Source organism: Entelurus aequoreus, linkage group LG12 (assembly GCF_033978785.1).
Source record: "Entelurus aequoreus isolate RoL-2023_Sb linkage group LG12, RoL_Eaeq_v1.1, whole genome shotgun sequence".
NCBI classification, from domain to species: Eukaryota; Metazoa; Chordata; class Actinopteri; order Syngnathiformes; family Syngnathidae; genus Entelurus; species Entelurus aequoreus.
Window position 1 is genome coordinate 37,647,436 of NC_084742.1, and position 72,089 is coordinate 37,719,524.

The following is a 72,089-nucleotide window of genomic DNA, read 5'->3' on the forward strand; positions in this document are numbered from 1 at the left end:
GGCAATCTGATGGACAAGTCTGGGTTTGGAGGTTGCCGGGAGAACGGTACATTTTGGACTGCATTGTGACGTGTGTAAAGTTTGGTGGAGGAGGAATTATGGTGTGGGGTTATTTTTCAGGAGTTTGGCTTGGTCCCTTAGTTCCAGTGAAAGGAACTTTGAATGCTCCAGGATACCAACACATTTTGGACAATTCCATGCTCCCATCCTTGTGGGAACAGTTTGGAGCGGGCCCCTTCCTCTTCCAACATGACTGTGCACCAGTGCACACAGCAAGGTCCATAAAGACATGGATGACAGAGTTTGGTGTGGATGAACTTGACTGGCCTGACCTGAACCCGATAGAACACCTTTGGGATGAATTAGAACGGAGACAGAGAGCCAGGCCTTCTCGACCAACATCAGTGTGTGACCTCACCAATGCGCTCTTGGAAAAATGGTCAAATTCCTATAAACACACTCCGTAACCTTGTGGACAGCCTTCCCAGAAGAGTTGAAGCTGTAATAGACCGACATCATATTGAACCCTATGGGTTAGGAATGGGATGGCACTTCAAGTTCATATGTGAGTCAAGACAGGTGGCCAATTACTTTTGGCAATCTAGTGTATTATCCAATTAATAAAATATCTGATAGCCGTAGCCCTACTTGTTTTACGAATAGTAATGGTGGTTAACTCGTTTGTAGAATTGTACGGAAATTAGAAGCTTCAAGGAAACCGTGTGACACAACTCACTTTTTGTCATTTAAAGTTTTTTACTGTCTTACTTTTACACTTGTACAACCCTAATGAATCGCTTGTATGGGTAATGAAGGCTTGATGATCAGGAGGACAAGTTGACCCTGAAACAGATTATTTACATTAATTTCCTGTGGGCGGAAAAAATGCTGTCTTGTCTTTAAAGGTCTGCTGTTTTTTTTTTGTGCTTAAACAGCACATTAGAAATTCAGTCGAGGAAAAAAAAGAGTCACTTTGATGGAGTGTTATTCTTGGCATCTCTTGCCGAAATTGGTATAAAACATCTCCTTTTTATAGCACGGAGTTGCAAGACAATGAGCTGTGTCCAGAGTGCAGTTCACTCCACTTTCAATTAGGAGCGTCTAAATGAATGAAGAGCTTTAAAGACATTCCAGTCGGAGGTATTAACCTGGTGCTTCTCATTAGCCACCCCTGGCTGATAAAGAGGAGTCCCCCCCCAACCTCCACCTCCGACAACGGGTGACACCGCCTCATGAATAGTAATGCTCGCCGACATGTCCCGCGTGAGGAGTGACGGATTCCTGTGTCAACTGGGCCCGTGGTGAGGGAGAAGGGATTTGACAAGTGAAGGAGATGTTCTGCTGGGTGGAAGTGATGGCAAGGAGACGGAGGGACAGGGGAGGACATGGAAGGAGGGCGGGTGACATGGAAGCTGCATCATAAGACCGTTTGTCCCGGCCACCTTCTTCGCCTCCTGCTGAGCAGATTAAAAGGTGCGGGGAAGGAAACAGAGCTTGTTTGTTATCATACTGTATATACTGAACAATGGTGGCTAAAATGTTCCTCTGAGATTTTTTCGAGAATTTCACAACAAATACAGTGGATCTTCCCATTTCCACAGGAAAAAAAAAACTCTTCTCCCATCCCAATCTCAGGCTAGAGCAGGGGTGTCAAACTCATTTTAGCTCAGGGGCCGCATGGAGGAAAATGTATTCCCAAGTGAGTGGGCCGGAATGGTAAAATCATGGCATGATAACTTAAAAATGTTTACTTTGGCCAAAAAATAGAACAAGCACATTATGAAGATGTAAAAATAACAAATAATCCTCTGGACAAAACACTTCAAGTTTGTTGAAAATTCTGAGGGAATTGGTGCAGTTTCAAAAACACAATGAAGAACACAATGAGCTTAGACTTTGTCTCAGTGTATCAACAAAGCCAGGATTGAACTTTAAGTCACGTTCTTTCTGGGATTGAACAAAAAAAAACATAAACTCTTCGCGGTATCAAATACCTCCTTTGTCATGTCCACGTATCAATCCAGTGCTAACTTAACAAACCGTAAGAAACGGAGGTAAAAACTATTCAAAAGTGTTACGTTTTCTCGTTTTTGACAAGAGACATTATGGGGGAGTAAAGGTGCCAAATAACGTGTTCGAAGCAGAGAGGAGGAGAGGAGCCGCAGCCATGCTTTACTTTGTTCCTCTTGCTAGTCCTAACAGAATTGCTATTGTGACATCCAGTGGACACATTTAGAACAGCAGTTTCTTTCATAAAAAAAGAATGCAGCTCATTTTAATACTAGGCAAATTTATCACGCGGGACACATAAAATCTGTTCGCGGGCTGTACGTTTGACACCCCTGGGCTGGAGTAAAAAGATAAAAATCCTGTCCCATCCCGCTCTCATTCAGAAAGTGAAGTGAATTACATTTATATAGCGCTTTTTCTCAAGTGACTCAAAGTGCTTTACATAGTGAAACCCAATGTCTAAGTTAAAATTTAAACCAGTGTGGGTGGCACTGGGAGCAGGTGGGTAAAGTGTCTTGCCCAAGGACACAATGGCAGTGACTAGGATGGCGGAAGCGGGGATCGAACCTGCAACCCTCAAGTTGCTGGCACGGCCGCTCTACCAACCGAGCTATACCGTCCCAAAGACTCCCAGCTCCCATATTTTTTAAATTAATTTAATATCATCCACTTCTCAGCACTGCGTGTCCTTCACGCTCCCTTTTTTTAAAAATTTCCCATGGTTGTAAAAGTGAATTATGTTGGTTGATTTATTTGAACATTTATAGAGCTTCAAAATCAGATTTTTACATTTTCTTTACAGCATGTCCAAAAAGGAGTAAGAAGCACCACCACTTATTTTAACCCCACCCTTTTTCCACTTATATCACTTACTAACACGTGCACTTCCTCTACTCAGTTTGTACACATTTCAAGCATTTCAAATCAATGCTGTCTATATAGAACCGATATTCTTTATAAATAGGTAAGTCATTGATGATATAAATATCTTATTTTCATCAAGTTCAAGACATTTCTTCCTTGTACTTTGTAAACACTTTGAGTTTTAAGTTTCTTAAACTGAATCATATTAGTACATAGTTTCGCTTCTTTATTTAATCCATTCTATATTTCAATTCCACATACAGATATACTAAAGGTTTTAAGTGTTGTGTGTGCATACAACTGTTTTAAATTAAATCTTCTCCTGAGGTTATATTTCTCCTCTTTTGTTGAGAAGATGTGTTGTGCATTTTGGGTAGCAAGTAGTTTGCTTTATACATATTAGCTGTTTGAAAATGACCCAAATCATTGAATTTAAATATTTTTGATTAAATAAAGGGTTTGTATGTTCTCTATATTCAACATTATGTATTATTCTAACCGATCTTTTTTGTAACACAGTTAGTAATTAAGTGTACTTTTGTAGTTTCCCCATATTTCTGCACAATCACTCAGATATGGTAACACTAGCGAGGACTAGAGAATATGGAGTGATTTTTGTTCCAGAACATATTTTGCTTTATTCATTATAGAAATATTTCTTGCCACTTTAAGTTGTATATTTTTATGAGATTTCCAGTTCATTTTATCATCTATTCTTACACCCAAAAACTCGATTTAACTTTTTTAATGTTTATTCTGTTTGTGTTTGTGTTTGACTTTCTTTTCTGCTGTTACCAAATAACATTATTTAAATTTTACTGAGATTCAAAGATGCATTTGGGCGGGAGTTGGGGTACACCCTGGACAAGTCGCCACCTCATCGCAGGACCAACACAGAGACAATATTTACATTCACACTAGAGGCTGGATGGAGGCTAATCTTTCCTGTGATAAAATGGCAACCAAGGTAATCAAAAAGGTCAACCAACGAACGAGATTTCTCTACAGAATCTCCTCTCTGGTCAACAAAAGCACCATGAAGATTCTGGCGGGAACTCTCGTTCAACCCTTTTTCGATTACGCATGCACCTCCTGGTACCCTAGCACCTCCAAAACCCTCAAATCTAAACTCCAAACATCCCAGAACAAGCTAGTCAGATTACTTGTAGACCTCCACCCCAGATCCCACCTCACTCCTACCCACTTCTCTAAAATGGACTGGCTCAGGGTGGAGGACAGAGTAAAACAACTTGCACTGAGCCTAGTCTATAAAATCCGCTACACCTCCCTGATACCGAAATACATGTCAAACTACTTTCTTAACATAAATGACCGCCATAACCACAACACCAGGGGGAGCTCCACTAACCACGTTAAACCCAGATTCCGAACTAACAAAGGTCTTAACTCATTCTCTTTCTATGCCACATCAATGTGGAATTCGCTCCCAACAGGTATAAAAGAAAGGGCATCTCTATCTTCCTTCAAAACCGCAATAAAAGTTCACCTCCAGGCAGCTACAACCCTAAACTAACACCCTCCCCGGATTGTTAATAATCAAATGTAAACAATCAAATGCAGATACCTTTTTTTATGCCTTCTGATCTCTCGCTCTCGCTCTCTCGCTCTCTCCACTACTTGCTGTCCATATCCTACCAAGTCAGACCTACACTGTTCCAATATCCTTTTCTTTGTTTTCCACCCCCCTCCTCGCCCCGGATTGTAAATAATTCAATGTGATTATCTTGTGTGATGACTGTATTATGATGATAGTATATATCTGATAGTATATATCTGTATCATGAATCAATTTAAGTGGACCCCGACTTAAACAAGTTGAAAAACTTATTTGGGTGCAGTGTTGGGTTAGTTACTGAAAACCAGTAACTAGTTACAATTACTAGTTACTTTATTTCAAAAGTAACTCAGTTACTAACTCAGTTACTTACACCAAAAAGTAATGCGTTACTGTGAAAAGTAACTATTTAGTTACTTATTTTTTCCCCCCTTTTTTTAAGGCTCCCATTAATGACCTTTTAGCCTTCATTTCAGTACTGTTATTGCACTGGAGAATAATACAATCTGTTGATCAACTTGACATGCATTTGCATCACTGAACTCAGAAAGCAATGTGGTCTACATACAACACACAAAGACAAAGATATGTTTCAAAGGGCCAATTTATTTCAGGCCAGAAAAAATTGACAAAACTATTTTAAATAGCTGCAACATAATGACACTTTAACTTTAACTCTAAGTAGATAGGATCTTTGATCCAAGACACAACTTACATTTAACTAAAATGTTATTTTCTTTGTGCTCGACAAAAGAAAAGTATTGAGAATGTCTCCATGTTAAAAAACTCGACTTCTGGCTTCGGCATGATGTCTTGTTAGTTGTTATGAGAGTAGCGTATGTGTGTGTGTGTGTGTGGCCCTTTAAGATATGACAGCATGAGAGGTGAGTGACGTCAGTGAGTGAGTGGGCGAGAGAGGTGAGGGAGCGGCGACAGTGAGTGCGTGTAGGTGCTCTAGCTTGGTGGATGGCTGCGTGCAATAAAGTCACAAAGTTGCAACAAACCGCCGGGCTCGTCATTCACCCTCAGCTGTAAAGACCCTCTTCCGGGTAAAGTGAAGGTTGTTAGACCCGAAGTACGGCTCTGGAGGAACGTCTCCCCTGCGGGGAGGCGTGCTTTCTGTGGGTGGGGGAAAGCACGCCTCTTCTTTTCCACCGGAGCGCTCCAATAAAACACACTCAGATCTTCAGTTTCTAGCCGATACTACATAAAAATAACGTAAAATAACGCAGTAACGCATCATGCAGTAACGGTAACTGAGTTACTGTATATAAAAAAATAACGCGTTAGATTACTAGTTACCGCCAAAACTAACGGCGTTACAGTAACGCGTTACTTAGTAACGCGTTAGTCCCAACACTGTTCGGGTGTTACCATTTAGTGGTCAATTGTACAGAATATGTACTTCACTGTGCAACCTACTAATAAAAGTCTCAATCAATCAAAAAACACACTAGGGCCATAGAACTTGAAAACAGGTTGTTGATCACTGATGTCAAATATTATCAGACCACTTGTAATATTTTCAAAGTCGTTAAGTAAAAATATTATCTATGAGTGTGGAACAATGTCCTTTGATTCTGCTTGGCCCTGTGATTTTAGAATATTAACTCATGCTATACTTGATATCTATATAGTCATTAATAGTATTTTGCTTGTTAGGGTTCGTTAGGGCAATGTTGATGTCACATAAGAAAAATACTTTTTGATTGATTTCAGTGAAGGTTTCCTTAATCCAATCCGCAAACGTTTCAATACTCAATTCAGGTGCTCTATGTACAGTACACAGCTGATTAATACATTTTTGTTTTCTCCATTACATCATTCAATGGTTATGCATTCCAATATATTATCTATAACAGATGACATGTTTACCACTTTGTGGTTCAAGTCCTTCATCATAAACATTGCAACTCCTCCTTTGTTCTTGTTGTTTCTGTTGGTGTAATTCAGTTCACATCCTTTTAGTTTAAAATCTCTTCCTTTTTTTCATCAATTCATGTTTCAGATAGCAATTACTTTGAAGGGCTTTGTTGAATTGTTCCAAAAAATGCTTTAAGTTGGTATTGTTTGCATAAAGGCTTCTGCAGCTGAAATTAATTATTGACAGATTGTAGTCGGATTGAATGTTGGTATTATATTGTTCCTCTGTATAATAAAAGCAATTACTGATTTGGGAGAAAAAGGTTATGCCTGGATCTACATCATTTTCTACTTCCAGATTTTTATTGTACATGTCATAAAAGGTTTCCAATTCCATATTAGATGGCGTACTGCCAGTGTGCACGTCAATGAAAAGGTATATTAGTCCATTTAGTATGCAAGTCCAAAACTGTCGTTTTTTTCTCAGTATTTGTCCAAATCCTCTGTTTCTAATAACTATAACTTTGGCTTCCTTTGCTGTTCTATTCACTTTTATGAAGACCTTACAGTTTGGCGTCCAAGTAGTTTGTATTTTTTGTTGCTTCCGTAGGCTTTTCTGGCAATATCTGCATTTTACTTGGTTAGACGTTCGTTTACATAGACATTTGTGCCTTTCAGCCTCCTCCCCTGTCTCAGGGGCTCCAGTTTATGCTTACCATTAGCAAATCTCAAAATAATGGCAGGTCTGTCCTCTTCTCTTGGGGAGAGGATGACATGCCTCAATGTTTTTTGTGTCCATTGTAATCTCCTTTGAGTGCATGAAATAACTTATTTTCTGATAGCGGCTAGCTGGTGGCGCAGTTAGAGCTCGGGCCGAATGGCAGCTAGCTGATGGCAAGGCTTTTGCCAAGCCAGATGGCAGCTAGAAGGTGCCGGTGTTGCGTGCTTGATGACGGTTAGCTTGTGCCGCTGCTGTGGCATAGGTGGATGGCTTCTACCTGGAGCTGGTGTTATGTCCAGGGGCAGAACGTAGATCGTTTTTCTTCACCCAGACAAGCTCTTATAGTCCTCGGAGCGAGTGATGGGTCTCGAACCGGAGCTAGCCTAGCTCCGCTAGCTTAGCAGCTAGCTGGTTAGCTTGTCGACAAAGGAGCAATAGCCGAATCAGCGTCGAAGAGCGAGCAGCAGTTAGATAGTAGTTACCTTTGATAGCAAAGGAGCAGAGCCGAACTCGCAGCAACAAGCAAGGCAGAAAGTTATGTTATCTTGCAAAAAGCTAATGTTGGTAACACCAGGGGCCTCATGTAATAAAGGGTTTTGTGGATTTACTACTAAAAACCGGTGTACGCTTAAATTCAGAAAATGTTGTACGCACAAACAGTTTCAGATTAATCCAAGCACATTTCTTTCTTACATCCCAATTAACATAGCTGGCCACTCCCTGTCCACGCCCTCGTTTATTTACTTAAATCATATTTAAATTAGCCATGCTCCTTGAGATCCCCCACTCCCGCCAATCAGGATTCACCGACGAGGAGTAAGAGGTACTACTGGCAGAAGTAAAGGCGCTGGCATTTCCAGCGGACAAAAGAGGGTTGAGAGGGATAAAGTGTGCGAGGCTGTCAATGCTGTGGAATCAGAGAACCGCATACAGGAACAAATAACAAATAAGTGGTATTAGGTCAAAGAGATGTAGATGGATGTGGTCAAGACAGGTGAGGGGGCCATAGATAAAGTAGTGCTCACCTAGTTTGACCGTAGCTGGTATTCCCTGGGGGTGCAACATCGATCCCTCAAACCATGAGCAGACCTGCCATATCCTCAGGACCCCTTACCAGCACGCTGGAGACCCGGATGCCTCGCCCCCCACAGGACTGAACCCGCTGCGTAGGGCAGCACCAGAGCCGCCCCACCTAGGGGCAGCCCTCAAAAACTGACAAGGGGAAAAAGAGACTGCAGGGAACCCAAACGACTCCTGGCTGAGCAAGCCCCCCGTTCCGGCATCCACAGCTGCGCACTGACCTCTAGCGAATAATCCACCCAGCTCCCGAGAAGTTAAGTCCCTGACAAAGACCCCTAAGAAAAGAAAAGCAACACTTTTTAAGCGATGTGCTGAGGCTAGCAGTTAGCACTTAGCATAGCTACAATGTTGTGAATAAAACAGCTGGTTAAGGCGACAACTGGATCCCTTCTTTTGTTGTTACATCGACACATGCCACTCCAGACCATACTTTTGGTTTTGCTAGTCTCGTTTTAAAGCCACAAACTCAACAGTGTATAACGCTACGTCTGTACATAATGAATGGAGGGAGATAGCAGCAAGACAATGGCTCCATTCCGAGACTATTATATTTAGTCCCCGCTCCACCACCAAAGTATATCTGACATCACAAACATGCGCAGTAAGGATCATTCTAACCCGAATTTCAGAAGTGTTTTCATGCGCTACAATCCGAATGACTTTCGGCATAAACCACCCGTCTCGATCATAATAAAATTTTGATCTGAACGTGTGTGATGGGGTCAGAATATTCCAAAAGGTGTGTTTACGTGAAACATTTGTATTCCGGTTAGGCTTTTAATCCGATTAAATGTGTCCATATGCACATAGCTAAAGTTGACCAACTTCTCAGTTTATGTCCATTTTACTATTAATGATTTATAATCTTGAATAAACTTTCACGAGCTCCGAGGCGAGAAAGCAGCTCACCATCTGACGATGTCAATACAGCAGTATAAGGAAGTTGCCCCTCTCTGATCAATGTGCTGCTAAATGTAGGTCCTATTTTTGTATTTATTTTTTGTCCTGTCCAGCTACTCAGGCAAATCATATTGTTGATGTAGATGCCCATATCGGCTGTACAAATTTACTTTACAAAAGAGAAGTGTGGGATAATTGTTGCCTTATTAGTATTTGACTTCATTAAATGGATTTATATTATTATTCGGTGCAGCTGGGCCGGAGCAGGGGGGGATAGAAAGAGGGAAAAAAAGGAAGACGGGGAAATTTCCGGGACAAGAGGGGGATAAGACAGAGACAACAACAGCAAACACAACAATAACAACAACAATAGAATAACATCAGCAAATAGTATATGTACAAATATGATGGTAAAAATGCTAGCAAAGAAGCAGTTAGTGAAATAGATAATACAGAAAAGACAATAAGCATTATTACACTACGATTGGAGCAATACAAATACCAATAGAAATAGCACTATTGATAATGAATAATACAATTGTTCAAATGCAACAAAACCTATTTGTAATGATAACTTGAAATACAAAATAAAGCAGATGAATGGAGGGGGAGAAAGAAGCCAACTATATTAACCTTGTAGATTGTTATAGTAACAATAGGTTAAGCTTTGTAAGTGTGCTGTGTGTTACCCAGTTTCCCGTAGGGCAACAACGTTAATATGTTTGATCAAACGTGATTATATGCATGAGTGTAAGTATGTATATGTAATTGTACAGTATATGTACATTATGTGTATATGTATGGTAGTACAGTGAATGTATAGGTAGGTCCTTAACGTTTGCGCTTATTTACCTAATTATTATTCAGTTCACACAATGTAATTAGAGTATTCATGGCGCTTTCATTGGCTCCATTTCAATGTTTTTTCTTCAATTTTATTCAGGAGTTAAAATGCATTAAAAAAGACATGTGTTCTTGTCTCTCATAAGGATTGTAAATTATATAGGCAAAAAAAAGGTGTAGTTCCCATCACAAAAAGCCAAAAGACCGCTTGATCTCAAAGCACTCATAAATAGGGTCAATCCTTAAGTTCATAAAATCAATAAACACTTGAATACAATTAAAGTAGTCAGTGTACAGCTTATACAGTATAACTGAGTAATTTACTGTTTCCTCAACATATTTCAACACACAGCTATTTGTAAGCGCTGGAAACAAAAAGGGAGTACACCCCTTGGAGAAAATGCCCATATTAGCCCCGAATAGCCATTTCCTCTCCTTGGTGTCATGTGACTTGTTCAATCGTTAGTTTTAGAATAACTCATTCTGGTCATTTCAAGTTCATAATGGCACCTCATAGAAAAGGATGTGAAAAAAAGAAACGTTGCTCTCTATAAAGATGTTCTCGACCATGAGGAACAACACCCTGAAACTGAGCTGAAGCACGGTGGCTACGACCAAACAGTGGTTTTAGACCTTGACAAACTTTATTGATCTATTAGGGAAATTGTTCCACACAGCAGCTCAGTTTTAAAGGATGTAAAGGGTAAGGATGGAAAGGATAATGCAGGTATTAAGTAGACTAAAAATATACCATAGTAGCAATATAAAATGTAACATAAGTAATATTTACATATTATATATACAGTATATCATATACACTGATTTTTTTATATTATATTATAAATTTATATAATATATACAATATATAACAAATCCCAATTACCATGTACAGCATTACAGTATATGTAACAGCTGCAGCAAAAAAAAAATAGAAAAACAAGGGCAGCATAAAATAGAGAGTAGATCCAGCAGAAAATATACATTATAAACAAAGAGAGGTAGCTAACATAGAATACATACTTTTACAGGACAGGTTCCCCTTAGAACAGGCCTAGACATCAGCATTATACCCAAAGGTTGTGTTTGTAAGATAGACATATGAGTGCGGTTGAAGGTGTGTGTGTGTGGGGGCAGCATGTCATTGCTCAAACCGTACGCCACACACGGCATCAAACTGAAGTTCCAAGGCGACCATTCCACAGGGAAGCCTTTTTTTAAAAAGATGGTGCACAAGAAAATCCAGCCAACAGTAGACTAAGGGCATAGGTTACTGGAACTATGTCCTGTGGTCTGATGAGACCAAGATGATTGAATTTTCTTCAGATGGTGTCAAGTGTGTGTGTCAGCAACCAGGTTAGGAGTACAAAGACACGTGCGCCTTGCCTACTATCAAGAATGGTGGTGTGCAGCCATGCAGTTACTATCATGTGGAGTTTATGCAATAAACCAAAATTGGGAGGTTTTGTGCAACCACAGCTGTTCGGGCCATTTTAAAAAAAATATTTAATGAGAAACGCACCATGATTTACCACCCTTTTGAGCTATTCCCTGAACCTTTTGAAAAAAAATCTAATTTATCTCACATTTCTGTTTTTTTTCCCCAAGTTCACAGAATAGCCGCCTCTTTTGTGGCTTTGACATTTTAATTCTTCTGTTATCTCCCAAACACGGCTGTGAGTCAGCGTACTGTCGTCTTAAAACAAACAAACAAACTCCTGAGCTGATGTGGTAGGGGGACGGTATGGGGTGGGCGTCCAATTTGACGGCCATCTTAATGGAATCTATAATAAGCGCCGGAGCGCAGTCATGGCGCAACGCAGTGTCTTTTTGTAAAAAAAATAAAAAATAAATAATGCTTTGGGATCACCAAACAAAAATATGTAGATGTCAATGTCAGGCTCCTGTGGGGGGCGGCTGCCCCAGTCCCTGACTTTAATTTCAGGGCCACCTGTTCCTTCCTGTGCCCCTGGATGGAGGTGGGTTTTTTTTCTCATGCGCAAGCCTTTCTCCCTGCATAAGCTTTTTACGGGGAAAGTGGGCAGCACCTGAAGTGGTCAGTCAGCACTAGGGTTGTACGGTATACCGGTATTAGTATAGTACCGCGATACAAATGAATCCTATTCAGTACTATACTGCCTCTGAAAAATACCGGTCCCGCGCCCCAGTTTTCGTCACGATGTGTCATTGCTGGTTTTACGAGCAGACGAGCATGTTTGGTAGCGCACAATCATGGAGTACTGACAAGCAGACACAGTGTGTAGACAGAAAAGGGAGAACGCACACATTTTGGCTTAAGAACTAACGATAAAGGTGAAGTTATAAAACTGAAACGCCCACTGAAAGAGGTGCTTTAAGACATGACCATCCACAATCGGCAGTGTTTTAGCTACTTCTAAATCCCTAATCCTCGCCTCCATGGCGACAAAGTAAGTTCTTTACAAGTATCATCCTTGCAGGACGAGGAATAGCTAAACATGCTTCACTACACACCGTAGCTCACCGGAGTCAAAATGTAAACAAACGCCATTGGTGGATCTACACCTAACATCTGTAATGATGTAATGATACCAAGTACAGGAGCGTATCTAGTCGATACTACTATAATTATGTCTATTTTTTGGCATCACATCTTCTTTCGTTTAAAAAAAAAAAAAAAAGTATATTATGTTTATAAACTCAGGAAATATGTCCCAGGACACATGAGGACTTTGAATATGACCATTGTATGATCCTTGCTATCGGATTGATACCCAAATGTGTGGTATCATCCAAAACTAATGTAAAGTATCAAACAACAGAAGAATAAGTGATTATTACATTTTAACAGAAGTGTAGATAGAACATGTTAAAAGAGAAAGTAAGCAGATATTAACAGTAAATGAACAAGTAGATTAACATTTTCTACCACTTGTCCTTAATAACGTTGACAAAATAATAGAATGGAAAATGACACAATATGTTACTGCATACGTCAGCAGACTAAATTAGGAGCCTTTGTTTGCTTACTTTGCTTACTTACTACTAAAAGACAAGTTGTCTTGTATGTTCACTATTTTATTTAAGGACAAACTTGCAATAATAAACATGTTTAATGTACCCTAAGATTTTTTGTTAAAATAAAGCCAATAATGCAATTTTTTTGTGGTCCCCTTTATTTAGAAAAGTATCAAAGTATCTAAATGATTTTGGTAACGGTACCAAAATATTGGTATCGGGACAACACTAGTCAGCACACAATGGAAAGCCCCCCACTCAGGCAACCAACAGCAATTAAAGTAGACCCCGGCTTGTTTGGCTATGCAGATGTCTCCAACGAGGGTGCTGTCTGAAATTAGCAAAAATGACTTCCTCATTAGCTCCCTCATTGCTCCTGTAAGTAGTTGCACTTTCAGCACCATTAGATCAGGCCCTGCAAACACGCACCACTTTTACACACAAAAACAAGCTTGGCTAACCAAGCGTTTTTACCACCACAGACTATTAAATGACGGGTTTCGCTTTAACCATCAACACCCTCATCTTCAGCTACTTAACTGCCATTTTTCTCCCATACATCTGCATAATTATTGTTTTAAATAAACAGTGGCAGTTTTTGTCCTTGTGTACATGCACAATACGACATGAATACAACAGGACTTTTCCCTGCAAAGAGTCTGAGGCTAAAAGCATTTGAATATGTCCACATGCTTGTTTGTCACAAAACTAAAGACCTTGACTATTAATCTTATTGTGTATATAATGTCACTCTAAGGCTCTGTCATACCTTTTGAGATTTTTTTTACTCACTATATAGTCGTAGTAAATGCAATGAAGTCTTACATTTAAAACACACTATCCTCAGTGAGGATCTCCAAAACGGTTTGTCAATGATCTTAGATATCAGTGATTTCAAACCGGTCTGCGTCGTGTCGTAAGAGATGAAAGTCGCGCAATGACAAAATCCACAATAATCCAGCGTCGTCAAGTGGCCGGTGCTGGCATAAGAATCCTGTGGACCCCGACTTAAACAAGTTGAAAAACTTATTCGGGTGTTACCATTTAGTGGTCAATTGTACGGAATATGTACTTCACTGTGCAACCTACTAATAAAAGTCTCAATCAATCAATCCTCCTGGTTGACAATCAGAAACATGTGAAAGAACTCGTGTCCAGAGAAAAGAAAACAGGAGGTAGGACTAAGAAATAAGATCACTGCAATGGAAAACCGTGACAATACCCAGGGAACTAATACACAAAACGTCACGTAGAACATGGTTAAAAGTGGATCCTCAAAAACGGTAGAACACTCCTGCCATTTATCATTGTTGAAAACAACAAAAGAAGCAATCACTTAAACATCCCAATGACACTGCAAACTTGTATTCTTGGTGATCTGCATCAATTTAGTAACATGTCATCAAAGAGTAAAAATGCATTTCTTTCAATATGCATCATAACAAAAAAGGTAAAAAATGGATAGATGTTGATAGTCCAACTCATACTGATTGGTACACACAAGCTATGGAGATGATATCAGTAGAAAAAACAATTTAGTTTAGATAATGAGTCATATATTGGAATATGGTATCCATTATTTACATTTGTTAACTATTAAATGAACCTAAAATATGACTTATTTTATCTTTGTGGAACATATTGGACACAATGTGTTGTCAAACTTATGAGATGTGATGCAAGTATAAGCCACTGTGACACTATTGTTCATTTTTTAAATGTTTTGTTAAATGTTTTTATAATATAAATGAGGGATTTCTAATCACTGCTATGTTGGAATTCTTAATAATATTGACACTGTTTATTATTAATTTTTTGTTTGACTACTTTTGGATTTTTTTGTGTCATGTTTGTGTGTCCTCAATTGCTCTGTTGATTGCTATTCTGAATGTTGCTGGGCTGGGTTTGGTTTTAGAATAGGAATTGTGTTATTATGGTATTGTGTATTTTGTTGGATTGATTAATAATTAAAACAAAACAGTAGAACACTCCTGCCATTTAGATGTTTGACTGCTTAAAAACAGCAAAGCGATCCAGTCATATAAAGGATCTTTTACTAGTGATTTTTTGCCACAGAAGATCTTTAACCAGCTAGTTTGCAGTACGTCCAACCTTATCTTTTTTAAGCTGAATATACAGAGGATGAACTGCTGGTTATAGAAGCGGGCACAAAGAGAGAGTGAAACTTTGCAGCAGGCAGAAGCCAAGAGAGTCAGGACCATGAATTGATTTAAGTGGACCCCGATTAAACAAGTTGAAAAACTTTTTCGGGTGTTACCATTTAGTGGTCAATTGTACGGAATATGTACTGTACTGTGCAATCTACTAATAAAAGTTTCAATCAATCAGTTTCAAAAGACCAGTGTGATTTGATGCTGTGTCGTTTGAAGCCAAGCTATACCAATAGAAATGGAGTGTTTCCCCAAAATCGACTGGAAAAAAACCGTCCCCAGCCAGCTTGACCACTCAAGTGAGTCAATATAATAGTGATCATGATACACGCAGTACGTCATGCTTATTACAACTGTCGAGCTAGCTGTGTACAAACAAAACATGAAATACTTTACAGATACTGTAATATAATTGTTTGTTTGTCAGTCGGTACAGATTAGTGTCGTATCGCATTGTGTTGTGTTTTAGAAACTCAAAAGCCCTTCAGCTGCTGACGCAGAAACAATTTTAGTACGCTGGTTATGGAATGAAAGTGAAAGTGAAAATGTTTTTGGAGTTATTTGGACGCATTTTTAGATTAACTTAAAGGAAGAATGGTTTGCTCCCATTAGCAGCAATGCTAGCCACCTAGGATGAGCCGATTTTACAAATTAAAATGCAAAAAAAAAACATGTTCTTGGTGAACGATAGGCAAAATTCCCAAAAAGTGCAGTTCCCCTTCAAACACCGTTTTGTATACATGCTGTATGTATGTATTATAGTAACGGACTAGTGTTGTCCCAATACCAATATTTTGTATTTCGATACTTTTTGATGCTTTTCTAAATAAAGGGGACCACACAAATGCCATTATTGGCTTTATTTTAACAAACAATCTTACGGTACATTAAACATATGTTTCTTATTGCAAGTTTGTACTTAAATAAAATATTGGACGTACAAGATAACTTGTCTTTTAGTAGTAAGTAAGCAAACAAAGTGTCCTAAGTTAGTATGCTGACGTATGCAGTAACATATTGTGTCATTTTCCATTCTATTATTTTGTCAAAATTATTAAAGACAAGTGGTAGAAAATGAATTATTAATCTACTCGTTCATTTACTGTTAATATCTGCTTACTTTCTCTTTTAACATGTTCTATCTACACTTCTGTTAAAATGTAATAATCACTTTTTCTTCTTCTGTTTGATACTTTACATTAGTTTTGGATGGTACCACAAATTTGGGTATCAATCCGATACCAAGTCGTTACAGCATCATACATTGGTCATATTCAAAGTCCTCATGTGTCCAGGGACATATTTCCTGAGTTTATAAACATAATATAAATTAAAAAAAACGAAATTATGTTGTGATGCCAAACAATAGACGTAATCATAGTAGTATCGACCAGATACGCTCTTGTACTTGGTATCATTACAGTGGATGTTAGGTATAGATCCACCAATGGCGTTTGTTTACATTTTGACGCCGGTGAGCTACGGTGTGTAGTGAAACCGGTACTTTTTAGAGGCGGTATAGTACCGGATATGATTCATTAGTATCGTGGTACTATACTAATACCGGTATACCAATAAACCCTATAACAGACACATCCATAACTTTTAATATTTACAATATTTTAGTAATTTTAGACCTGCAGTCGAAAGGAGACTAGCAGGGATTAGACTGCATGTGAAGTGGCCCGGTGTCGTGGATAAGAAACTGTGGGAATCAATCAATACTGACCTGGCCCTGTCCCTCGAACAACCACAAGGGACAGTGGAAAATAAGTTGGAGAGAATGGGGGACATTATCTATCAATATGGGTCAGAACGCTTCGGAGTGCAAGTAAGGAAAGGTGGCAAAAACGTCTCAACCGCACCAGTTTCCAGGAGGCAACATGAGATCAGGCGCTTTGTCCTTGAAAGGAGACAACTTAGGAAACAGTGGGAAAAAAAGCTCTGGAGTGGAAAGGGAAGGCATAAATGTGCTTCAAGTCGACATTAAAACCCGACTGGCATCCCTCCGCAGAGCAGAGAACCTACGGAAACGTAGAAGGAAGAAAGAACAAACTAGAACACGGTTCTATAAAGATCCCTTCAAGTGCCTCAAAAGTATCTTCGCAAAGGAAAAAAGTGGAGCCCTTAAAACACCAAAGGCAGTCCTGGAAGATTACCTGAAGGCAACGCACTCTGACCCAAGGTGGTATGAATGTCTCACCATCCCTTCAGATATCCCACCGATTGACCCTCCTGAACATCATATGCCGATTGGCCCTCCAACATGGAAAGAGGTGGAAAACACTGTGCGTCGAGCAAGAACAGCATCAGCCCCGGGGCCAAATGGAGTCCCATACAAGGTGTACGAGAACGCACCGGACCGCCTAAGGTTTCTCTGGAGGCTCATGAGAACAGCATGGCAGAAGAAGATGATACCCAAAATGTGGCGTAGGGCAGGGGGAGTCCTCATCCCAAAGGAGAAGGATGGGGAGAACATCAGCCAATTCCGTCCAATCTTCCTGCTAAACGTTGAGGGCAAAATCTTTTTCAGTGTCATTGCACAGAGGATGGGCGAGTATCTGCGAAGAAATGAGTACATCGATACAGCTGTACAAAAGGCAGGAATATCAGGATTCTCCGGTTGCTCAGAACATTTCAGCATGATCTGGCACCAGATCCAAGTGGCAAAGGCGGAAAGAAAGGATCTCCACGTATTTTTCCTGGACCTCGCCAATACCTTTTGGTTCGGTGCCCCATGAACTCCTGTGGTCTGCCTTCAACTTCTTCCGCCATCACCGCCCTGATTAAATCCTACTTCCAGGACGTGCAGTTCTGCTTCACCACCTCTTTGCAGTGCTTGGAAGTAGGCATCATGGCAGGATGCACTATCTCACCCCTGGCATTCACGATGGCGATGGAGGTCATCATCCACGCCTCAAAGTGGGTGGTAGGCGGTCAGCGGATTGACTCTGGCCAGCGCCTCCCCCCACTCAGAGCTTACATGGACGATATAACAACGTTGACCACCACCGTCCCATGCACCAAGAGGCTTCTCAGAAAACTGGAAGAGAACATCAGTGGGGCCCGTATGAAGATCAAACCATCCAAGTCATGAAGAATCTCAATTGTGAAGGGGTGGTATGATGCAAGCCTGAAGGACAAAGACCAGGTGCAACAACTGCGTAAGGATATCGGCAGTGGCCTACAGTCCATCGATAACACCCAACTGCCTGGAAAGTTAAAGGACTGGTGCCTGCGGTTCGGACCCCTCCCCAGGATACTGTGGCCCCTTGCAGTTTATGAGGTCCCAATCTCAATTGTGGAGAAGTTGGAAAGAGGAGTCACAGGTTACCTCAAAAAATGGCTTGGAGTTCCACAATGCCTTACCACCATAGGCCTCTACGGAGATGGCATCCTCAAGCTGCCCCTCATCAGTCTCACAGAGGAGTTCAAGTGTGCAAAAACAAGACTCCAGATGACACTGAATGATTCCAGAGACTTGGTATTGAGCAACAATGCACCGACCTTGGCGACAGGGCGCAAATGGAGACCAGCCAAAGCAGTGGAAGAAGCACCAGCAGCCCTCAGACATGCTGACATTGTGGGCTATGTCCAGCAAGGAAGAGGAGGCTTTGGGCTAACAGCTACCCGCACAGCTTGGAGTAAAGCCACAGCACCAGAACGGAGGAAGATGGTGGTGGACGAAGTACGCCGCCAGGAGGAGGCTGCAAGATGGGCCAAGGCAGTCTCTCTGGGCAAACAGGGTCAGTGGACGAGATGGGACAGTGTGGAGACGAGGAAGATCAGCTGGAAGGTCATGTGGGCCATGGAAGCGAGGCAGTACGACATCCTTCCAACACCAGTTAATCTTCACCAGTGGTTCGGCGAAGACCCGGTGTGTGCCCTTTGTTCCATGCCAGCCACCCTCAAGCACATTCTCACAGGGTGAAAAACCAGTCTCACCCAAGGACGTTACACGAGGCATCACAATCATGTCCTAAAGACCTTTGCGTCCACCCTGGAGGACAAACGAGTTACCATCAACTCCCTAACACCACCAGCAGGCCATTACCTTTGTCCGCGAAAGGGCTAAGGTAGTCAGGAGCGGCTCCATACCACCTGAGCGAGTCCAGCTACGCTTAGCCCGCGACTGGAGGATGCTGGTTGATCTTGGCCGGCAGCTTGCGTTTCCTCCGGAGATTGCCATAACCACCCTGAGACTGGACGTGGTGCTCTGGTCCCCTTCACAAAAAAAGGTTTTCATCATCGAACTCACCGTACCCTGGGAGGACTCAGTGGATGAGGCTTATGAGGGAAAACACCAACGCTATGCCGAGCTTGCAGCTGAAGCACAACCTCGTGGCTGGAACACTGAGGTCCGCCCAGTGGAGGTGGGCTGCAGGGGCTTTGTGGCGAGATCTACCACCAAATTGCTTGTAGACCTGGGAGTCTGAGGCCAATGCCTGCGTAAAGCCATCAAAGCTGCAAATAAATGCTTTAAAATGTAATATCGGAAATTATCGGTATCGGTTTCAAAATTATCGGTATCTGTTTCAAAAAGTAAAATTTATAACTTTTTAAAACGCCGCTGTGTACACGGATGTAGGGAGAAGTACAGAGCGCCAATAAACCTTAAAGGCACTGCCTTTGCGTGCCGGCCCAGTCTCATAATATCTACGGCTTTTTACACACACAAGTGAATGCAAGGCAAAATTGGTCAACTGCCATACAGGTCACACTGAAGGCATCGGTATAAACAACTTTAACACTGTTACTAATGTGCGCCACACTGTGAACCCACACCAAACAAGAATGACAAACACATTTCGGGAGAACATCCGCACCGTAACACAACATAAACACAACAGAACAAATACCCAGAACCCCTTGCAGCACTAACTCTTCCGCATACTTGCCAACCCTCCCGTTTTTAGCGGGAGAATCCCGATATTCAGCGCCTCTCCCGACAACCTCCCGACAGAGATTTTCTCCCGACAAACTCCCGGTATTCACAAGTGCCCCTGGCTGCAGCCCGCAGATCGAGGGAGTAACCCAGTCTGCCGCAGCTGCGATTGGACCTGACCAGCCTCCGGGTACAAGTACTGGAGTACCAATTGCTTGCCAGGGAAGATCTTCCCCAGGAAGCAAGGATTGACCGGTTTTGGGCCATGCTAGGGAGAGATGGAAGATTCCACACTCTCGTGCATTTGATGAAAGCACTTTTGTGCGTGCCGCACAGCAATGCATCATCAGAGAGTGTGTTTAGCATGGTTAGAAAAATAGTGACAGAGAATAGAAAAAGGATGGACAATTCAACCCTTAACAAAGCATTGTACTTTCAAGTACAACAATGAGTAGATGAGTGTTGTGTGTGTGTGTGTGTGTGTAAATGTGTAAATAAATGAACACTAAAATTCAAGTATTTCTTTTATTTATATATATAATAAAATAAATATATATATATATATATATATATATATATATATATATATATATATATATATATATATATATATATATGAATGTGACAGTTTGACCCCACACTGTCACTGTTTGACCTTTGGACTTCCTCACAAACCGTGCACATTTGTTGGGAAGCTCAACATGGACAAACTACAAACATTCAATCTTGTTAGCTAGTGAAAAGCATGTGCTCAACAAACAAATTGTTACCTGTCACCCACCATGGCTCTGAACAGTTGACTAAAAGAGTCAAGGTGGGGTTGAGGGCTTTATATAGGTGAACACACCTGCATTCACTAATTAGGCCAAATTTGGGTCGAACCATGATTATCAAAAGCTGGGTGTCACTGAAGGACACTGGACATTTGAAAGTTGTGTTGTCTAAGGCCTGAATATACTGTGTACAAAAATGTCTGCTCTACACATGCAAAAGTACTATGTGAATACTTTTTAGACATGTGATGGTTATTTATGGTGTAATTTACAAAATAACTGTTTTCTTAATTCCCCCTGTCAAATTGGTCCCAGCTAGTGGGAGGGGCTATGGGCTATTTAAATTGGAAAATGCCATTTTTCTGACAGTCTGCTGTTGGTCACTGCCAGAGGAGGTTCTCTGTCCTGAGCAGGAGTGTCAGTCTTCATGCATCATCTACTGAGGTGATTATTTTGATGATGAGATGTTGTGTTGTAGTGATGGGTTGATGAGGCCTCATGAAGCGTTTCGACACATTGCAAAACTGTATTGATACTGTGTCGATACTGTGTCACTAAATACTGACATCTGCTGGACATTAAAAATCCCTACAGGCAACCTATGGACCGACTCAACTGACACTGATTTTATGACCTAGTATATACAATAATATAAACCAAGTCATTGTATTTCATTTAGGATTATTTCATATCTTCATTTAAATAAAAATATATTTTTATCTTTTTTAGATACAGTCAAATAATGTGAACATGTATCATGACTAGGATGGTAGAAGGTGGGGATTGAACCCCAGTAACCGATTGCTGGCACGGCCACTCTACCAACTTCGCCACGCCGTCATTCCTGTACCTTCTCTAGTAACAGTAGTGATGGGTCCTGCAACACAGATGCATCGGCGCATGCGTCGAGCTCATAGAGCGAAACCCTGTGTCGGTGCGCGTACCGCTTTTAGAAAGTCACGTGACCGATCATGAGCTGCTTTGGTCACGTGACCGATACGCGAACTGTATCGCACTGACGCCTCCTCTGTGCCCTGTGAGCAACGTTCCCAAGGTGCGCGCCTGCGCAATTGCGCAGTGCTCAAGCGTCCTCCGCGCACACCGTGCGCCGCACAGCCAATATATGCCGCGCACCAAATCAAACCCATCTGAATTCTAAACAAAATAAACACATTTATTCTGTGTAATTTTGAAATGCAACTTTGAGTGACAGTGACAACAAGCGGCCCTAACGGTGTTCGTCAACAACACGCATTGCGCCGCTTCCTAATAAACACAGTTTGGCGCGCAGGCGTCAGTGCGATACAGTTCATGAGCGGTCACGTGACCAGAACAGCTCATGAGCGGTCACGTGACCAAAACAGCTCGTGTTCGGTCACATGACTTTCTAAAAGCGATACGCGCACCGACACAGGGTATCGCTCTATGAGCTCGACGCATGCGCCGATGCATCGGTGTTGCCGGACCCATCACTATTGTGTTGTAACCGGTTAAATGATTTTTGTTGATTGCTAATAGATTTTGCTAAATCTGTTTTGATTATTTAATTCTTTACTTTGACATATTTGATTATTGACCTTCGATTATGAATACATGTATTTTGTTATAATGGATGATTTACATTTTGATTATTTTTAATATGCTTATTTTGATGAAATATATAGGCCTATTTAACGCATGCAACTTTGAAATGTATTTAGAATATAAATGTACTATATATAATATACTATACTAATATTGCCTCTGTTTATTACCATTACAGATTGTAGGTGCTTTGTTTTCCTGTCATTGTTCACCTTTTGACACTTTTTGGGATTTCAATAAATGTTTGTAAACTGTTACCAACTGCGTGCCTTGCCATCCTTGATTTGAAAGTCTGGTTTGCAACGGTTACATTACCTTCACCCGAGGCGGGGTGTGACAATGAAATACTTGAGTTGGTGAATTCTAGCTGTAAATATACTCTCCTCTTAACCACGCCCCCGCCCCAACCACGCCTCCCCCACCCCCGACCAAGGCCCCCCCACCTCCCGATATTGGAGGTCTCAAGGTTGGCAAGTATGCTCTTCCGGGACGCTACAATATACACCCCCAAGTTGGACACTATCGGAATATCGGATATCGGCAAAAAAGCCATTATCGGACATCTCTAGTCACAACGCCAGAAAAGTAGTTTCTCTGTTAGCTCTTACAATAACAATGTCGCTTTAGCTTGGTTAATACAGTTTGATGGCCACGGCATGTAAATACAACATTAGTGGCGGGTTTTTGGATGTTTTCTTTGAGGGCTTTTTAGGCGGGCTTTACACTTGTAAAGGACATGATGTCATGGCTGTCTTGAGTTTCCAATCATTTCTACAACTCTTATTTTTTTCTGATAGAGTGATTGGAGCACATACTTGTTGGTCATAAAAAACATTCATGAAGTTTGGTTCTTTGATGAATTTATTATGGGTGTTCCAACAGGACAATGACCCCAAACACACATCAAAAGTGGTAAAGGAATGGCTAAATCAGGCTAGAATTAAGGTTTTAGAATGGCCTTCCCAAAGACCTGACTTAAAGGGAAACTTCGGTTTTTTTCAACCTGGGCCCTGTTTTCATAATTTTTTCTGTATATGTGAGTGCTGGATAAAACATTTTTTGAGGTCGCGCCAGTATTGAGCAGGGCAGGCAGCCTCCAGCCCAGCTAACGCTCGTACACAGGGCAACTGGCTCTCGTCAAAATTCGGCCTATAAACATGCATTTTTTTCACACTGACAGGCTCAGATAGTTACAATGAGTGTCCGACAACATACTAGAAAGGAGAAATTAACGTATGTCTCTACCTTTAGCTGGAGATCGCTGTTTGTTGTGAGCAGTGTCCAAATCTCACCACGCTACAAATCTCGTTCCGAAATCTTGCGATAACTCGCGACAAAACACCGGTGGAAAAACAGTTACCTGACTGAGGTGAAGAGAGATGACTGAAGTGATTTTCTGTTGGATTACCGAAGACTGTTATTTTAGTTTTATAGTGGAGGCAGAAAATCACTTCAGTCATCTCTCTTCACCTCAGTCAGGTAACTGTTTTTCCACCGGTGTTTTGTCGCGAGTTATCGCGAGATTTCGGAACGAGATTTGTAGCGTGGTGAGATTTGGACACAGTTCACAACACACAGCGATCTCCAGCTAAAGGTAGAGACATACGTTAATTTCTCCTTTCTAGTATGTTGTCGGACACTCATTGTAACTATCTGAGCCTGTCAGTGTGAAAAAAATGCATGTTTATAGGCCGAATTTTGACGAGAGCCAGTTGCCCTGTGTACGAGCGTTAGCTGGGCTGGAGGCTGCCTGCCCTGCTCAATACTGGCGCGACCTCAAAAAATGTTTTATCCAGCACTCACATATACAGAAAAAATTATGAAAACAGGGCCCAGGTTGAAAAAAACCGAAGTTTCCCTTTAAACGTGTGGACAATGCTGAAGAAACAAGTCCATGTCAGAAAACCAACAAATTTAGCTGAACTGCACCAATTTTGTCAAGAGGAGTGGTCAACAATTCAACCAGAAGCTTGCCAGAAGCTTGTGGATGGCTACCAAAAGTGGCTTATTGCAGTGAAACTTGCCAAGGGACATGTAACCAAATATTAACATTGCTGTATGTTTTGAGTTTGAGTTTATTTCGAACATGCAAGCATACAACATGATACATCACAATTTCCAGTTTCTCTTTTCAACATGTTCGAAAAGGAGTAGGAAGAAGCAGAGCTTATTTAATCCTACCCCTTTTCTTTACATAACAGATGCTAAAACTTTTTGTTCACTTCCTGTTCACAATTTATTCACAAACTCCATAAGTAATCACAATATAAATAAATAAATAATAGTAAGAATTTAATAATAATTGGTGAAGTAAGTCATATTTCATATGATGAGATAAGTAAGATTACTTTAAGAATGAATGAATGGATGGATTAAATAAATTGAGAATGTTTATCATGGTTCTTCTTCTTTGTACTTTGTAAACACTAAGTTTGAAGAGTTTCGTGAAGTGTATCATATTAGTACATTGTTTGATTGCTTTGCTTAATCCATTCCATAATTTAATTCCACATACTGATATACTGAAGGTCTTAAATGTTGTACGTGCAAACAAACGTTTTAAATTACGTTGTTCTCTAAGATTATATTTCTCCTCTTTTTTTGAGAAGAATTGTTGTATATTCTTGGGTAGCAGGTTATAGTTTGCTTTGTGCACATTTTTATCTGTTTGCAAATTCACTATGTCATGGAATTTCAGTATTTTTGATTCAATAAATAAAGGGTTTGTATGTTCTCTATATCCAACATTATGTATTATTCTAACTGATCTTTTTTGTAACACCGTTAATGAATGAAGTGTACTTTTGTAATTATTTCCCCATATTTCTACACAGTAGCTCAGATATGGTAACACTAGTGAGCAGTAGAGAATATGAAGGGATTTTTGGTCTAGAACATGTTTTGCTTTATTCATTATTGACGTGTTTCTTGCAACTTTATGTTGTATATTTTTTACGTGTATATTTTTGACCCAGCAGATTTGGTCACATTTTCAGTAGACCCATAATAAATTCATAAAAGAACCAAACTGCATGACTTCGAGACTGTACCTGCATTGTTAGCTGCCTCGTACCAGCAGTTTTTCACTATTTAAAATGCACATAAAAGGTTAGATTGTGTGTTCTTGTCTCACAAAAGAGATTGTGGATGATGGGCAAAATTGCAAAAACATGTTGTTCCCTTTTAAAAACAGCAGAGACCCAATGTCAGTAGTGCGCTGCTATCTTTATAAACATGTTTTTATGTTAGGAATTCTACAATTAGTATTCTTGAATCACGATATATGCGCACACACATCGTTATAACATCTACCTCAGATGCTTTTGCTTCTTAACAGTGCGATATTTCTGTCTGTGGTGCCTCGTAAAAACCATAAATAGCCTCGATCACACTCTGGAAACCAACATACTTTCTTCCCCTAAATACCTCCCAGGCCTTGCGTCACGGCTGGTTGTTTCTCGAGGTTTATTATGGGACTGCAGGCGATTGGGGGGGGCGGTGTGTTGGGTTGGGAGGGTGCAAAGGGAACGTTGCCAGCGCCGCCAATTTGGTATACGCGGTGGACACTGCCAGGATCTCATAGCGTGGAAAATGGGCCAGCTGATGTCCTGCCATGTAAATGAAAAGGTGGCATTGCGAGTCACAGAGGTTGAGTCAGCTGAACGAAGGAAGGGGGCACTCTCTGGGAAATGTGTCTGCACATGTAGCAGGTGGACAGTTAAGTCTAACGTTTCTTTCCTGCCTTTTTCTGTAATAGTCAGATTTTTTTCCAAGTTCATTAATCCATTTTTGCTTTTAAAATTACTTTCTAAAAGCAGTAGAGGTAAACTTTTAAAGGGGTCATAGCATTATTTTTTTTTTTAACTTTTAAAACACATCATATTCGTCTATATAACATTTAATGATGGTTCTTTGGTCAGAGTATTGTCTACATTTTGCTGGAAAGGCAGTTGTTGGATGCAAATGAAGCCCTCTTTACCACACCCCCTTACGCTTTATTATATGCTAGCTAATGTTAAACTTCTACCAAGACGTGTACATGTGTATATTGACCATAAAATGCTTGTCTATTCTATATCATGTGAATCTCTGCTGTTTCGAAACCTTGTAAACAATAGAGGTGTGAGCTGGCTATACAGGTAGCTATGCTACTGATCCAATTCAAAGTAGATTTTAGGAAGATCATTCTTTATTTTGCCAGAGGACGGTGCTGATATTGTCTTGCATTAGAAGGCTAAGCTAGCTACGAAACAAATCAAGCTAAGCTCGCTAACGTAACATTCATACATTTATAACCTACTGTTACTACTTACCGCTTCATTGTCTCCTCAATTGCCACAGATAGTAGTCATTGACTCCGCCATTAAAACTATTTAGTTTTGGGAAATGCATCTTATTGTGGAGGTCTTTGGTTGAAGCGAGGCTAATGTATGCACACACTCGAAGTGCCTTCCTCACAGTTGAAGGCACATTGCCACAAAATAAGGAGTGCGTTACATTTAGCATGTCTGTCTTCATGAATATGCAGAATATATGCAGATTATGCAAGTATAACTATTTAGCGCACACAGTGTGATCTATCAAGATTAAAATGTTCTACGCCTGCTGTTTTGCGTCTTTATTCAGCAAAGTGTCAATTGCGCAGAAATAGCTGCGAAATTGGGGGTGATCAGGCTGCAGCTACCTTGTATGTATGCTTGTCAACATATATGGACTCTCAAAAATAAAAATATTAGACATATTGTCTATGCTGCCATTTTTTAATGACGTACATTTGTTTATGTAAAATATATCAACATATCTCCTATATATATATATATATTAAAAAAAAAAAACTATTGCCATCCATCCATCCATTTTCTACCGCTTAATCCCTTCGGGGTCACGGGGGCGCTGGAGCCTATCTCAGCTACAATGCATTAAGCATTTTCTTGCGTCTGATATACTCACGCTTGCAGTTATTACCAGCATCTTCTAGGAAAAAAAAGTTGGTTCTCGAGATGCACTGCAGGGCTGCTTCGAAAATGCCCATAAAAAGTGGTACATGTCTGCTGAAGTTTTCAAAACTTAGCTAAACGCTACAGGTAGGAGCATGATAACATGAATGTGTGGAAAATGAGTGTTTTGATGGTGATAGCCACGTAGTACATTTAAAAGTCTCCTTTAAATAAGGCACTAGTTTTAATTTTTTCACAGTCTGAGTAGATCACACGCATCACACAATTTTATAGCTAGCACACGCTGTTTATCTCGTATTATTTGGATCTAAGACATGCACCTGGGGATAGGCTGATTGGTAACATTATTAATTGTCCCTCGTGTGTGAATGTGAGTGTAAGTGGTTGTCCAGCTATCTGCATTGGCCCTGCGATGAGGTGGCAATCTAGGGTGTACCCTGCCTTCAGCCTGAGTGCAGCTAGGGTAGGCTCCAGCCCCGCTGCAACCTTGATAGGGACAAGCGGTAGAAAATGGATGGATGCATGTTTAATACAGACATGTTTCTACTTCATGACAAATTACTACAACATGACATGAAGACAAACACCGGACAGCTTGAGTAAACAAAGTATAATTTATATGTTGCCAGCCATACAAATCAAACACAGATAGCACCACCCCTTTCTTTTTGTCAACTCTGATAGTGATGACAGTTGGAATCCACTGGTCTACCCAAGCCACAAGTTTCAAAAGGTACTTTTGGTTGATGAAGGTAATAACCACACCTCGCTGTGGTTTTAATGTACCAAGGGTGTTTCAGGTTGTCTACCCAAACAACACACCGGTGAGGATTCGGGAATAAGGAACACCTGTGCTAAATCAAAAGAACCACATCTCACCATAGTTTGAATTTACTGCAAGTATTTCGGTTAGTCTATAACCAAACACACCCGCTGTAAATCGACGCAATCAAATTCAATGCTATTTAATGCGGGCCGCCAGTTGAATGTCCCTGCTTTAGGGGTTATCCACCTAATTCCAAATCTGTCCGTCCAGGAAAGCCCATGACTCCGTATCCTGAAAGATTTAGCACATGTCTGGGGTTACTGAAGCAAGGACAGCCTTTGTGGCGCGGAGATGAGTGACAAATGGCCGTCAGCGGGGTTATGGAGTGTGATGAGGAACAAAGAGGCCTGTCAAAAAGGAAAAAGATAGCAGATCAAATGTCCTTTATCCTCTGGACCTCATTTCTGGCGCTGCTATCTTTAACACATCGGGATGTTAAGTGAGATGTCCTGTTGTTTTTGTTTTGCCACGGGAGCCCTCCTGTTATTGTGTCATTGTCCTTTTTCTGGAACTGGATGGACTCCCATTTTTTGCGGTCGTTGAGTCACGAAGGACACCCGTGGACAACCTTCTGCACGGAGAGTCGAGTTTGCATTTGACTATAGCAGTGCAGCAGCTTTGATATTAACAGTCATTTGTGAGGTCCTTTATGATGAAGCCTAAAAAAATCCAAGATTTCCTTTCAGAAGGCTGATTTTATTCCCTATATCTCGACACCTTGTATACGTCTTTACTTTCAAGTCCACTGCTGGGGATTATACCTTGGCAGTCATTACTTCCTCTTGGCTGTTTTGATGCATGTCATCCCGTTGCAAATCCTCCTCTTGATAGACGCAACAAATTAAAGGCTTCCTGGAGGTCAGCTAAAGGTGACAAGCGCTCCTCGTCAATCGCCTGTGCTGCTCCTCCAGATATGGTTTGGATTGATTTTCACTGTGGAAAAAAATAAACTGATAACCATGTCTGAAGGCCATACAGTACATGTGTTATGGTTATGGAGTTATGTTTCCACCAGGCAACAAAGATTACTTTGGCATTTTTAGCGTTCATCTTCTTTGCCATTGTTTGATTGTACTTGTTGAGCAGCTAACAAAAAGTTCCAATTCATTAAAAGCCTACTGAAATGACATTTTCTTATTCAAACGGGGATAGCAGGTCCATTCTATGTGTCATATTTGATCATTTCGCGATATTGCCATATTTTTGCTGAAAGGATTTAGTAGAGATCAACGATAAAGTTCGCAACTTTTGGTCGCTGATAAAAAAGCCTTGCCTGTACCGGAAGTAGCGTAACGTCGCAGGTTGTGGAGCGCCTCACATCTGCACATTGTTTACACTCATGGCCACCAGCAGCAACAGCGATTCGGACCGAGAAAGCGACGATTACCCCATTAATTTGAGCGAGGATGAAAGATTCGTGGATGAGGAAAGTGAGAGTGAAGGATTAGAGGGCAGTGGAAGCGATTCAGATAGGGAAGATGCTGTGAGAGGCGGGTGGGACTTGATATTCAGCTGGGAATGACTAAAACAGTAAATAAACACGAGACATATATATACTCTATTAGCCACAACACAACCAGGCTTATATTTAATATGCCACAAATTGAATCCACATAACAAACACCTCCCCCCTCCCGTCCATATAACCCAACAATACAACTCAAACATCCGCACAACACACTCAATCCCACAGCCCAAAGTACCGTTCACCTCCGTAAAGTTCATACAGCACATATATTTCCCCAAAGTTACGTACGTGACATGCACATAGCGGCACGCACGTACGGGCAAGCGATCAAATGTTTGGAAGCCAAAGCTGCATACTCACGGTAGCGCGTCTGCTATCCAACTCAAAGTCCTCCTGGTTGTGTTGCTGCAGCCAGCCGCTAATACACAGATCCCACCTACAGCTTTCTTCTTTGCTGTCTTCATTGTTCATTAAACAAATTGCAAAAGATTCACCAACACAGATGTCCAGAAAACTGTGGAATTTTGCGATGAAAACATACGACTTAATAGCTGGCCACAATGGTGTCCCAATATGTCCGCACAATCCGTGACGTCACGCGCAAACGTCATCATACGAGACTGTGGGAGAGGGTTGTGATCAGCGCACTGTTGGAGTAAAGGTCAGCGTGGCATGGGCTGACTGAGAGACACGGCTGGCAGATGATTACTTTACGCAGGTGGTACGTGTTAGACTGATCATCTGTTGTCTTTAACAGTGAGCGGCCGGGTGCAGGAGAGGAGGAAGGAGCGAAGGGACTGAAAAGTCAATTCTGTATATATATTGAAAACCAAAAAAAGAGAACATTATTAAACCCTGTCAACTCTGCGCAACTGTTTCCAGCGTGATTCTGTGGGACTGAGTATAAAAGCTTACATTTGGCGCCCAATCAAAAAAAAAAAGGGAACAATGTCGACACCAAGCCCGATGGAGGCATTGGGGCAGCTGTTGGCGGAAGTGTCCACGGCCAATCATCGGCAGATGGAAGCCATGCAGGGACAAATCGCCCAGCAGAACCAAATCCTGCGAGCCTTAACAGAGAGGACCGGAGCAGGGGCACCCGCGGCAGCAAAACCATCATTGGCGGCCGTAGGGATGCACAGGATAGCGGAGACAGAGGACCCGCAGACTTTTTTGGACATGTTCGAGGCCATGGCGGGAGCATGCGCGTGGCCCGAGGAAGAATGGGCAGTACGGCTGCTACCGCTGCTGGCGGGAGAAGTTCAGCGGGCGGCACTCAGCCTACCACCAGATTCCCGGGTGAGGTACCGGGACGTGAGACGTGCGGTACTGGACCGGACGGGAGGTTCCAAAGAGGATCACAGGCGCCGGTTCCGGGCAATTCGGCTCGGCCCGGAGGAGCGGCCTTTCGCCCTGGGCCAGCAACTAAGAGATGCGGCGACGAGATAAAATACTACACGGTCAAGCTCCTGCCTATCTTGACGATTGTATTGTACCATATGTCCCGGCAAGAAATCTGCGTTCAAAGAACTCCGGCTTATTAGTGATTCCCAGAGCCCAAAAAAAGTCTGCGGGCTATAGAGCGTTTTCTATTCGGGCTCCAATACTATGGAATGCCCTCCCGGTAAAAGTTAGAGATGCTACCTCAGTAGAAGCATTTAAGTCTCATCTTAAAACTCATTTGTATACTCTAGCCTTTAAATAGACTCCCTTTTTAGACCAGTTGATCTGCCGTTTCTTTTCTTTTCTTTTCTACTCTGCTCCGGGGTGGACCGCTAGCCTGTCCATCAGATGGGGACATCTCTACGCTGCTGACCCGTCTCCACTCGGGATGGTTCCCGCTGGCCCCACCATGGACTCGACTTTCGCTGATGTGTTGGACTTTCACAATATTATGTCAGACCCACTCGACACCGAGGATGTCGTTGTGGCTTGTACAGCCCTTTGAGACACTAGTGATTGATTGATTGATTGAAGTCCGCGGAGGCGGTGGAGCGTCCAGTTCCAGCGCCGCGCAGGATGCGCGCGCCGCCGGCCGAGGGAACCCAGCAGTGGCCTAGGCTACGGAATAATCAGACTGTTTTTTCTCCTCCTCAGACCCCGGCCGCTACTGACGCTGCGTTTCCCCCGCAAATGGCTCCTCGAGTGCCTGGGCAGGCGTGCTGGAGGTGTGGGCGGCTCGGACACCTGCAGCGGGAATGTCCGAGCATAGAGGTGGGACAGGTGATCCGGGTCGTCGACCCTGCGGCGCCCTCCCCCGGAACAGGAAAGACGTACTATGTACCGGTAAGGATACAAGGGAGTACACACCGGGCGATGGTGGATTCGGGCTGCGAGCACTCCATGATCCACCAGAATCTGGTTCGACCCGGGGCGTTGAGAAAGGTTACACGGGTGCGGGTTAAATGTGTGCATGGGGATATTCACGAGTACCCTATCGTGCCGGTGGAAATTTTTTTCAAGGAGGAAAAACATAGTGTTAAGGTGGCTGTAAGTTCGCGCCTGACGCACCCCTTAATCTTGGGAACCAATTGGGTGGGATTTAACGGGTTAATAAAGCAGTGCGCAGGGGTGCGTTCACGACCGGTAGGAAAAGGGGATAGGCGCGCTGTTCTCATCGGCGACGCGAGATTATCCGACGCTGCCGGGGGGGAGGGGGAAGGGGAGCCGGCGGGGGCTTCGCAGGAGGTTTCCCCGCTTCCCCAATGGCGCCCCATGGATTATTTTCCACTCGAGCAGTCTCGGGATGAAACTCTGCGCGCGACCTGGGACCAAGTGATAACAATTGATGGGCAGCGGGTTCGCCCGGGGATAGCGCGGGATTTCCCTCACTTTGCATTGATTAGGGACAGATTATACAGAGTGAGTCGTGACACTCAGACAGGGGAGGAAATCACCCAATTGTTGGTGCCAAAAAGCCGTCGGGAAATGATTTTCCAGGCGGCATATTTTAACCCGATGGCCGGTCACATGGGGTATGATAAAACAGTCAATCGGATAATGGTCCGGTTCTATTGGCCAGGCATTCGGGCACATGTGCGCCGCTGGTGCGCGGTTTGCCCGGACTGTCAACTAGTCAACCCCGCGGCCACCCCTAGAGCCCCTTTGCGGCCATTACCACTCATAGAGGTCCCATTTGAGCGAATTGGCATGGACCTTGTCGGACCATTTCATCCGAGCACCCAGGGATATCGCTTTGCGCTAGTCCTGGTGGATTACGCAACGCGCTATCCCGAAGCAGTCCCGCTGCGCTCCATCTCTGCAAAGAGTGTCGCGCAGGCACTGTTTCAAGTTATCTCCCGAGTTGGAATCCCGAAAGAGATTTTGACTGACCAGGGCACGTCCTTTATGTCACGCACGTTAAAGGAGCTGTACGGATTATTGGGGATCAAATCCATACGGACCAGCGTTTACCACCCACAGACTGATGGGCTGGTGGAGCGGTTGAATAGAACCTTGAAATCCATGATCCGGAAGTTCGTACACGAGGACAAACCAAATTGGCATAAATGGTTGGATCCCCTGTTATTTGCAGTGCGGGAGGTTCCTCAGGCCTCAACAGGATTTTCTCCATTTGAGCTGTTGTTCGGCAGGAAGCCGCGAGGGGTACTGGACCTAGTTAAAGAAAGCTGGGAGGAAGGTCCAAGCCCCAGTAAAAACGAAATTCAGTACGTCATGGACCTGAGAGCAAAACTCCACACATTGGGGCACTTGTCACGTGAGAATTTGCTCCAAGCCCAAGAACGTCAGCAGCGCCTGTATAACAGGGGGACACAACTCAGACAATTTTCACCGGGAGAGAAAGTACTTGTATTACTCCCAACATCCAGCTCCAAATTACTCGCCAAGTGGCAAGGACCGTTTGTGGTTACACGACGAGTAGGTGACGTGGATTATGAGGTTCGGCGGGCTGACCGGGGCGGGGCGACACAAATATACCACCTCAACCTACTAAAAGGTTGGAGGGAAGCGGAGCCTGTCTCCATGGTGACGGCGATAGCGGAGAGCGAGGAGCTGGGGCCGGAGGTTCCCCCCTCCCCCCGGCCCTTCCCTCTCCGCTGTGATAATAATCTGACGCCGTCACAGAAAGCAGATGTGGCCAATTTGCAGCAACATTTTGCTGACGTGTTCTCCCCCCTGCCAGGCCGCACGAACCTCACCCAACATCACATAGAGACCAACCCAGGCGTGACGGTGAGGTCTCGGCCCTATAGGCTGCCCGAACACAAGCGCAAAGTAGTTCGGGAGGAATTAAAAGCAATGCTGGAATTGGGGGTAATAGAGGAGTCACACAGTGCATGGTGCAGCCCCATAGTTCTGGTAGGGAAGAAAGATGGGTCTGTGCGGTTCTGTGTGGACTACCGCAAGGTAAATGCTGTGTCACGTTTTGACGCCTACCCGATGCCCCGGGTCGACGAGCTCCTGGACCGGTTAGGCACTGCTCGTTTTTTCACGACACTGGATTTGACTAAGGGCTACTGGCAGATTCCCTTATCTCCAGAGTCTAAGGAAAAAACGGCATTCTCCACTCCGGAAGGTTTATACCAATTCGTGACCCTTCCGTTCGGCTTGTTCGGTGCGCCTGCCACATTTCAGAGACTCATGGACCGAGTGCTGCGTCCCCACGCGGCATATGCTGCCGCCTATCTGGATGATGTCATCATCCAGGGGAACAACTGGGCGGAGCATGTGCAGAGGGTGGGAGCGGTACTCGAGTCCCTGAGGCGGGCGGGGCTCACCGCCAACCCGGCGAAGTGCGCGGTTGGCCGGAGGGAGGTACAGTATCTGGGGTACCACTTGGGGGAAGGTCAGGTGCGGCCTCAGATAGACAAAACCGCAGCAGTTGCGGCCTGCCCGACCCCGAAGACGAAAAAGGAGGTGAGGCAGTTTTTAGGGCTGGTGGGCTACTACCGGAGGTTCATTCCCCGGTTTGCGGACCTGACCAGCCCACTAACTGACCTCACCCGAAAAGGTGCTCCAGATCTGGTCCAGTAGACGGAGCAGTGCCAGCAGGCATTCGAGAAGGTGAGGAAAGCACTTTGCGAGGAGCCGGTATTGCACATGCCTGATTTTTCCCTCCCATTTTTTTTGCAGGTGGACGCGTCGGGCTGGGAGCTGTTTTATCCCAGCAGAAGGAGGGCAACGACCGCCCCGTGCTGTACATCAGCAGGAAACTATCAGAGGTGGAGAGGGAGAGCCTCGCCATCCGGTGGGCGGTCGGTGCCCTCCGGTACTACCTGCTGGGACGCCCGTTCAGCCTCTGCTCGGACCACAGGCCTCTCCAGTGGCTCCACCGCATGAAAGAGGCCAATGCGCGGATCACCCGTTGGTATCTCGCTTTACAACCCTACCATTTCAGAGTGATCCATAGGCCGGGGGCGCAGATGGCCGTGGCGGACTTCCTCTCCCGCTCTCATGCGGGGGGACGACGGGGGGGGGGGGGGGGGGGGAGTAGGCGCGGCCGGACGATTTCCCGGCCTAAGTCTGGCGGTGGAGGTATGTGGGAGAGGGTTGTGATCAGCGCACTGTTGGAGTAAAGGTCAGCGCCCCTGTCCATCAGACAGGGGCGTGGCATGGTCTGACTGAGAGACACGGCTAGCAGATGATTAGTTTACGCAGGTGGTACGTGTTAGACTGATCATCTGTTGTCTTTAACAGTGAGCGGCCGGGTGCAGGAGAGGAGGAAGGAGCGAAGGGACTGAAAAGTCAATTCTGTATATATATTGAAAACCAAAAAAAGAGAACATTATTAAACCCTGTCAACTCTGCGCAACTGTTTCCAGCGTGATTCTGTGGGACTGTGAGTATAAAAGCTTACAGAGACGTTTTCAGCAGAATAATTAGCGGGGAATTTAAAATTGCACTTTACTAATCTAACCCGGCCGTATTGGCATGTGTTGCAATGTTAAGATTTCATCATTGATATATGAATTATCAGACTGCGTGGTCGGTAGTAGTGGGTTTCAGTAGGCCTTTAAATGGAAGCTTAGTAACTAAAAAAGTAAATAAATAGTACAAATCACGGCTGTCAAATATGACAAGTTAACTCATGTGATTAATTACAAAAAATATTGCAGTAATCATGTAAATGCGGCTTAATCTAAAAATAATTGTATTTCTTTAAAAAGTTTCAAAAAGTTTACATTCAGCTTGTAGTTTTAGGAGAGAGCGCATCCCTCTACTTTTACAAAAAGTAAGGTGGGATGTTTCTGTTTTATTAATATGACTGGAAGCATTGAAATATATTTTTTGTTTTTATGCTGTATTGTGGTAATTTTTTAACCAAATAAAAGCATGATGTCTGAATAGAACAGTTATATAAATACTATAAGTTGAAGCAAATACTCTTTCACTTTTTAGTGATGTACTATCTCCCCCGCCACCTGTTGGACCCACTATCATAAAGTGTGGTGTCACTATCATAAAGCTGGACAAAATATGTTTATGTTAAACAACTTACATATTCAAATAGTGTTTTATGGCAGCACTTACTCTGAACAAAAAAATAAACGCAACACTTTTTGTTTTTGCTCCCATTAGTCAAAGATCTAAAACGTTTACTATGTACACAAAATACCTATCCCTCTCAAATATTGTTCACACATCTGTCTAAATCTGTGTTAGTGAGAATTTCTTCTTTGCCAAGATAATCCATCCCTCCTCACAAGTGTGGCATATCAAGATGCAGATTAAACAACATGATTATTGCACAGGTGTGCCTTAGGCTGCCCACAATAAAAGACCACTCTGAAATGTGCAGTTTTATCAAACACCAAAATGCCACAGATGTCGCAAGTTTTGAGGGAGCGTGCAGATGGCATGCTGACTGCAGGAATGTCCACCAGAGCTGTTGTCCGTGAATTGAATGTTCATTTTTCTACCATAAACTGTCTCCAAAAGTGTTTCAGAGAATTTGGCTGTACATCCAACCGGCTTCACAACCGCTGACCACGTATATCTACACCAGCCCGGGACCTCCACATCCAGCAGCTGCACCTTTATGATCGTCTGAGCTGCTGCCACAATTGGTTTTCATAACCAAATAATTTCTCAACAAACTGTGAGAAACCGTCTCAGGGAAGCTCATCTACATGCTCGTCGTCCTCATCAAGGTGTCGAATTGACTGCGGTTTGTCGTCGTATTCGACTTGAGTCGGAAAAGGCTCACATTCGATGGCATCTGGCACAATTGAGAGGTGTTCTCTTCATGGATGAATCCCGGTTTTCACTGTTCAGGACAGATGGCAGACAGCGTTTGTGGCGTCGTGTGGGAGAGCGGTTTGCTGATATCAACGTGGTAAATCGAGTGACCCATGGTAGGGGTGGTATAATGGTATGGTCAGGCATACTTTGACAAGGAATGGCATTTTGAATGCACACAAATGCCACAGATGTTGCAAGTTTTGAGGGAGCGTGCAGTTGGCATGCTGACTGGAACGTCCACCAGACTTGTTGCCCCTGAACTGAATGTTCATTTCTCTACCATAAGCCATCTCTAAAGGCGGCAGTGCATCCAACCAGCTTCTCAACCGCACCTCACTCGCAACCACACCAGCCTAGGACCTCCACATCCAGCAGGTGCATCTCCATGATCGTCTGAGACCAGCCACCCGGACAGCTGCTGCAACAATTGGTTTGCATAATGAAAGAATGTCTGCACAAACTGAGAAATTGTCTCAGGGAAGCTCCTCTGCATGCTCGCCGTCCTCATCGGGGTCTCAATCTGACTGCAATGTGTCGTCTTAACCGACTTAAGTGGGCAAAGGCTCGCATTTGATGGCATCTGGTATGTTGGAGAGGTGTTCTCTTCATGAATGAATCTTGGTTTTCACTGTTCAGGGCAGATGGCAGACAGCGTGAGTGGCGTCGTGTGGGAGAACAGTTTGCTGATATCAATGTTGTGATTCAAGTGTCCCATGGTGGGGTTGAGGTTATGGTATGGGCAGGTGTATGTTATGGACAATGAACGCAAGTGCATTTTATTGATGGCATTTTGAATGCAGAGATACCTTGACGAGATCCTGAGACCCATTGTTGTGCCATTCACCCGAGACCATCACCTCATGTTGCAGCATGACAATGCACGGCCCCATGTAGCAAGGATCTGTACACAATTCCTGGAAGCTGTAAACATCCCAGTTCTTGCACGGCCAGCATACTCACCGGACATGTCACCCATTGAGCATGTTTGGGATGCTGTCAATCGGCGTATACGACATAGCCTTCCAGTTCCTGCCAATATCCAGCAACTTCACAGTCATTGAAGAGGAGTAGACCAACATTCCACAGGCCACAATCAACAACCTGATCTACTCGATGTGAAGGAGATGTGTTGCACCCTGTGAGGCAAATGGTGGTCACACCAGATACTGACTGCTTTTCTGACCCCCCAAGGCCACCAATAAAGCAAAACTTCACATTTCACAGTGGCCTTTTATCGCGGGCAGCCTAAGGCACACCTGTGCAATGATCATGCGGTTTAATCAGCATGTTGATATGCCACACCTGTGAGGTGGAATGGATTACCTTGGCAAGGAAGAAATGCTCACTAACACAGATTTGTAAACAATATTTGAGATGAATAGGTATTTTGTGTATATAGTAAATGTTGCGCGTTTTACAAACATTTTTATTTACGTATTTTTATTATGTTTTACATTCTTCAATTTGGCGCCCCCGCCACACACACCTTTCATGTAACCATCCATGTTTGAGGTAAAGGGAGTATGTGCGCTCAAAATTAAATTGAACAATTCATCTGCGTTCATACATGATTAATGCAATAATGTTTTGGGATTAATCGCATGAGTTAATGCATTCACTTTGACTCTCTTAAACAAAACTTACATTTCGATGGTCGTGAGGACATAAACTTCAAGGCTGGATTACATTTGCAGGTTTTTTAACTATTTGTAACGGACAGTGATAAATAAAGACTAAATGATCGCCGTCCTTTTTGCCCGTTTGCTCAAAATAGCTCCTGCGTAGAGGTGAAGCCATTTGTGTCTTCATTCGTTTTTTTGTTGTTGTTTTTTTTACCTGCTAGATTGATTAAAAAAATATGTTGTCTCATGCATTCTGACGGCGTCCGTCCTCCAGAGACGGGCGAGTTATTACAGAACGGCAGAATGGAGGGGCGTTGATGTATTGTGCTGAGCTTTGGGACAAGGCAAGGTGGCGTAGAAGGGACAAGATAAGAGACGGGAGGGCGATGAGAAGTTAAAGACCACAAAAAAGGGTGTGAAATAGCCACACCAACTTTGTCTCTCTCCATCGTGTGTGTCCTCAATCATCATTTTTTTTAACAGGTTGTCATAACAGTGCTGACGCTTCTGACGTTTTGTTTGTGTTGTCGTGACAACACCTTGTCTGGCGTCTCCACAGGACGCCACAGGCAGGAAAATTGCCCGAGTTGAACGTCGGAACGCAGCCCAAGCGGGAGGACAGGACGGTGTGATCTGATGCCAAAAAAATGGGGGATGGAGTCAAGGGAAACCAGGGAGAGCATCTGTCCTTGTGTTGCTCCTTTTTTTCGTTCAACTTACGCTGACACTCTCTCGTTTGTAAGGCGCAGCAGCTTGACACAAATAAGCAAGGACAGTGGACAATTGTGTAAAATTGCATTATTGCAATCATAACTTAGTTACGGGAAATGTATCATCTAGAGTCCACAAAGTTCTGTTCCCCATTAATATTTTCACTTTGATTCAGTCCCCCCCTCCCTACTCGCCGCAGATGCTTAAAAGTAGATAAGCACAAGGGTCAATGTCCATCTCATCGTGGGAGGTAGGCAGGGCGGGGCGGGGTCCGGCCCTCATTTAGCCCTTTGTGCTCTTCCACTTTTTTGCCACGCTTTTGATTGACAGCTCTCTGTCGACAAGGTTTATAGGGGTTGAGACCTTCGACTCTTGTCACCTCAAAGTGGATGTCGTTAGCCGGAGGACCTTGACTGCACTGTTGTCTCCCACCGGCTTCTGTTGGAAAGACAATAGAAGGTAATGGATTGTTTTATACTTTCTGTGTGGAACCATTTTTGAAGTAATCAACAATCGGAGGGTCCGCTGACTTTAAAGGTTATATTTTCCATCATCCTTTTAATCAAATCAAGGAGGGTACCCAGTGATGCTGGTACTTTTATAAGACTATGATTTTCAAACCAGTAATCATATTAAAGGAGTACAGTGCATCCGGAAAGTATTCACAGCAACTTTCTCTTTTTCCACATTTTATGTTACTGCCTTATTTAAAAATGGAATACATCCATTTTTGTCCTCAAAATTCTACACACAATACCCTAGAACAGGGGTCGGCAACCCAAAACGTTGAAAGAGCCATATTGGACCAAAATACAAAAAATGTCTGGAGCCGCAAAACATTTAAAGTCATATATAAGTCTTATAATGAAAGCAACACATGAAATAAGTGTCTATATTAGCTATAATGGGGACGGTGTGGCGAAGTTGGGAGAGTGGCCGTGCCAGCAATCTGAGGGTTGCTGGTTACTGGGGTTCAATCCCCACCTTCTACCATCCTAGTCACATCCGTTGTGTCCTTGAGCAAGACACTTCACCCTTGCTCCTGATGGGACTGGTTAGCGCCGTGCATGGCCGCTCCCGCCATCAGGTGTGAATGTGTGTGTGCGAATGGGTGAATGTGGAAAATAGTGTCAAAACGCTTTGAGTTCCTTTAAAAAAAAAAAAAAAAGGTAGAAAAGCGCTATACAAGTACGACCCATTTACCATTTACCATACTACTATCAAAATGACTGTGTTGCAGGCTGAAGCAAATCTTCGTTGACATTTAATATTTATTCTACACATTTTTACAAAATTATATACAAAGAGGATACAAGTAAAGGATATTAAATGAGCTCAAATATACCTACAAATTAGGCTTAATGATGTACATACAGCTAGCCTAAATAGCATGTTAGCATTGATTAGCTTGCAGTCATGCAATCACCAAATAAGCCTGATTAGCACTCCCAACAAGTCAATAACATCAAAAAAGCGCACATCTGTGCATTCACGCACAGCATAAACCTTTTGGTGGACAAAATGAGACAAAGAAAGAGTGGAATATTTTACATGTATAATATGGTGAGTTCAAGAACCGCCAAAATTAGTAGGACAAAACAATGTTCACCAAATGCTCTCATCAGTGAAGCATACAGACAAACATATTAAACAGTGGGCTTTCTAACAATTGGGAAGGTTTGTAAATGGGTTATACTTATATAGCGCTTTTCTACCTTCAAGGTACTCAAAGCGCTTTGACACTATTTCCACATTCACCCATTCACACACACATTCACACACTGATGGCGGGAGCTGCCATTCAAGGCCCTAACCACGACCCATCAGGAGCAAGGGTGAAGTGTCTTGCTCAAGGACACAACGGACGTGACGAGGTTGGTAGAAGGTGGGGATTGAACCAGGAACCCTCAGGTTGCTGGCACGGCCACTCTCCCAACTGCGCCACGCCGTCCCCGTTTGTGTCATGTTTGTCCTCAAACAAAAAAAACATACTAAAGCAAAAAAATTAATTCCCCCCCATCTTTTTCAATTTTCAATCCTTTTTAAAAAATGCCCCAGGGAGCCACTCAGGGCAGCATTAAAGAGCCGTGGGTTGCTGACCTCCACCCTAGAATGACAATATGAAAAGTATAAGTATTCACAGCCTTTGCTCAATACTTTGTTGATGCACCTTTGGCAGCAATTGAAGCCTCCAGTCTTTTTGAATACGATGCCACAAGCTTGGCACACCTATATTTGGGCAGTTTAGATTTAATGCTGCCTGTACTGCTAAACCAATACCTAGCGTTAATAGTGGCGACCGCAGCAAACATAAAGCCAAAGGACTAATGAGAAAGCATTTGGTTAGAGGCAACAGTTTTAAAGAAAAATAACTTAGGAAGAAATAACTTGACTTCAAAATGAGTAGTTCTTACTGTTTTACTTCAAAGTTCATCTATAAGCACAGGTAACCGTTTGTTGTCTTTTATGATTTCTTAGTAGAAAAAATGCACTTTATTATTTGAACTCTGTTTCCTAGAATTGAATGTTGCCTTTCTAAAAGGCAGACACTTTTTGTAATATTGTATTACTGCCAGGGAAAGCTATAATTGTATTTGTTTTATTTGTTATCAATAATCAAGAGGTGCGACTCCACTTGTAAGGTGTTGTTGCCAAATGCAATGCAGAATCGTATTGCTTTGTTCTATTGGCCTCGTGTTGGAAAGATGTTTTTTATTTCATAAAATCATATAGGGGTTAGTGCTGGTGCCTCACAATAAGAAGGTCCTGGGTTCGATCCCCAGGTTTGGGGTCTTTGTGTGGCGTTTGTACACTAAATTGTCCCTAGTGTGTGAATGTGAGTGTGAATGTTGTCTATCTGTGTTGGCCCTGCGATGAGGTGGCGACTTCTCTAGGGTGTACCCGGCCTCCCACCCGAATGCAGCTGGCATAGGCTCCAGCCACCCCCGCAACCATGAGAGGGACAATCACGGTAGAAAATTAATGGATGGAAAATCATATTCAGAATGAGTTGCTTGTTGTCAATGAAATAATTGAAAAGTCAAACTATCAATAAATTCCAACTTTTTTTTATTCTACGCAATGATTCTAATTGTTTTCAGGGGTCAGACCTATAGTAGGAAGGGTATTTGTACTTAAATTCAAGTTAATTAGGTCAAACAAAAATTTATATTACCCTATACCTGCAATAGATGTGTATTTTTTTGAATTGTGAATTGATTTCTTTTCACAAAATCTTGTGGGAATACTGTATATATAAAAACATATCAGTTATAAAGGTCTGGACATTATCAGTTATCAGTATCTGTTCGAATTTCCATTATCATGCGTCCCCAATCACAAAGCATTGATGTTAAGTTTTCCATGTTGTGAGTCCCTGGGCCCCACAGGTAGGGATTTGGGTGCACAGTATTGGGCAGTTAAAACGTGGGTTTATTTACAATGACGTTAGTGTTATTAATTGTTGAAATTAAACTGTGGGGACTGGCGAGTTGTAGCAGCTAAACAAGCATGTAGTGATACTGTGTACAGGTGATCCCGTCTGTGCTAAGAATATATGCAGAAGCTTGAAACAGTGTTTTGTCTAGTCCGCTGACAACTAAGTTCATTTTGCTTGTTAGTAGGACTGCAATTAAGGACTATTTTTAGATTCGACAAGCCATCGACTATGTTAAAGATTAGTCGACTAATCGGATTATAATTTAGCCATTGGTTTTTAAATACAGCTTGATATATTTGTAGGCACCTGCTAACTAAGAATAAAGATGAGTACTTTATCCAGAATATTTATTGTAACTCTATCAGTGCTGCTCATTAATGTATTTAAACTGTATCAATGCTGCTCATTAGTTAAAGTTAATATTATAGTAGCACTGATAGTCACACACACACTAGGTGTGGTGAAATTAGCCTCTACATTTGACCCATTCCCTTGTTCCACCCACTGGGAGGTGAGGGGAGCATGAGCAGCATCGGTGGCTGCGCTCGGGAATCATTTTGCTGATTTAACCCCCAATTCCAACCCTTGATGCTGAGTACCAAACAGGGAGGTAATGGGTCCCATTGTAATAGTCTTTGGTATGACTGGCGGACCGGTACTTGACAGAAGCGGTATAGTACCAAATATGATTCATTACTATCGCAGTACTATACTAATACCGGTATACTGTACAATCCTACCACCACCCTTGTATGGTTATGGGCATACTTTTATTAGCAGCTTTTACAATATCAATATTTCAGCGCATCAAATCGGTATTACTCAGTTTAGTATGGACACGTCACAATAAGATATTGATAAATAACCGTACTGAAACATACTGCGTTACTGTTACTTTTTCCATTATATAATTTATCATACAATATCTGTATCACATTACTATTATCATCAATGCCATTTATCGAGTAATCAAGTTGAATCAATGGGGGGCTAAACTACTACCATGTCAAGCTAAATCAGGTAATTGACCTTCAAGCTGTATTATCCTGTTAGGCCGACTCCACTACCCTCCTGCTATGCCTGTGATTTCACATGGTTGGCACTCACCAGGGGGTGGGGCGATTGGGAGTGGCTGACACATATATATTTGGGATTTTTGAAGGATTAGTCTTAAAATCTCATAATTAGGGGTAAAGGCCAGCAGGGGTTAGCGAGTTAGAGGAGAATGCGAACGTACAAGTGGGGGGAGCACCTCAGTTATCTGCCCCTGGCATGCCTTGAAGGCTTATCAGGCTCCATAGCAGCAGCAGCAGTAATGTTTATGTAGAACTTAAAGCTCCTGTGTGACAGTTCAATTTATAAAGGGTTTACAATGGCTACTGACCCTGAGCCGCTCTTTACACAAAGGTGATCTTCATGGGTTTTTTTTTTTTTTTTTTGCTACACGAAGAATTACTGAATGCCACAGCAGCAACCAATTAGCATGAAGCTGTCCACCCGCCTTGTTCTTTTTATTAAAATGCACTTTGATCATTTTCACAGTAATTGGCAGCAGGCGAGTGTTGTCCATTTATGGAGACCCTTAGTTGAGCGATTTGTCACTACAGGCGATGATTTAAAAGGAAGCAAAGACGACAGGCTTTCATTTGATGGCCACTGTCATCCTGTCTCGCTATTTTGTCAGCATGTTTGTATGCTGTGTTGTTTTTCTTCTGTTTGTTTGATGACACAAACACATCTGCAGTATGATCCATGAGGTGGTACCCTTTGGAATTTGAGCTACTGTACATTCACGGCACAATGCATCTCTAAAACCGATGAAACGTATTTCTAGTAAGTCAGCTTACTGTGTTAGAACTCCAGAAAAAAACACTCAAAACCTCCTCAAACCTACCCAGACCATGGCATATTATAAACCTGGCTTAAGTCTGACTGTAAGATCTCTTTGCTAACCTTGAGAGCTCAGCAAACCTTGCTAGACCTTATCAAATCTTGTCAGACCTTAGCAAAACCCACAAGGCTTCAGAAAATCTTACGAGACCGAAAGATATCTCAGAAGATCTCAGAAAACCTTGTCAGACCTCATAGGCAAACCCCAGTAAAACAGTCTAGAAGACTTGAAAACATTGTTAAACCTCAGCAAAACTTGCGAGGACTCAGCGAATGTGGAGCAACCATAGCAACACTTGTGAGACTCGGGCATATCTTCTCAGACCTCAGTAAAACGTGACTCTAGAAAACCTGTTAAAGCCTTGACACATTTCACAAGAGGATGTCGTTGTGGCTTGTGCAGCCTTTGAGAAACTTGTGATTAAGGGCTATATAAATAAACTTTGATTGATTGATTGATTGAAGAGCGTTGTCAACACTGCACTCAATACCTGTGAGACCTTGTCAAACCTTGGAAGATTTTAGCCAACCCTTCAAGAGCTCCGAAAACCATGTGAGACCTTTTCAAAACTTGCAAAACCACAGCAAACCCCCACAAGACTTAAGAAAACCTCACACGACTTTGGCATATCTTCTGAGACTTCAGTAAACCTTGTGGGGAGTCAGAGGATATTGAGAGACTTAAACATCATCAGATTTTGGCAAACCTCCCGAAATCTCTGCATATATTTTGAGATATCAAAATACCTTGTGAGACTATTAGGCTATGTAAGACTGTAGTAAACCTTGGGAGACATTGGCAAACCTTGCAAGACAGAAACCCGAATCTACTGAGCAACGTAGAGGTGAGTTGTTTTCATATTAAGCTTGAAGCTGTTGTTCATAGTCGAGCCATCAAGAAGGAGACATTGTGCACTGTTAAATTTGTTAAAGGCGTTAATTTATATTAACCTGGTAATTTGGGAGTGGGGTTGTCCTGATGCCAAATTTTGGTACCGGGACAAAAATCTATTTCGATACTTTTAAAAACAAAGGGTACCACAAAAAAATGGTATCAAAAAATCATACGATACATTAAACATATGGTTCTTATTGCACTCAAATAACAATTTTAGAAAATACAAATAAAAATTGAAAGGCATTAAACACTTTGGGCTTTTCTTGTTTCACTCACAATTTACAAGTGTATATATTATAGCCTGCCATAATGTAGTATTAGGTTAGAATAAAATGTCCATGGTTCTCGCCCGGGAAAGGGTGGAGTGCCATCTCCAAGTTGGGGAGGAGATCTTGCCCCAAGTGGAGGAGTTCAAGTACCTAGGAGTCTTGCTCACGAGTGGGGGAAGAGTGGATCGGTGTAGCGTCTTCAGTAATGCGGACGCTGTATCGATCCGTTGTGGTGAAGAAGGAGCTCAGCCGGAAGACACAGCTCTCAATTTACCGGTCGATCTACGTTCCTATCCTCACCTATGGTCATGAGCTTTGGGCTATGACCGAAAGGACAAGATCATGGGTCCAAGCGGCCGAAATGAGTTTCCTCCGCCGGGTGGCGGGTCTCTCCCTTAGAGATAGGGTGAGAAGCTCTATCATCCGGGAGGAACTCAGAGTAAAGCTGCTGTTCCTCCACATTGAGAGGAGCCAGATGAGGTGGTTCGGGCATCTGCTCAGAATGCCACCCGAATGCCTCCCTAGGGAGATGTTTGGGGCACGTCCGACCGGCAGAAGGCTAAGGGGAAGACCCAGGACACGTTGGGAAGACTATGTCTTCCGGCTGGCCTGGGAACGCCTCGGGATCCCCCGGGAGGAGCTGGATGAAGTGGCTGGGGAGAGGAAAGTTTGGGCTTCTCTGCTTAGGCTGCTGCCCCAGCTACCCGACCTCGGATAAGCGGAAGAAAATGGATGGATGGATAGAATGCTTTATTGACATTGTTTTATGATTTATGGTTGCCACTCTTGGTCTGTCCTTTAAGACAAATACAGTCATTAGTAAATACTAAAAACTATACTATGGCTGAAACTACACAGATAAGCCATGTCACAGGTTAAACACAAATTGTTAAGGATAAAAAACAAATTGTAGCAATTTGTAACATTTTGTCATTTCACAAGCATTATTTTACGCTAGGTGGTTAGAATTCCCAACTCCCTGAAAAATCACCATGCATGGTTGATCTACCTAATTTGTTTGTTTGTTTGGGCCTTTTTTGTGTGAAATTAGTTTAATACTATCTACAAAGGTTGAATGGAGGCAACTAAGAGTCCAGTTGCCTCCGTTCAACCTCTGTGGATTATATGACCTGATGATTGACAATTTACACATATTTTTATACTATTTGACTCCAACCAGAATTGTGTTAGATACACAGGTTTTGGTTTAATACAAATACATGGTAAAGAAATTGTTCAATATAATTTTTTGTGCAAAATAACTAAATAGCCAGAATAAAATGTTTTATTTGTCTTAAATATAACAATTTCCTGCTTAACTTAACAGAATAAACATTTATTTAACAGAAGTATGTACTGCCTTACTTAAAACTGAATAAATCATGTGCGCAGCTTTATGATAGAGCAGGTCTCCAACTTTCATCACTATGAAAACTACTCTCACAAAAATAGAAGTGAAATATTTGTTTCATTGTGTTGACTGGCAACATTTCAAATGTGCTTTATTATTGAAGGAAATCTACACTCGGTGTGGTTATTGTATTTATGCTATATTGTGTTAATTTGTCATTAAAGAAACAAAAACATTACACACTCATAGCTCATTAATGTGGAATAAATGACATGCCACTAATAGTTTAATCCACAAAAACATTTCCCTACCAAAGGGTGAAAAGTGAATGTGTAATATCCTCATTGAATGACGACGTGTGTTCCATCTCGGACTAACTGCACTCAGTGACGAAACAAACACACGCACAAAAATATTGCGCTTATTGCAACCACAGACAACAGAACACTTGTCTTTTAACTTTATACACTGACTTAAGTTTTCTGCTGGACTGACAAGATGCCTGCTCGGTGCGTGTTGGCGACTGTGGCGCAACTGCCATGTCAAAACTGGCGTGCGGCGTCACGATTGACCTTTTTCTCCAACTTTATGGGGCGAGCACGAAAACAAAAAAATCTGCTCTGTTGGCCACTTACTTAATAAAAATACGGGACAAAGTGCGTCCCTTGACAGCTCAATACGGAAAGTATACTTTTGTTTTCTAAATACAGGAAGATTACGTTTTTCAAGGGACGGTTGGCAACCCGGTTTTGACTCCGCTAATATTTGGCATCAAGCCAGGCAGCTGTGTGCGCATACATAACTATGTGCACACAAGACAAGCGAGTTAACTATATTATCTGTCGATTTGACTGCTTATTTAATTGTTTAGCTAAGTTTAAAGGCCTACTGAAACCCACTACTACCGACCACGCAGTCTGATAGTTTATACATCAATGATGAAATCTTAACATTGCAACACATGCCAATACGGCCGGGTCAGATTACTAAAGTGCAATTTTAGATTTCATGCGAAATATCTTGCTGAAAACGTCTCTGTATGATGACGCCTGTGCGTGACGTCACAGATTGTAGAGGACATTTTGGGACAGCATTGTGGCTAGCTATTAAGTCGTCTGTTTTCATCACAAAATTCCACAGTATTCTGGACATCTGTGTTGGTGAATCTTTTGCAATTTGTTCAATGAACAATGGAGACAGCAAAGAAGAAAGCTGTAGGTGGGAAGCGGTGTATTTCGGCTGGCTGCAGCAACACAAACACAGCCGATGTTTCATTGTTTACATTCCCGAAAGATGACAGTCAAGCTTTACCATTGGCCTGTGGAGAACTGGGACAACAGAGACTCTTACCAGGAGGACTTTGAGTTGGATACGCTGACGCAGTACCGTGAGTACGCAGCTGCGGCTATGTGCATGTCACGTACGTAACTTTGGGGACTTTGGGGAAATATATGTGCTGTATGAACTTTGGGGAGGTGAACGGTACTTTGGGCTGTGGGATTGAGTGTGTTGTGCGGGTGTTTGATTTGTATTGGCGGATTATATGGACGGGAGGGGGGAGGTGTTTGTTATGCGGGATTAATTTGTGGCATATTAAATATAAGCCTGGTTGTGTTGTGGCTAATAGAGTATATATATGTCTTGTGTTTATTTACTTTTTTAGTCATTCCCAGCTGAATATCAGGTCCCACCCGCCTCTCACCGCATCTTCCCTATCTGAATCGCTTCCACTGCCCTCTAGTCCTTCACTCTCACTTTCCTCATCCACAAATCGTTCATCCTCGGTCAAATTAATGGGGAAATCGTCGCTTTCTCGGTCCGAATCGCTCTCGCTGCTGGAGGCCATGATTGTAAACAATGTGCAGATGTGAGTAGCCCCACAACCGGTGACGTCACGCGCATATCGTCTGCTACTTCCGGTACAGGCAAGGCTTTTTTATCTGCGACCAAAAGTTGCGAACTTTATCGTCGATGTTCTCTACTAAATCCTTTCAGCAAAAATATGGCAATATCGCGAAATTATCAAGTATGACACATAGAATGGACCTGCTATCCCTGTTTAAATAAGAAAATCGCATTTCAGTAGGCTTTTAAAGTAAAGGTGGCATGTTTTAAAGCAGCGCTTGCAGCATGGCACTTCCGTGTTTAAAGCGTCATCTTTATCGTTAGGTGGTTGCTATTCTTTATAAAGTAAGACACATGCTGAATAATAAATGTCTGCATATGTTATATTATTCTTTTATTGTTCCATATGTAACATATTGTGTTGAAGTTTGGGGAAATGTTTATAAAACAAACATAGACCCAATAATTAAACTTCAAAAAAGGGTAATTAGAATAATACACAAAGTGAGCTACTATGAACCTACCAATCCATTATTCATAAGTTCCAATGTGTTAAAATTTTCAGATATTGTGTTTTTAAAAACAATGGAAATTGTGTTTCGAATAAAGAACAGCCTTCCAGCTTGTATTCTTAGGTTATTTAAATTAAAAGGAGAAAACTATAATTTACGGGGGGTATTGATTTTTGAAATATGTAAAGTAAGAACGAATATAAAATACAAATGCATTTCAGTTTAAGGAGTTAAATGGTGGAACAAACTCAGTGATGAGTTGAAGACATGTACTTCTTTGTTAAGGTTTAAGAAAGCCTTGAAAGGTGTATTAATGGAAAATGATAAAATATAGCAACGATTACTTTCATCCCATTGATTTTTTTTAACGTTGATGTTCCAGGTAATCTTATTTTCAGTGAATGTATATGATAGGCAAATATAAGCCAAGACTTCAGCCTATTCCTTTTTCAGTCATTCTTTTTCATTTTGTGTGTGTAAGTGTATGATTGTTAATATGTATAATCTGTGCTGTTAAATTGATCACACAAAATGGTTGATTATATGACCGAAATAAACTCATTTAATTTCATTTAATTTTGAGCCGCAAATACCTCCATATTACGCTTCAGGCACCCTCTCCAGTGGAATTTATTTTGCCATTTTTCTTCTCCACACTGTTTCTTCTTGTGCGTTCTGTGAGTGTGTGCGTACCGACACACTAAACATGCTCTTCCGCTCTGTACGTCACCGCTGCATAGCAGCATACAGTTAAAAAAAAAAAATACAGGTATTTTTCAAAGGCCGATTAGTACAGTTTCCAATTCATTAGTACCGCGGTACTTTATTAGTACTGGTATACCGTACAACCCTACTCTGGAGACGCCGGCTTTCCCTACAGACAAAGATTTTTGGTCATTAAAATTTAATTTTTACAAATACCGATCCCGTTTAAGAGCCATTTATCTCGATAATTTTACTCGTAACACATCTCAGACAACAGGACAATTTTATAGGATAATCTTATCAGGCATCAAATAATCACACGTTTGTCATCCTTCATTGGTGAGGGGAGAATTAAAGAGAAAAACGGCCCACTTGTCTTAAAGTGTGTACCAGCTAACCCTGAAAGACTTGCAAAAACTCCACAAGACCTCCGCAAAATCCGAAAAAGTGCAAGTCAACAAGCATGTGGGAAATTAATGTATGACCTTAGAGGTGCTACTGTAATTTATCTTTTTATTTTTTTTTAATTTACAGTTACAACTTTTTACCAAAATTGATTAACATTCTTCCATTAGGTCAAGTCAAAGTTTGGCACAGTGCCCATAAAAAAAAAAAACAAAGTGAAAATTAGTCTCCTCAAGCACAAAATGGATTATGCAAATGAAAGATCAATTGCGTTCCCAACAGGCTTTGTTTACAAAAATCCTTTTTAGCCATCAAGGTGAGTTTTTGTTCCCCTCTGCCGGTAACCACCGGAGCTCTGTGTTCTTCGCATGACAGCAGGTGTTCGTTTTAAGATAGCTAGTGAGGGTACGCCGTTTTCGATGCGATGTCATTTATATCATACTCACAGGAATCAAGGAGGTAAAGGAGGTCACATGCGGACCTCCTTTACCTCCCTCGGTTATGTTTCAAGCACGCTCCAGCCTTTTACACTTTGCTACAAAGTAAAAGGCTCGGCAGGCGCGCGTCTGGCGTTCTTAGATAAAAAAAATGTGTCAACAAGCTTAACGTACCACTTCTGAAACACACCTCATATTTCCCATTAAAGCTTCACACTCCTTAACACCTGATACGTGTAATTCTCAATCAGTCCTCATTGATCTCTGCAGGAAACAGTTGGTGGTATATTCCACGTCTTTTTCTGGTATTTTTTTTGTTTAGTCATGGAGATTACGCTCTTGGACCAGCTTTAAAGACTACAATGGGCGGCTGTGCTTAAGGCAGGGATACAAAATGAGCTGTTTCAGTAGTGGTAAAAAACAAAGAGTGCTCATGAACTTTATTTTTAAAGCGACAGGTTCTTTTTAATGATGTTCTAACAGTAACATAGCCTGTTTGTGAGCACCTACTGTAAGAAAAGTCAATCATCTCGCTCGCTTGTGTCCTCAACTTTTGAGAGAAGAGGCGTTAACTAATCGCTTTTGAAGTTCTGACTTTGAGGATTTAAAAAATCAGGCTTTGCTACACATCTTAAAATATCATGCTCAATTCATCCATGAGTCAGCTGTAGATGTTGGAGCTGTCATTTTTTTAGGCTGACTTAGCATTATATTGCTGTAAAATGTGACTATAATGCTCACATGCTTCTGTTGCTATCATGTATTTAGAATGCACAAAAAAGAGAAAGGTTTGGCAAAATAAAAAACAATTAAAAAAAGTGCAGTGCCCCTTTAAGACTCCATTTGACAAGACTTTTTAGACATTTTGAAAATAGTCACTCACATGAGTGTGAGTGACTGGAAGTAAAGCTTTGTCTTACTTGGGGAAAACTCTTTTCTTTGCACCATCGATATGTTTGCATACCCTGGCAAAAAGACCACCCATTTTTGAAGACCCTTTTTTGGAGAAAAAAAATGTGAAGACATGAATATTTCATATAATGGTTATTGTCACCAAAATTATCACGGTTATCATCACGGTATTGCTGAATGTCGCCGTCTATTTTGGCAGAAGTGTCACGATTGCGTCGCACATTACTGCGTGGATCATTCTCCCAAGATGCAGACGGAACTCCGGAGGCAAGGTGCTGGTAAGGAAACTATTTATTTTCCATAAATCACGCAGGATACAAACAAAACAAGCGTGCCTATAGCACGGGAAGCTAACGGAATAACTAACAAGGAAAGCTAAGTATATGAACAAGAAAACGGCGTGGCGAAGTTGGTAGAGTGGCCGTGTCAGCAATCGGACGGTTGCTGGTTACTGGGGTTCAATCCCCACCTTCTACCATCCTAGTCACGTCCGTTGTGTCCTTGGGCAAGACACTTCACCCTTGCTCCTGATGGCTGCTGGTTAGCGCCTTGCATGGCAGCTCCCGCCATCAGTGTGTGAATGTGTGTGTGAATGGGTGAATGTGGAAATACTGTCTAAGCGCTTTGAGTACCTTGAAGGTAGAAAAGCGCTATACAAGTATAACCCATTTATCATTATAAAACAAAAAGCTTAGATCAGGAATCAAGAATACTGAACGTGACGTGTTGCACGAAGCAAACAAGGAAGCCAGACTGAGTGTGTCAAACAACGGGAATAAGTAGCTCTCTGATTAGTGCCCAGGAGCAGGTGAGCGTCCCGAACACTGATCAGAGGCAGGTGAAAACAGTCTGCAGTCATGGCAACTAAAACAAACCAAGGGGTGCTCAAAAACAGGAACTGACTGAGTCCAAAACTAAACAAAACATGATCCGGGCAATGGATAATGACAAGAAGTAAATGTGTTATATAGTAATGTTCTGACTTCTTAAAGGCCTACTGAAACCCACTACTACTGGCCACGCAGTCTAATAGTTTATATATCAATGATGAAATCTTAACATTGCAATACATGCCAATACGGCCGGGTTAGCTTACTAAAGTGCAATTTTAAATCTTGCGCCGAAATATCCTGCTGAAAACATTTCGGTATGATGACGCCTGCGCGTGACGTCACAGATTGTAGAGGACATTTTGGGACAGCATGGTGGCCAGCTATTAAGTCGTCTGTTTTCATCGCAAAATTCCACAGTATTCTGGACATCTGTGTTGGTGAATCTTTTGCAATTTGTTTAATGAACAATGGAGACAGCAAAGAAGAAAGCTGTAGGTGGGAAGCGGTGTATTGCAGCAGGCTGCAGCAACAAAAACACAGCCGGTGTTTCATTGTTTACATTCCCGAAAGATGACAGTCAAGCTTTACCATTGGCCTGTGGAGAACTGGGACAACAAAGACTCTTACCAGGAGGACTTTGAGTTGGATACGCAGTATGCAGCTGTGGCTTCCAAACATTTGATCGCTTGCCCGTACGTGCGTGCCGCTATGTGCATGTCACATACGTAACTTTGGGGACTTTGGGGAAATATATGTGCTGTATGAACTTTGGGGAGGTGAACGGTACTTTGGGCTGTGGGATTGAGTGTGTTGTGCGGGTGTTTGATTTGTATTGGCGGGTTATATGGACGGGAAGGGGGAGGTGTTTGTTATGCGGGATTAATTTGTGGCATATTAAATATAAGCCTGGTTGTGTTGTGGCTAATAGAGTATATATATAAATTGTTTATTTACTGTTTTAGTCATTCCCAGCTGAATATCAGGTCCCACCCGCCTCTCACAGCATTTTCCCTATTTGAATCGCTCCCACTGCCCTCTAGTCCTTCACTCTCACTTTCCTCATCCACAAATCTTTCATCCTCGCTCAAATTAATGGGGAAATCGTCGCTTTCTCGGTCCGAATCGCTCTCGCTGCTGGTGGCCATTATTGTAAACAACGTGCAGATGTGAGGAGCTCCACAACCGGTGACGTCACGCGCATATCGTCTGCTACTTCCGGTACAGGCAAGGCTTTTTTATCAGCCACCAAAAGTTGCGAACTTTATTGTCGATGCTCTCTACTAAATCCTTTCAGCAAAAATATGGCAATATCGCAAAATGATCAAGTATGACACATAGAATGGACCTGCTATCCCCGTTTAAATAAGAAAATCGCATTTCAGTAGGCCTTTAAGAGCCATATTATTTTTATGTGAGTGTATGAATGTGTATCTTTTTACGTTTTAATTTGGAAAAGTTTTAGTGTGGGTGCGTCACATCTGGTTTATGTGATGTCACGCAAATTCACTTCCAGTTGTCATTTTGCTTCAAGTATGGATCGATCTTGCTGTATAAGTAGAGCACAAAGCCTGTAGGTTCAATGCTTACAACTCAATATCTTAGTTGCTAAGACAGCAGTGTGTTTGTGTAAGTTTGAATAGGGTTCTGTTGTTTCTTAATGTGGAAATATGTGAATGCCTCTTGTTTGTATGTTAGCATTTCAACTAGCTAGCGCTCGCTTGCTTATCCAGTAAATGAGCTGTGTCACCAGACCGTTGTGCTATCAATCATGGTTTTATGATAAGTTATATTTGAAACGGTAATACAAACTTTGAAGTTTTACCACGTTACGTCGTTAGATCCCTATTTAATATTAAGTAAATGTGTATAAAAAACCCTCTTTATTGCTTGGGAGAAGTAGTTAAAGGCCTACTGAAACCCACTACTACCGACCACGCAGTCTGATAGTTTATACATCAATGATGAAATCTTAACATTGCAACACATGCCAATACGGCCGGGTTAACTTATAAAGTGACAATTAAAATTTCCCGGGAAATATCCGGCTGAAACGTCGCGGTATGATGACGTATGCGCGTGACGAAGTCAGAGTAACGGAAGTTATGGTACCCCGTAGAATCCTATACAAAAACCTCTGTTTTCATTTCATAATTCCACAGTATTCTGGACATCTTTTGCAATTTGTTTAATGAACAATGAAGGCTGCAAAGAAGACAGTTGTAGGTGGGATCGGTGTATTAGCAGCGGACTACAGCAACACAACCAGGAGGACTAGCCGCGCTAGCCGCGCTAGCCGCGCTAGCCGCGCTAGCCGCGCTAGCCGCGCTAGCCGCGCTAGCCGCCGACCTCACCTTGACTTCCTATGTCCCCGGGCCGCCAAACGCATCGGGTGAAGTCCTTCTGCCGATCGCTGGAACGCAGGTGAGCACGGGTGTTGATGAGCAGATGAGGGCTGGCTGGCGTAGGTGGAGAGCTAATGTTTTTAGCATAGCTCTGTGCGGTCCGGTTGCTAAGTTGCTAAGTTAGCTTCAATGGCGTCGTTAGCACATCATTGTTAACCTTCGCCAGCCTGGAAAGCATTAACCGTGTATTTACATGTCCACGGTTTAATAGTATTGTTGATTTTCTATCTATCCTTCCAGTCAGGGGTTTATTTTTTTTGTTTCTATATGCAGTTAAAGCACGATGCTATCACGTTAGCTCGTAGCTAAAGCATTTCGCCGATGTATTGTCGTGGAGATAAAAGGCACTGAATGTCCATTTCGCGTTCTCGACTCTCATTTTCAAGAGGATATAGTATCCGAGGTGGTTTAAAATACAAATCCGTGATCCACAATAGAAAAAGGAGAGTGTGGAATCCAATGAGCCAGCTTGTACCTAAGTTACAGTCAGAGCGAAAAAAGATACGTCCATCACTGCCTCTCAAGTCCTTCACTGTAACGTTCCTCATCTACGAATCTTTCATCCTCGCTCAAATTAATGGGGTAATCATCACTTTCTCGGTCCGAATCTCTCTCGCTCCATTGTAAACAATGGGGAATTGTGAGGAATACTAGCTCCTGTGACGTCATGCTACTTCCGGTACAGGCAAGGCTTTTTTTTTATCAGCGAGCAAAAGTTGCGAACTTTATCGTCGATTTTCTCTACTAAATCCTTTCAGCAAAAATATGGCAATATCGTGAAATGATCAAGTATGACACATAGAATGGATCTGCTATTCCCGTTTAAATAAAAAAAAATCATTTCAGTAGGCCTTTAAGTTAAAGTTAAAGTACCAATGATTGTCACACACACACTAGGTGTGGTGAAATTTGTCCTCTGCATTTGACCCATCCCCTTGTTCACCCCCTGGGAGGTGAGGGGAGCAGTGGGCAGCAGCGGTGCCGCGCCCGGGAATCATTTTGGTGTTTTAACCCCCAATTCCAACCCTTGATGCTGAGTGCCAAGCAGGGAGGTAATGGGTCCCATTTTTATAGTCTTTGGTATGACTCGGCCGGGGTTTGAACTCACAATCTACCGATCTCAGGACGGACACTCTAACCACTAGGCCACTGAGTAGGCAGTTTGTTGCTCCAAGTGTTGGCACCTCTTTTTCTTTATCCGTTTTTGGAAAATGAAATTTGTTTTGATTCCCAGTTAACTTGGGCCAACCAAGTTGACTCTGTTTGCTCCCGTATTAACCAGCACCTGCACTTTCTAAGGAGGCTCAGGGTCCACGGTGTGGCAAGCAATATCATGATGTCGTTTTATAAGGCAAACATTGAATCTGTCATCTGTTATGGCATCTACACATGGTTTGGAAATATGTCTGTCCAACTCAAAACCCAACTTCAAAACCTTATCAAGAGGGGTGGTAAAATAGTTGGCATGCAGCCCCCTTGTTCCCTTCAAGAAATATTCAACAAGACCGTGAGGAAGCAGGGTCTTAAAATCACCTGTGACCCACACCACATACTTCATAGTGAAATTGTGTTGATGCCAAATGGTAAACGGTACAGAACAGCAACATACAAACTCAACAGGTATAGATTGTCCTTTGTCCAACTGGCAATCAAAGCACTTAACAGAAAACTACTGTAATAACCGGATGCAATAATGAGTGCAATATTGGGATAGGGCAATACGGGCGGTGTGCAATACGGGGGGAGTGAAATGTGTGATCTCATAACTGATATACCTGCGCACTGATCACCGTCGTCACTGTATTGTCAGATGAACTGTATGTATGTATGTATGCATGTATGTAAAACGCTGTATCTTGATGTCTAAGACAAATGTATCCTCAAAGACAATAAAGCTAATTATTATTATTATTATTATTACTGTTTGTCGGACAAAATCAATGTGTGTGAGTGATGGGAAGAAAAGACAATTGTTTGGGCAATCTATTGGTTTGCATGAATAAATCTCTTGATCCCAAATTGAAGATGGCCTTCTCTTTCAAGCTTTGTTTTTAGAAAAACATGTTCAGGACAAAATCAATGTGTCTGTCTGGAAGTAAAGTTCTGTCTCGCTTGGAGAGCAGTCCCGCAGATCCCCCTGTGATCACATAATAAGATAACTTTGTTAGCCAACCCTCAACATGACTTTTTCTTTTGGTCAGCGCTTGATCAAAGCATCGCCACATTTAATCAATTGTAAAATCTTAAAAGGGGCTTTGGTAATGAATTTCAACGCTGGACGTTTTCATTAGCGAGGATAGCCGTGCCAGGTTAGAAAGCACCCGACACTAAAAATGAAAAAAAGAACGGAAGCATAGAATAGCAGTTTAATCTGTTTCACTCTTTATCCTCCTAGTCCTTGTAATTAAAACATCAGTAGCTATGTTTCCCTGCCTGTATGCACAGGGTCTCCAAAGCATCAGCACATTACAAACCAATTTCCCTATATCAGCTTATTTCACATTTGATTCCGTCGCAGTGCTGATGGGAGTTGGAAGTACACGGGAATGTAAAATAACGTCACGAAGCTCGGCTGAGACTTCATTTAAAATCCAATGCCTTGGCGGATTTCCATTATGACTTTCTACCCTCTTTTATTTGTTGGAAATAAGGGAGAGCTAAGAATAGGAAATGTCATCCCGCACACAATCCAACAGTAAAAGCAACAAAGTAACTTGACTGGTCTTAAGTTGCTGCAAACTGACACCGCGGAACGCCTGGAAGACCCTTCAGACTGCATCTGGCAGCCAGGCCTGGGTACAAGGCGTAGTGCCGGACTTGAATCAATCGGTGCCGTGTGCCAGGTGAATACTTTTTTTTAACAATATAATATCAATTTGTAATGTTGTGGTTAGAGTGTCCGCCCTGAGATCGGTAGGTCAGGAGTTCAAACCCCGGCCGAGTCATACCAAAGACTATAAAAATGGGACCCATTACCTCCCTGCTTGGCACTCAGAATCAAGGGTTGGAATTGGGGGTTAAATCACCAAAATGATTCCCGAGCGCAGCCACCCGTGCTGCTCACTGCTCCCCTCACCTCCCAGGGGATGCAAGAAGGGGATGGGTCAAATGCAGAGGGTAATTTCACCACACCTAGTGTGTGTGTGACTATCAGTGGTACTTTAACTTTAACTTAATAAAGTAGGGGTTGTAACAATATGAAAATTGTATATTACAGTTATCGTGACCAAAATGATTACGGTTCTCATTATTATCGCGGTATTGTTGAATGTGCTCAAAAAGTACTTATACAAGCACTAAAATCTTTCGACCAAGTTTTTTTTTTATATCTAAAATAAATAGTTACACTGTTAGAACAACCACTAATTTGAATATGTTGTGTTTTTATGCTTCACTGATCAATGATTTGTGTTTTAGTCTTAGTATTTTATCTGTTTTAATGCTATAAAATATATTAATATTGTTTATCATTCCTGGTGGGCGTTGTGGCATCCGACTCTGTTCAGTGGTCTTTGAATGCACCATAAAAGCACCTTCGACGCACATTTTCTAAGAGAGCACAGCTAGTAGGTTCTATGTGCGCAACGGAAAAGCTTAGTTGCTCAGACAGAAATGTGTTTGTACAAGTTTAGATTGGAGTATGTCAATTCTTAATGGGGAAATATGGAATTGGAATTGGGGGTTAAATCACCAAGATGATTCCCAAGCGCAGCCACCGCTGCTGCTCACTGCTCCCCTCACCTCCCAGGGTATGGAAGAAGGGGATGGGTCAAATGCAGAGGGTAATTTCACCGCACCTAGTGTGTGTGACTATCAGTAGTACTTTAACTTTTACCTAATAAAGTAGGGGTTGTAACAATATGAAAATTGTATATTGCAGTTATCGTGACCAAAATGATTATGGTTCTCATTATCGCGGTATTGTTGAATGTGCTCAAAAAGTACTTATACAAGCACTAAAATCTTTCGACCAAGTTTTTTTTAATATATAAAATAAATAGTCACACTGTTAGAACAACCACTAATTTGAATATGTTGTGTTTTTTATGCTTCACTGATCAATGATTTGTGTTTTAGTCTTAGTATTTTATCTGTTTTAATGCTATAAAATATTAATATTGTTTATCATTTCTGGTGGGCGTTGTGGCATCCGACTCTGTTCAGTGGTCTTTGAATGCACCATAAAAGCACCTTCGACGCACATTTTCTAAGAGAGCACAGCTAGTAGGTTCTATGTGTGCAACGGAAAAGCTTAGTTGCTCAGACAGAAATGTGTTTGTACAAGTTTAGATTGGAGTATGTCAATTCTTAATGGGGAAATATGTTACAGCTCAGTGGCCTTGTGGTTAGAGAGTCTGCCCTGAGATTGGTAGGTCGAGTCATACCAAAGACTATAAAAATAGGACCCATTACCTTCCTGCTTGGCACTCAGAATCAAGGGTTGGAATTGGGGGATAAATCACCAAAATGATTACCAAGCGCGGCCACCGCTGCTGCTCACTGCTCCCCTCCCTTCCCAGGTGGTGGAACAAGGGGATGGGTCAGATGCAGAGGGTAATAACACCACACCTAGTGTGTGTGTGACTATCAGTGGTACTTTAACTTTAACTTAATAAAGTAGGGGTTGTAACAATACGAACATTGTATATTACAGTTATCGTGACCAAAAGGATCATTGTTCTCATTATTATTGCGGTATTGTTGAATGTGCTCAAAAAGTACTTATACACGCACTAAAATCTTTTGACCAAGTTTTTTTATAATCTAAAATACACACAGTTAGAAAACCCACTATTTTGAATATGTTGTTTTTTATGCTTCACTGATCAATGATTTGTGTTTTGGTCTATTTTATCTGTTTTAATGCTATAAAATATATTACTTATCATTCCTGGTGGGCATTGTGGCATCCGATTCTGTTCAGTCGTCTTTAAATGCACCATAAAAGCACCTCCGACGCAAACTTTCTAAGAGAGCACAGCTTGTAGGTTCTATGTGCACAACGGGAAAGCTTTGCTCAGACAGAAATGTGTTTGTACAAGTTTAGATTGGAGTATGTCAATTGCGGTCCCCTCCAAGGTTTCTCATTGGGTTGAGTTTTTTCCTTGCCCTGATGTGGGATCTGAGCCAAGGATGTTGTTGTGACTTGTGCAGCCCTTTGAGACACTTGTGATTAAGGGCTATATAAATACACTTTGATTGATTGATCTTAATGGGGAAATATGTTCATGTCTCTGGTTTTGATGTTAGCATTTAAGCCAGCGGTAGTTTATCAAAGTGCGGTAATCAACCACGGTTTTTCGCTAATCGCTTTAATTTAAAGCGATAATACTAACCGTCGGTTAATATTAATACAGTTTATTGTTACATATCCGTCTGGCCATGCGGAAGGAATTGGAACTGCACATTAAGTGCTTTGCGTACACTACAAAACAAACAGAGCTTGCATCGGTGTGTTCCCCGCTCAGGCAGGCATGGCGGAGTAGACGTGTGGCCGCTCTCCTTCAACATACCAGGTGTATGTCCAAGCAGGCTGAACTGTCAATCATGGACGCCAAGACGCGAAAGAAAAGCGCATGCAGCAAGACGCCACCTGAGCTGCTGAGAGATCAGACAATACAGTCGAATTATTGAAACACTTGACCGCTGCAATCTGAGATGAAGAAGACTGTGCGGAGCGCCTCAAAAAATACATATTTAATCATATTTACTTTATTTTATTAGACTCCAAAGTGCACCACCATTGTTTTATGACCTAGCCAATTTAAAAAATGTTTCCTTGTACAGTAGTATACAAAAGCCAAAACCAGATTGTTTAAATTGTAAATAAAAACAGAATACAACGATTTGCAAATACTTTTCAACTTATATTTAATTGAATAGACTGCAAAGACAAGATATTTAACGTTCGAACGGGAAAACTTTATTTTTTTCCAAATAGTAGCTCATTTGATGTCTCAAAAAGCTGGCACAAGTGGCAAAAAAGAGAAAGAGAAAGCTTATTTAGAACATCCCACAGGTGAAAAGGCTAATTGTGAACAGGTGGGTGCCATGATTGGGTATAAAAGCAGCTTCATTCACAAACAAGGATGGGGCGAGGGTCATCACTTTGTGAACAAATGTGTGAGCAAATTCTCCAACAGTTTAAGAACAACATTTCTCAACCAGCTATTGCAAGAAATTTAGGGATTTCACCATCTATGGTCCGTAATATCACCGAAAGGTTCAGAGAATCTGGAGAAATCACTGCACCTACAGCAAGGCTAAAAACCAACCTTGAAAGCCTGTGACCTTCGATCCCTCAGGCGGTATTGCATCAAAAACCGACATCAGTGTGTAAAAGATATCACCACATGGGCTCAGGAACACTTACTGTCAGTAAATACAGTTTGTCGCCAAATCTGTAAGTACAAGTTAAAACTCTATTATGCAAAGCGAAAGCCATTTATCAACAACACCCAGAAACACCCCTGGTTTTGCTGGGCCCAAGCTCATCTAAGATGAACTGAAGTAAGGTGTAATAGTGTTCTGTGGTCTGACGAGTCCGCATTTCAAATTGTTTTTGGAAACTGTGGACGTTGTGTCCTCTGGAACAAAGAGGAAAAGAACCATCCGGATTGTTATAGACGCAAAGTTGAAAAGCCAGCATCTGTGATGGTATGGGGGTGTATTAGTGCCCAAGGCATGGGTAACTTACACATCTGTGAAGGCACCATTAATGCTGAAAGGTACATACAGGTTTTTGAGCAACATATGTTGCCATCCAAGCAACGTTACCATGGACGCCCCTGCTTATTTCAGCAAGACAATGCCAAGCCACGTGTTACAACAGCGTGGCTTCATAATAAAAGAGTGCGGGTACTATACTAGCCTGCCTGTAGTCCAGACCTGTGTCCCATTGAAAATGTGTGGCGCAATATGAAGCCTAAAATACCACGATGGAGACCCCGGACTGTTGAACAACTTAAACTGTACATCAAGCAATAATGGGAAACAATTCCACCTGAAAAGCTTCAAAAACTGGTCTCCTCAGTTCCCAAACGTTTACTGAGTTTTGTTAAAAGGAAAGGCCATGCAACACACGGGTAAAAATGCCCCTGTGCCAACTTTTATGCAATGTCTTGCTGCCATTAAATTCTAAGTTAATGATTATTTGCAAAAAAAAATTTAGTTTCTCAGTCAGAACATTAAATATCTTGTCTTTGCAGTATATTCAATTTAATATAACGTGTAGATACGTGTAGACTGCACTATGATGGCAATATGACTCAAGTAAACAACACCAACATTTTATATGTTCCATTGAAAATGTAGAACATTACACACGGTGCTCAAAAATCTATCAATGTTTTAGTACAACTTTGGTAAGCTAGGAAGCTGCACCGCTTGATGGATTGTCGGTGCATTAAACATAGGAAAATTACTATGGTGTGTGTATAAGGTAAGACATATTATTTGACGTTTTGTTTGGTAATATTACGCAAAAGCAGCTTTTCTTACCTTCTGGTACCTGCTGATCTGTATTTGGGATCTGCATAAATACTGAAAAATTGTGCGTGTCCGCCTTAGTAGTCCGTGGCGACACCGTAGTCGATAAGCTTCTTTTTCTCTATTTTCTTATGTGACATTCAGTGTTGTTTTTGACAACCTTCTTACATTTAGTCTTAGTCTTAGTCTTTTGGACTAAAATGCTTATTAGTTTTAGTCACATTTTAGTCACTTTTATATGTCATAGTTTTAGTCCAGTTTTAGTCGACGAAAACTCAAAAGGGTTTTAGTCTAGTTTTAGTCGATGAAAAGTCAAAAAGGTTTTAGTCTAGTTTTAGTCCAAAAAAAAAGAATAAAAAGTATAATATAAGTATATACGTATAGTCTTTTAACAAATTAATTTAGGTCAATAAGTATTGGATATTGCTGTTGGGCAGTGTCACACATAAGTCGTGAAAATAGCTTTTTTTCATGACTATAAGCTTGCAGATCTGCTATTTTCACAAATAATAACAATAAAGGAATGGTTTTAGACATATAAAGTTTCCACCCAACAGCAAATTTCTGATCCAAGGATTGTGTATTACACACAGATAAAGTGGTAACAGTGGAATCAAAGTTCATTACTCCAAAAAAGCCAAAAAACAAAAACATTCTACTTCAGCAATTGTGGCTTTATTTCTCAGAATTTGTTAAAGTACAATGAACATAAACATACCCAATATATGAGTGATGGATGAGGAACACATATGCTCAACTTGGCCCTGTCTGCCAGTGCAATTACAACAGATATCATACAACCCCACTCTCTTTAATTTGTGCAAACCATGTAATAAAATAATCAATTAATTCCTGATTCCTAATGGGGCTGCACAACGTCACTTGTGGCTTTTAGGCTAAAGCTAGCAGACTCTACGTATAACAGTAACTCGACCTGTTTAAGATGTAAAGTTACGTGCTTACAGAACGTACTCACAAAGAGATAACCACACCGTCACTGAATGTAAACATGGCTAAACATGCTGCTAAAGTAACACACACATAATGAATTGACGTTAGCGTAACAAAAGCTAACTTTAGCCTGAAGTTAGCAGCCCATTTGCGCCAGGAGTATGTGGAAAACGTACTAATGTATTAGCTTACTATGACATTTATCGATTATGTTAACAGCATTTGTAACTTACCTTCGAAAAAATATCCTTGTGGCGAGCCTTAAAGTTGGTCGTATTTTTTCTGCATATTTTGTGGCCACATTTGTCACCGTCTTCCTTCACAATACACTCTGTTTTATTATCTGCTGGGTTATATTTAAAATACACCCATATGTCGTCTCTACGTTTGCGACCACCGAGCCCCTGTGTTGAAACTGCCGCTGCCATCACGATCCATTGCCTGATGGGTAACAACAGTCTGACGTGTTGAGCACGTTGTGCGCTGCACGCCAGTTGGTGGGCGTGGTTTTAATTGACACACATAGTGATGGGTTGATGAGGCGTCATGAAGCGTTTCGACACATTGCAAAACTGTATTGATACTGTGTCGATACTGTGTCACTAAATACTGACATCTGCTGGACATTAAAAATCCCTACAGGCAACCTATAGACCGACTCAACTGACACTGATTTTATGACCTAGTATATACATTAATATAAACCAAGTCATTGTATTTCATTTAGGATTATTTAATATCTTCATTTAAGTAAAAATATATTTTTATCTTTTTTAGACACAGTCAATAAATAATGTGAACATGTATCGTGACTACGATTGTAGAAAGTGGGGATTGAACCCCAATAACCAGCAACCCTCCGATTGCTGGCACGGCCACTCTACCAACTTTGCCACGCCGTCATTCCTGTAACTTTCTCTAGTAACAGCATTCCATGATTAATATCAATAAATCAACATTAATAATAAATGACAGAAAAATAAGCACACGTATGACTGAGGAGTCATAGTGTAACTTTGTGTGGTGTTTGAGTTGTCCGACTTTTTGTGTGGCCATAAACGCACCAGTGGCTTAGTGGTATGCGTGTTGTTGACGAACACCGTTAGGGCCGCTTGTTGTCACTGTCACTCAAAGTTGCATTTCAAAATAAATGTGTTTATTTTGTTTAGAATTCAGATGGGCTTGATTTGGTGCGCGGCATATATTTGCCGTGCGACGCACAGTGTGCGCAGAGGACGCTTGAGCAGTGCGCAATTGCGCAGGCGCGCACCTTAGAGGGAACGTTGCTCACAGGGCACAGAGGAGGCGTCAGTGCGATACAGTTCGCGTATCGGTCACGTGACTTTCTAAAAGCGGTACGCGCACCGACACAGGGTATCTCTCTATGAGCTCGACGCATGCGCCGATGCATCTGTGTTGCCGGACCCATCACACACACAATAAACAGAAATGTCATGCATTTTAAACATCTGACAGATTACCCACTAACATTTTCGTCCGTTCTCGTCTCGTCAACGAAAACTCACACACGTCTCGTCATGTTTTCGTCATCAGAGAGACATGTTTATCTCGTCACCGTCTCGTTATAGTCATGAAAAAAAGTGGCGTCAACGAAATGATTTCGTCATTGTCATCGTTGACGAAAACAACACTGGTGACATTCATCCTCCACTGTTGCCATTTCTAATATAAAGTAGAGTAAAGTTCTTAATTATATCTGTCAGTAAACTCGCTATGAAAGCGAGCGCTAAAACATACCGGTGTAGTGAGTTTACATTATTCACCTAAGGAACTTTAGTTATTGGGGAGTTCCGGTCGGACGGTTTTTCAAGGGCCTTGTTGTTGTTTCCGGCTGAGGAGATGCTGCTCCGTTATTGATTTAAGTAAAGTCTGAATGTCATTAAAACAGTTAGCTCCATCTTTTGACACTTCTTCCACTCCCGTCCTTGCACGCTACACCGCTACAACAAAGATGACGGGGAGAAGACGCTGCCGAAGTTGTGTCACATAAATAAGACTGTCAGAAAGCGGCTTGAAGATGATCTGTAAAACATAATCTATGCAACATTTTGACCAAAGAACCACCATTACATGTGATGTAGACCACAAGGAAGTGTTTTACATTTAGAAAAAAATAAATATGACTTCTTTAATGCGCCCTTTAATCCACTGCACCTTATATATGAAAAAATATCAAAAATAGACCATTCATCGGCAGTGTGCCCTATGGTCTGGAAATTATGGTAATTATGAATGTGTATTTGTTATATAAAAATAAAATAATACAAATACTTATCAAATATAATCATATATGCTTATGGTAATGGTTTAGTTCAGTGTTTCTAAACCATAGGGCCCCTAGAAGTTTGCTAAAAAATGACACTTAAAATACACTTTTCCACCACCAAGTGCGTCCTGGGCCTTTCTGTAGTGAAAAAATTGGGCCCCAAGGTCAAAAAAGTTGAGAACCCCTGGTTTAGATTGTTTCGCACATGCGCACACAATTAAATTAAGTACAACACATGTTTACATGGCTTACACTATACATAGAAAATATAATAATATATGTAAAATATGGGGGGTATGTACAGTATACCATTCCCTGCATTGGCTTTTTCTTTTAACTGGCACATAGTATAGGTGCCAAATACAAATGCAGTCCAACAACAACAAAGCTGCAGGCCTGTACATCATCATTAAGAGGGTTCTTGTTGCAGTCGACAAAGCGTCACCTGTCACCTTGTCATGTGAAAAAGCATCTAATTACTTATCAAACTGCCTCCACAATGTCAACACGCTAAATCTCTTTCATCACAAATGTGTTAGTCACAATTTTGGACTCTCCCGCCGTCTCTCCCTCCCCACCACCACCAACCTTTTCCCAAGGGGAGGAGAATCAATTCCAATTTAAAAAGACCTGCAGCCTATTCCATATGTATTTCCTGCTCGACACAAAGTACATTATCTGTGACCGTATGACAAAGGAGTGATATTTGGGTGCCTGAATGTTTATACTGTACTGTATATACAGTCGTGGTCAAAAGTTGACATACACTTGTAAAGAACATAATGTCATGGCTGTCTTGAGTTTCCAATTATTTCTACAATTCTTATTTTTTTGTGATAGAGTGATTGGAGCACATACTTGTTGGTCACAAAAAACCTTCATGAAGTCTGCTTCTTTTATGAATTTATTATGGGTCTACCGAACATGTGAACAAATCTGATAGGTCAAAAGTATACATACAGCAATGTTAATATTTGGTTACATGTCCCTTGGCAGGTTTCACTGCAATAAGGCACTTTTGGTAGGCATCCACAAGCTTCTGGTTGAATTTTTGACCACTCCTCAAAATTGGTGCAGTTCAGCTAAATTTGTTGGTTTTCTGACATGGACTTGTTTCTTCAGCATTGTCCACACATTTAAGTCAGGACTTTGGGAAGGCCATTCTAAAACCTTAATTCTAGCCTGATTTAGCCATTCCTTTACCACTTTTGACGTGTGTTTGGGGTCATTGTTCTGTTGGAACACCCAACTGCGCCCAAGACACAACCTCCGGGCTGATGATTTTAGGTTGTCCTGAAGAATTTGGAGGTAATCCTCCTTTTTCATTGTCCCATTTACTCTCTGTAAAGTACCAGTTCCATTGGCAGCAAAACATAATACCACCACCACCATGCTTGACGGTAGGTTTGGTGTTCCTGGGATTAAAGGCCTCACCTTTTCTCCTCCAAATATATTACTGGGTATTGTGGCCAAACAGCTCAATTTTTGTTTCATCTGACCACAGAACTTTCCTCCAGAAAGTCCATGTGATGGGGACTCTAAATTTCTTTTGGGGTGCAGGGAGCACCCCAAATGCTGAAAATGTTCGCATACTTGTAATACATACACAGTGGTACCTCAACTTAAGTGTTTTGAGATAAGAGCTGTCTCTCGGCTAATTGTTATGCTTTCAGTTGCAAGCAAACATTTGAGTTACAAGCAAAGGGGGATGGCGTGGCGCTGTTGGGAGAGTGGCCGTGCCAGCAACCTGAGGGTTACTGGTTCGATCCCCACCTTCTACCAACTTTGTCACATCCGTTGTGTCCTTGAGCAAGACACTTCTCCCTTGCTCCTGATGGGTCGTGGTTAGGGCCTTGCATGGCAGCTCCCGCCCTCAGTGTGTGAATGTGTGTGTGAATGGGTGAATGTGGAAATAGTGTCAAAGCGCTTTGAGTACCTTGACGGTAGAAAAGTATGACCCATTTACCATTTAACCCTTTCCTTAGTTGGCATAGCAAAATGTCAGTGAACCCCGCTCGATCAGCCCAAAACATCCAGTCTTACATGTTAGCGTTAGCTTATAGCTAAAGATCCGATTAGAAGAGGCAAATTACATTCATTGAATTAAAGAAAAGAAACATCTAAAACATGAAAGAGCGTGCAGCCAACTTTGCAAAGCAATTCGAGCGTAGCAGTGCTAGCACAATATTGAAGAAGAACGAGTCTTAACACCAGCCAAGGGTGTTAGAATATTATCTGGGTGGCATTTATCCATGAAAATACGGAAAAGCTGCTGATGTGTTTGTTGGAAAAGTAGCTGACTGGAGATACGGTGGAACACCGCTCACTAAAGTAAATATTGTACATTATTAAATGTCTTGATAAAACTATTGTAGTTGTGTGTACTAAGTTATTGTTTTTCATACAATTCATACTTCATAAACCGTCCCATGTGTGTAGGAGTGTTTTCATGCACATTTGTGCGTGCTATCGTAATGTACACGGATGCGACCTTTCTGCTATAAGGACACATATGTCACAAACATGTAAGGTAAATAAGTGAATTATATTTATATAGCAAAGCGCTTTACATAGTGAAACCCATTATCTAAGTTACATTTAAACCAGTGTGGGTAGCACTGGGAGCATGTAGGTGAAGTATCTTGCCCAAGGACACACCGGCAGAAGCGGGGATCGAACCTGGAACCCTTAAGTTGCTGGTACCGCTGCTCTACCAGCCGAGCCATGATGCCCCATTAATTAACAATAAAAATTTACAAAATATTTCGTACCGTGTGTATTGTTATCTGAAGCTTATAGTCCGGTGCGGCTAATATATGTAAAACATATATTTATTTTCAAATTTGGTTTGGTGCACTATATAGCTTGGAAAATACGGTATGTGTGATCATGTGTTTCGAGTTAAGAGCTCCGTCACAGAAACAATTAAGGTCGTAAGTTGAAGTATTACTGTATTCTCAAAGTTTTATAATCATGAGTAGACAAATGGTCAATGACTTACAGTCGTTTGTTGCAAAGTAAGCAAGTTTAGCTTAATGGCAGTTTTCCACCAATCTTGTTCAAATTATTAGGGCTGTGAAATTTGGGCACCACGTGTTTCGATTCGATTCTTGGGGGTAACGATTCAATTCAGAATCGATTCCAGATTTAAAACTATTCTCGATTCATAATTAGTGTTGTCCCGATACCAATATTTTGATACAGGTACCAAAATTATTTAGATACTTTTCGGTACTTTTCTAAATAAAGGGGACCACAAAAAATGGCATTATTGGCTTTATTTTGACAAAAAATCTTAGGGTACATTAAACATGTTTCTTATTGCAAGTTTGTCCTTCAATAAAATAGTGAACATACAAGACAACTTGTCTTTTAGTAGTAAGCAAACAAAGGCTCCTAATTCAGTCTGCTGACAAATGCAGTAACTTATTGTGTCATTTTCCATTCTATTATTTTGTCAAAATTATTAAGGACAAGTGGTAGAAAATGTATTATTAATCTACTTGTTCATTTACTGTTAATATTTGCTTACGTTCTCTTTTAACATGTTCTATCTACACTTCTGTTAAAATGTAATAATCACTTATTCTTTTGTTGTTTGATACTTTACATTAGTTTTGGCTGATACCACCAATTTAGGTATCAATCCGATACTAAGTCGTTACAGGATCATACATTGGTCATATTCAAAGTCCTCATGTGTCCAGGGACATATTTCCTGGGTTTTTAAACTTAATATAAAAAAAAACCAAAACGAAAGATATTAAATATCGAATTAAACATAGTAGTATCGACTAGATACGTTCCTGTACTTGGTATTATTACAGTGGATGTTAGGTGTAGATCCACCAATGCCATTTGTTTACATTTTGACGCCGGTGAGCTGCGGTGTGTAGTGAAGCATGTTTAGTTATTCCTCGTCCTGCAGGGATGATAATGATAAGAAACTTACTTTATTTGTCGCCATGGAGGCGAGGATTAGTGATTTAGAAGTAGCTACAACACTGCAGACTGCGGATGGACATTAGCCGCTAACTAGCTAGCCATGTCTTAAAGCACCTCTTCCGGTGGCCGTTTCAGTGTTATAACTTCACCTTTATTGTTAGTTTTTAAGCCAAAATGCCTCCGTTCTCCCTTTTCTGTCTACACACTGTGTCTGCTTGTAAGTACTCCGTGATCGTGCGCTACCAAACGGGGTTGTCTGCTTGTAAACCAGCCGGTACTTTTCAGAGGTGGTATAGTACCGAATATGATTAATTTTTATTGCGGTACTATACTAAGACCGGTATACCGTACAACCCTCTTCATAATTATTACTTTTTTAATAACATTGGGTGCCAGTTATATGATTATGTACATTCCTCCATAAAATACAGTTTTGATACATTTTTGTATTAGTACACTTATCTGTACAGAAAATATTGGCACCCACATCAACAATAAGATTTCCCTGGCTGGAAAGGACAGATAAAAAATTAAAATGGTAAAAAAAGATTTTGGATTATTTTTGATCAATTAAGAATTATTACAAATAAGAATCGCGATTCATTCGAAAATCGATTTTTATACAAACATGTGCTTGTCAGTCCCTTAAGGTTGAGTACCAAGTTGTGTGGCAATTCGACTAAGCAGTGCTTCTCCAATAATTTCTGTTACGAGGAATATGTATATATTTTGAGCCCCCCACTCTCCACCATGACTATATTAAAGGCCTACTGAAATGAAATTTTCTTATTTAAACGGGGATAGCAGATCCATTCTGTTTCATACTTGATCATTTCGCGATATTGCCATATTTTTGATGAAAGGATTTAGTAGAGAACATCGACGATAAAGTTTTGGTCGCTGATAAAAAAGCCTTGCCTGTACCGGAAGTAGCGTGACGTCGCAGGTTGAAGGGCTCCTCACATTTGCACATTGTTTACACCAGCAGCGAGAGCGATTCGGACCGAGAAAGCGACGATTACCCCATTAATTTGAGCCAGGATGAAAAATTCATGGATGAGGAACGTGAGAGTGAAAGATTAGAGTGCAGTGCAGGACGTATCTTTTTTCGCTCTGACCGTAACTTAGGTACAAGGGCTCATTGGATTCCACACTCTCTCCTTTTTCTATTGTGGATCACGGATTTGTATTTTAAACCACCTTGGATACTATATCCTCTTGAAAATGAGAGTCGAGAAGGCGAAATGGACATTCACAGTGACTTTTATCTCCACGACAATACATCGGTGAAGCACTTTAGCTATGGAGCTAACGTGATAGTATCGTGCTTAAATGCAGATAGAAACAAAATAAATAAGCCCCTGACAGGAAGGATAGACAGAAGATCAACAATACTACCAAACTCTGGACCTGTAACCACACGGTTAATGCTGTGCTGCCTGGCGAAGCCTAGCAATGCTGTTGCTAACGACGCCATTGAAGCTAACTTAGCTGCGGGACCTCGACAGAGCTATGCTAAAAACATTAGCTCTCCACCTACGCCAGCTCTCTTCTGCTCATCACCACCCGTGCTCACCTGCGTTCCAGCGATCGACGGCGCGACGAAGGACTTCACCACGATAATCGGTGTGGTCGGCGGCCCGGAGACGGAGGAAGTCAAGGTGAGGACAGTGGCGCGGCGGCGGGCGTCGTAGCTTTCGACGAAACCCCGGCCGCCATCAGAGTCGGCAAGAAACATATATTTTCCCAAAGTTACGTACGTGACATGCACATAGCGCCATGCACGTACGGGCAAGCGATCAAATGTTTGGAAGCCAAAGCTGTACTCACGGTAGCGCGTCTACTATCCAACTCAAAGTCCTCCTGGTTGTGTTGCTGTAGCCAGCCGCTAATACACCGATCCCACCCACAGCTTTCTTCTTTGCAGTCTTCATTGTTAATTGAACAAATTGCAAAAGATTCACCAACACAGATGTGCAGAATACTGTGGAATTTTGAGATGAAAACAGAGCTGTTTGTATTGGGACACAATGTGTCCGAATACTTCCGTTTCAACCATCGACGTCACGCGCAAACGTCATCATACATAGGCGTTTTCAACCGGAAGTTTTGCGGGAAATTTAAAATTGCACTTTATAAGTTAACCCGGCCGTATTGGCATGTGTTGCAATGTTAAGATTTCATCATTAATATATAAACTATCAGACTGCGTGGTCGGTAGTAGTGGGTTTCAGTAGGCCTTTAAGGTTGAGTACCAAGTTGTGTGGCAATTCGACTAAGCAGTGCTTCTCCAATATTTTCTGTTACGAGGAATATGTATATATTTTGAGCCCCCCCACTCTCCACCATGACTATATTAAGTATAACTTGTCTACAAAATTGTTATAACTCTACCTCTGCATAATAAGCTTATTTACATTCAAATAAACCACATACTGGTCTTTCCTCGTCTCCCACCGCGGTTACAG

General features: G+C 41.8%; 1 protein-coding gene across 1 annotated transcript; it reads left to right on the forward strand.

The window, feature by feature from the left end:
* The first annotated feature begins 32,516 nt into the window (after positions 1-32,516).
* Positions 32,517-34,888, forward strand: LOC133661276 (uncharacterized). Its single transcript, XM_062064415.1, has one exon. The coding sequence runs from the start codon at positions 32,517-32,519 to the stop codon at positions 34,509-34,511; it is 1,995 nt and encodes a 664-aa protein (XP_061920399.1). The 3' UTR covers positions 34,512-34,888.
* The last annotated feature ends 37,201 nt before the right edge of the window (positions 34,889-72,089 follow it).

Excerpts from the sequence above, each read along its gene's own strand:
- LOC133661276 (XM_062064415.1), top strand. The coding sequence starts at position 32,517 with ATGGTCCGGTTCTATTGGCCAGGCATTCGGGCACATGTGCGCCGCTGG.